This window comes from Doryrhamphus excisus, linkage group LG20 (genome assembly GCF_037039965.1).
Source record: "Doryrhamphus excisus strain RoL-2023G ecotype Guam linkage group LG20, RoL_Dexc_Guam_v1.1, whole genome shotgun sequence".
Classification (NCBI taxonomy): domain Eukaryota; kingdom Metazoa; phylum Chordata; class Actinopteri; order Syngnathiformes; family Syngnathidae; genus Doryrhamphus; species Doryrhamphus excisus.
The window spans coordinates 1,263,580-1,335,668 of record NC_136376.1 but is presented as its reverse complement, the minus strand read 5'-3'; the positions used below and the strand labels follow the sequence as shown (position 1 = coordinate 1,335,668).

Here is a 72,089-nt window from a genome sequence, read left to right as displayed (position 1 = left end):
TTAAGACACGTCAAAATGGAAACAAAACGCTAAATAATCCAAAAGTCAATCAAAGTCGATCGCTCCTCTTGTTCATAATCAATGACAGAGGCCAACTTGCATGTAATAAAGTATCATTTCATCCATGCAATCGCTCCTCTCGCAATTAATCATTCACAGCGGGCAACTTGAACATAAGAAACAAGGCGAAACAAGACCGGAAATAATCCACAAAGACAGAGAAATTGCAGTACTACATGCATGCATGCAGTAAAAGTCAAGTCTAAAAATGGCGGTAATGTGATTGCTCCTCGCAAGGTCTTTATAATAACAGGCACATGTCAAATTCAAAAGAAAATTAAAAAAAAAACAAAATAATCCAAAAGTCAAGGCCACGACACGCTAGCTCATTGGTGCTGGTAATAAAGGGTATCATGTAATTAATGCGATCGCTCCTCTTGTTCATAATCAATGACAGAAGTCAAATTGGACAAAAGAAATCAAATTGGAAGTAATCCACAAAATGCACGCACGAAATAAAACCAAATTTAAGAATTGCTACAATGCGATCGCTCCTCGCAAGTTCTTAAAGAGAAATATTTAAGCACAGAAAGAAAATATAAAAAACACAAAATAATCCAAAAGTCCAACCCACAGCAGATACTCCCTTCGGGACTACGTCGGTCGGCATGATCAAGATCACTCCTCTCAGTCATTAATGCCGCGCGGTAACAACGTGTTAGTACGCCTTTAAGAAGGCCAAACAGGAAGTGACATTGAATAATACAGCCGGGGAACATGAATTGCTAAATTCTTCTCCTTCCGTATCTCATGATTTGTCCTGAAATACGATATGAAACGGAAAAAGCACGAGCACGAGGCGGTTATATCTTCATCTCATCCCGGGGTCGGCGCAAAGGTCGCTCGGCGATGAGATGAGGTCACGAGAGGTCGTGTAGAACAGCTCGGCGGCGAGGACACCAGGAGGTGAAAGACAAAATCAGGCTTTGTTTTTGTGATCCTTTAGGACGCCGCTAAAGGAAGTCTATATGTATATAATAGATTTTTAATGTTCCTCTTCTCCGTGCCCCCCAGGCTGGGATCTTTGACATTTGGAATAATTGTTGTTGTTCACCGAGGGGGGGGGGCTTGTGAATAGCGCAGGGACAATTTGAGTAAATGACTGTGTCAGCCTGTTTATTTGTGACACGACGGCCCGCGGCGCCGCCGGAGGACGGCTATTAAAACGCTGCGGCCGTAGAGAGATGGCGAAAAAAGCCCCGGCAATCACGCAAAAGTTTGCACTTAATTCGACAACTTATAAGAGGCGACCCCCCCCCCCACTGGGAAAACCAGAAGGAGAAGGGAGAACGTCATCATCGCAATTAGTGTAAGAGGTCACATGTGTTCAACAACACACACGCATACATATGTTGGGGCATATTGCACAAAGCTGCCTAATCCATGCCTGACGGCAGGCGGGGGGTCGAGGGGGGGGGGGCGTCCAGCTCCTCCATATCTAATGAGATGACGCTAATATCCTGGCCTGCGGCGTGGCCACAAGTGCAAGTCAAGTGTTTTTTCCCTGCCGTCTGGGAGAATGCTAAATAACCACAACGGGTCCCCGTGGACGGCGGATCACAGGAGGGGGGCGTGTCAATCCCCACACGCAAAAAACACGGAGAAAAAAAATGCAGCACTTATGGGACAATATGATGATTAAAATCTCATCTTGGCTCGTTTTTGGAGACCTAATCTCGTCTCGTGTCTCGTGACATCCTGATCATTTGACTTATTTACTTTCATTGTTTTTCATTGTTGTTGAGCTCATGACCCCCCCCCCCCAAGGGCCCGGCAGCCATTGGCCAATGAACTGGGCTGGGAATGACGCATTATGAGAAGATGTTAAAAAAGTCTTGTCTTGTATATTTCTTATCTATCTTTTGAGTGTTAAGTTGCTGTGTGACGATTTAAGCCTTCTATCGAAGATGACACTGTGTTGCGTAATGACCTCATGCGGCTTCTGATGGGTTGACAAGCCTCTTGTGGAGTTTTTTTCATAACTCATGATTGGCTCCTATCATATAAAGTCGTCTTGTACACCAGAAATGACGGTATAAAGGCTGAAAATTAAAATTGTTGCTGTTATATTTTGATTGATGCCATCAGGTGCATCACAAAAAGTAACAATCAAGAACTGTTTGAATGACACCAGAGTTTAGCTGAAGAAATGTTCAGTCCCGTCACCCAAGTTGTTGGTGATGTCATTATTGGAAAAAAAAAAAAAAAACACCCCAAAAGTCTTCCCACGGCATCATAGGTCGCCATGGCAACTCGGGCGGCTCAAGAATGCTTGTAATCTCTTCTGGCGGGGAGCGGCTCCAACGGTGCGGGCCGGCTGTGGAGCAGACAGCGCTATTGTTGCAGGAAACCTCAAAGACGGAGAGGAGGAGGAGGAGGAGGAGGACGGGAGGGCGAGCAGGAAGCGGAAAAAGACAACCCCCCCACCCCCCCCCACCACAACCGACTCACTCCGATAGCATTTTGCAAAAACAACTCGAGTTTGTCGGTTAGCTTCAAGGAGACTTTCATCTTTCTCTTTTCTGTGTTCTAAAGATATTCAAAGAGCTAAAAAGAAGCAGCCAATGAACGCTCGGAAGGGGACACACCTATTTCACCCAGAACAGGGGTGGGAAAACTTTTGGACTCGTGGGCCGTGTTGAGTTCACAAAATTGTGCAGGGGGGTAATAGAACATATATTTAAGCCTTCGATCTAAGATGACACTGGGAGTCAGACTGTATTGCGTAATGTAGCCAGACCAGAAATGACAGTATAAAGGTTGAGCTCACACTATTTTACGCTTATAATTCTAAAAGTCCGCCTTGAATTATTAGTCTAATTTTATGTGTAAAAATGTCATACTATCATCTATACGTTCTCATTGCCCTCAAACTACCACATTTTATTTTAGAGTATTTTTTTTTTACTGAATAAGACATCATGTTAAGAGTTGAAATACTCCCAAAGTAATTTGGCGGGCCGGATTCAAACGCTTGGTGGGCTGCATGTGGCCCCTGGGCTGTAGTTTGCCCACCCCTGACCTAGAAGGACCTGATCCAGTTCTAAAGTGGTGTCAGACAACTTCTGTGGTGAATTGGCGCTGTGTGTGGTGTGTGCAGGGGGGGGAACACTGGGGGGGGGTGAAGGTTTTTAAAGATTATGCTAAACCGGAGCCAGTTCCAAGAAGGGGGTGGAGTCGAGGGCCAGACAAAGAGGAAGAGGATGCTGCTACTGGAATTGGACTGAACGAGCGAGAGAGGGAGAGAGAGAGAGAGAGAGAGAGAGAAAGTGAAAGTGAGGGACGCAGGAGATGAGCATCAAGAAAAAAAGGAGTTTTTGCCGCCACGGCTTCTTCTGGCTCCTCCAACAGATGCTGGGCCAGATGGTGGAGAATTAACAGAAGATGGGCCGGGAAGAAATGAGAAAGCCTAAAACGGGCCCATGGAGAACAGACATTAAAATATTTGCTGTTTGTGTGCGTGGGGTGGGGTGAGAGAGGGGGGGGGGGGGGGGGGGGGTCCAGGGGAGAGGAGGCTGTTAAACGGTATCTCAGCTGGGAGGACTAAAGAGGATGGGTGGAGGATTCTCAGTCAGAGATGGAGCTCGCGATAATAATCACAGGCGTGAAATTACAATGCTGATATTTGTCGCACCCCAGGGTGTCGTGTGCGGCGCTGCGCCGGGGCAGGCGGGATCAAACATTACATCACGGTTTTGCTGGCCCATGGACATCAGAAATCTGAAGAGTGGCTCCTCCCCCGTAAAACCTCGACTGGTCTTGAGGGGTTTTTACCCCCATATGGGCGTCATATAGAGTATATTATCATATATTATATATGATTGTATACAGTATATTATCATATATGACATGGATGCATCAGCTCGACAGTTGGGAGGGACGTTAGTGTAGCTCAACAAATGATAGCATTTTGGACAATATTAAGTAGCATAAGTTTATGGATGTGTAGGTTCATGTTTTGTTCATCACTAGAGCTTGGTCTTTCAAAATAAATGCATCAAAATTAAATATATTCTAAAAAATCTATACCATTTTATGAAATGATTTTCTATTTGGTAAAATTTAGGTAAAATATTTTTATTTTTTTTATATAATTTGCAAGATTTTTGTAAAAAAAAATAAAGATGTTGGAAGATTTTGTAAAATAAAACTGATTAAAAAATATTTTTTTAAAGTAAGATTTGGGGGAAAAAAATTAAATTTTATGTAAAAACCAATATTTAAAAAAATATGGATTTGTTAAAAAAATGTGTAAACATAATATTTTATTTTGAAAAATGTGACATATGGTCAAACAGAAAAGTACAATATTCTGTAATTTTTGAAAGATTTTAAAATTAAATCAGATTCATTCATTCAATTATTTTCTACCGTTTATCCTCACAAGGTTCGTGGAGGGTGCTGGAGCCTATCCCAGCTGTCTTTGGGCGAGAGGTGGGGTCCACCCTGGACTGGTGGCCAGCCAATCACAGGGCACATATAGACAAACAACCATTCACACTCACATTCATACCTATGGACAATTTGGAGTCGCTAATTAACCTAGCATGGTTTTGGAATCGGGGGGCGGAATACCCGGCAACAAAATTTTTTTTAACATTTTGGAAAAATTCAAGATTTAGTAAAAATGTTGAAAGATTTTGAGAAAAATATTTGGTATAAAATTCATATCTATATACTATTTGTCTATATTTATGCATTAATATTATAGAAAGACAGGAAGTTGATTCATCGTCTGGCCAGGGCTTTCAGACTTAGAAATGGCGGCCCATCGTGGGTTATTTTTTTCTGCAGGCCACTCAAGAATGTGACCTAAAAGATTATTGTCCAGTTATTTATTATTATTTACACTTTGGTTAAGTTTTGGTTTTAAATTCTGATTCCAAACCCAAACAAGTGGAAGTTTACTGAAGGTTTTCCAGTGAAAATGCCATATGTGAACGGAAGAGTGGATGTGATGTGGAGCGCCACGTCCTCCTCGATGCCTCCGAGCACACAAAGGAGCGGGACGGCGACCCGAGCTCCTCTGTATCTCCTCTGTATCTCCTCTGTATCTCCTCTGTATCTCCTCTGTATCTCCTCGGCAGCACGCCAAGCCCTGACAAGATGTGACACCACATTTTCTTCGGTGAAAAGGCGCACCGAGAAGCTCATTTTCATGTCCGTCATCTCCTGCTCCTGCTGCCGCCTCGCTGAAGAGCCCCTCAACCCCCCCCCCCTCTATTACCGCAGCAAAAGTGAAAAGTAGATGTGTTGTCAGGCCAAAAAGTGATAATGGCGGTGGAGGGGGACAGACTGATCCCAATTGCCCTGCTTTCAGCTGCTGCCACCCCCCCCAGTCCCCCCTCAACCCTCCTGCGTTAAAGGGTCTGACTGACAGATGGGACGGGGGCACTGTGGGACACAAGGATGAGTTGTCCCTACGGTGCGTTTTAGTGTAAGTCCAAACTCATACTGTTGATCGACCGACCCCCCTGACCCCCCCCCCCTGTGTCATCCCTACAACATCCAGGTACTCCTGGATTTCAACCCCCGACTACTGCGTTTAAGAAGCTGATACGTTCTGTCAAAAATTTCAAATTGACTCAACTTTAAAAAATGTGTAACCTCGCTGCCTTCAAATTTGGATTATTCGTTTATTCATTTTCTACCGCTTATCTTCACGAGGGTCGCAGGGGGTGCTGGAGCCTATCCCAGCTGTCTTCGGGCAAGGGGCGTGGTACACCCTGGACTGGTGGCCAGCCAATCACAGGGCAAAATTTGGATTAAATCTAGCAAATTATTTCAGGTCATTTCAACACAAAACTAAGTTTCCCCAACTTAAAAGTTGACCAAGTTCACGTGACTTATTGATTTGTTGTGGGAATGTCATTTTTTAGGTCAAATAACCAAATATTTTGGATGTATCAACAATGTAAATCAAGTCATATCAATTCTTTTTCAATTTAATTTTGAGTTGAATTTACTTGAGCTAATTAGTTAGACTAATTGGTAATGGTAATGGTAATGGTAATGGTAATGGTAATGGTAATGGTAATGGTAATGGTAATGGTTTTATTTCATTTGAACATGCATCAGATTACAATTGAATGCATCACATAATCAGTTCCCAGTTCCACATGTCCAAAAGGAGTAGGAAGAAGCACAGTTTATTAAATCCTACCCCTCCATCTGGTACTTTTACAATCAGTAACTGTTACATTTGTTCACTTCCTGCTTTCCATAATACAGTTTAAGGTTTTTTTTGTTTTTTTAATAATGCCATCCAATGCCATAATGGGTACCATAGTAAGTGTCAATATAGTGATATATATAGCACATCATGACTGGTTCAAGACTCTTCAAAAAGAGAAAATCAAAAGTGAGTTGAGATGACTTGAGTTCTATTATTGATACAACAAAAATATTTGTTTTTTTTTATAAAGAAAATTCCCCCCAAAAAAGCAATAACTTTTAAGTTGGAGAAACTTTGTTGTGAGTTGAAATTACCTTAAATAATTTGCTAGATTTAATCCAAATATTAAGGCAGCGTGGTTACAAATTTTTTTAAGTTTAGTCAACTTAGATATTTTTTTACAGTGTAGTTCCACTATCATAGTGGAAGGTGTAGGATTAAATACTTGAGCTCTGCTTCTGTCTGCTCCTTTTCAAACACATCGGACCCTGAACGCATCAACATGAGTACTTCACTGTACTTGGTTGACATCACTAGCAGGCCATGAACGCATGGGACAATATTCCTGCTCCCGTTCAGGCAAAGTTGACCCAGTGGCGCCAGTTCCCGCCGTACACGGTCACCATTTCATTCATGTCATCCTCTGAGGCGCTCTCGGGATCTATCAGCGCAAGTGAAGGTCATTACAATGTCATCCTGACTGCTGCCCTCCAGAGGGTGAAGAGGAGAAGCGAGAAAGAGGCGTGGATGAGCGACAGCCGGGATGAAAACTGGGAATGTGCAAAGAGGGAAAATAAATGCAGAAGTGGATGTAATGTACAAGCTGCCTGTTAGATTGATACCGTCGAGGATTGGCCGGTAAAGATGCACTTTGTCTTCGGAATACCAAAACAACAGCCGCGCTCGGGAACTTTCCCAGCAGGGAAATTGCTGTTTTTACATTTCCGAATCATTTTCCCATGAGGGATATGGATAACAGATGAAATACTCAACCCCGTTGTCTGATTTATTCCTTTTATTATCCACAAATATCAACCTGGCAGTCACCTCATCTTCAGATGGGGGGGGGGGGGGGGCTTTCCACAGCCTTGCATAAAGAGGCCAAAGTCATGGCGGGCTCTATGTTGAACTGGAAGGCTTACACCAGGAGTGGAATAATAAGGAAAAAGACCGGTAAAGATGAAACATTAAGACATTAAAGTCATAACACGAATGGAAAAACAAAAACAAAACAATGAATACAGTTTTTGGAAAATTATGTTGTGGAAAAGTTGAAATATTATAATAATAAAGTCAAAATATCACATTAATAAAGTCAGAATATTACAAGAAAAAAAAGGAAACACGGAAACCAAATTATTTTTTTAAATTCCTATTAATAATTTATAATTAATAATAATTTTATAAAAATTTAATTTCATTTTTTTAATTTTTATAAAATTAATAATAATAATAATTTTTTATTTAAACAGACCAAAAAAACGTCTGGACTGTGGCAAGTGGCGAAAAACAGCACTGGTTTCCACCTTGCGGAACCGCTTGAACTAAAACGCCCAGCAGCGTTCCTCTCCACATCATCCGCATTAAATCCACAGGACGCGCATTTGAATAACCGCACGCCTGTTCCTCACATGTTCCTGCGAACACGCGACCCCGACTGCTGCCGCCGCCACGAGAGAAGCAGATGCCCGCTTCGCCGTGACACAATGAGCCTCATTAGATATTAGTAATTGACCATTAATGAACTCCTCTCCATCGCTCACTGAGGAATAGGCGCCGGGGCCCTGGGGAGAAGTGAAAGAAGGGTGCGGGCCTCACGCCATTAGCATAGTCCCAAGGCTGCACCAGGCCTTTCAATGGCCAATCAATGAAGAGCACGGGTTCATTCCGTGTCTGCTGTGAGCGGAAAGGGACGAGTGAGCAGTCAGGAGCTCCTTTCTTTGGGAATGATGGATGTCAGAATGTAAACACAAGCGTCCAGAGCATTATTTATGGAAGAAACGATGAAAATGTGGCCAGAAGGAGCGAATATCAGCACGTTGGAGAAAGAAAAATAAACATCTACACTTTGTACCGTGAACCTTTAACTGGCTTTTTTAGTGGGCCTGAAAAAAACAGCAAATAGAGGATCTTTGATGACTGTTTGGTAGTCGGTACTTAAAAACAGCAGAGCGCTCTTGTCAGACGGAGGATCTTTGATTTGCATTTTTGAAGTAGATTTTTAAAAAGAACAGAGCACTTTCTTGTACTGTATAGTGTGTACTACTATAGTTATACTTATATAGTACATAGTTTTTACCTTCCTCGCTTGCATAGATTGTTATTTGTTGATATCAAAACCAGAATAATTCCGTATCGTGACCGCCACCCCGATGTTTGTTTCCCAAACACATGTTGCTGTGCGAAGGCAGGACAACATCAAGCAACGCCAACAGCACCATAAAAGCGGGACAAGGGCATCACAAATATCATGTGACACTTACAGTACCCCCCCCCCCCCCCCCCCCCCCCCGAGTGAAGAAAGCCCAGACCTTGTCTGCACCGAGCACTTTTATTCTTAATTTCCTCATTTGCGTTATATGACACAATGAAACGGATATCAGGGCGCGGAAGACATCGTACAAATACGACGGCGCGTGTCCTTGAAGGCGGCGTCATAATAAATGTCCTCCTCGCTCGCAAGCAAACGGCGGAGGCAAATTTATGGCTGCTGATCTCACTTCCACATCGGAGCAAAGTACTCGGTAAAATTTCATTGTAACTTTCAGGGAGATAAATACATTTGGCCCCTGACCTTCAGGAAGTGTACTACACCCCCCCCCCCCCATACCTCTTTGGCTCTGGAATACCCGGAGAAAACCCACACAGAGATGCAAATGTAAGATTTGGCCGAAAAAATTAACTAACAAGATTTAGTAAAAATGCTAAAATATTTTGAGAAAAATATTTGGTATAAAAGTCATATCTATATACTTGTTTGTATTTATGCACTAATATCATAAAAAGACAGGTTCTCAAGTTCATTCATCCCCTGCCCAGGGCTTTCAGATTTAGAAGTTGTTTGTCAATATTTCTGGGTGAAAAATGTCTTCAGTTTTTGTCCCAGGACCCCCCCCCCCCTTTTTTTTTTTCTTGTGCCCTATAGGGTGAAAAAAATATGTCTGAACGCGGCAGACTTGAATTGAAATTTACAGCGTGCTAAACGAGAAGCATTCAAACACTTTAATAACCCTAGCCAGTGATGACTTCAATTACGTTTTATGAATATTTTCCTTGAGGAGCACCGTCATCAGCGGAGAAGGGGATTTAAAAAAGATCATTTACCATCTCCATCCCATTATTCTTGGAAATGAGGAGTTATTTTTACTGTGATTAGCTCCCTAGGTAAATGACCATCTACCGGAATGTCTGCCATTCCACGGAGGATACAATTTGTCTTCCAGGAGGAGCTCCTTCATTGACGTCTACTGCGTGGCTGTGTGTCAATAAAGTGACATGTGAGACGGAGTCGCAGCTTTTACACCCCAGAAACGGCTTTTTACGCCGCAAAGCTATTAAACAAGTCATCCCGACTCCACTTTGCGGAGGGTGAATGTGGGAGTGCAGCAGAGTGTAATGGCTTTAATCTGCCTGTTGTTTGTCTCATGGGCATTAAACACCATCTTGATATGAGCCAGACTACAGTGAACACAGGAGGGGGTCCTCATAATATTTAATAGGTCATCAAAAGGAATGAGGGCTAGACTGCTGACATTTGCCAGGATAGTTAGGAGAAACCCCGGGAGTTGTCATATGAGTCATTAGCGGAGCGCGCTTGCATCATCGTTCAAAGAGGCGGCGAAGTCATCACCCGAGCGATGTGACAATCGAAAAAAACGGTCCCATTAGCTGGCGTGGGACTTGATTTGTGATTCCGGCCTGGAGATAGACAATCATCCCTTAATAAAACTCCAGTGCCATATGACCATCCAATGCCATAATGGGTACCATAGTAACCGTCAATAACTGTCAATATAGTGATATATAAAGCAACAGACTGGTAACAGACTAGTTTGTTGAGTAGGTATTGTACAACAGCCCAGGCGGACATTTTTGGAGATTTTGACTGCAGACCTAATTCGTATTCATACTAGTAAAACAAATGGAGCTCGGAGGATTTGGTTCCCAACTAAAAGAAGACACAAACAACACATTGGCATTTCAGAGGAGAATTCAACTGTCACATCCAAGACCTCTCAAAGTTTAAGACAGCCAACAAAAACACCAGAGTGCCGACGTGCCCCCCCGCTCCCTCCCCGGCGCCCCCCCGACCAATTTCTCTTGTTTTCAGGCTCTCTGTCTGCGTGAACCTGCACTGGCCGTCACAGACCGTCATCCATCCCGGCCGTATGACGATGACTGATCTGGCCACCAAACGATCAATTTGTATCCCTTGCGTTCGCCTGCCCCCCCCCCCTTTCGCCCCCACACACATCCCTTTGCTGTCTCTCTCTCACGTCACTTCATTCTCTGGCTGTGTTCTTGATGCCGAGAATATGATGAAAAAGCGAGAGTGCAGGCGACGTTGACGCGGTCGGCGCACGAGAGTAACAATCCTATCAGCGCTTGACCTTGGAGAACTGCTAATTCCGATGTCCATCTATCCGTACGTTCTGACACATGAAACTTTTCACTTCAGTGAAGCCGGTGGAGATCGTTGGCGCTAAAAACATACAATGATTTTTTTTCCCCTCTGTGATCTTTAAAAAGGACAACCTTTTTTCCACCTTTGCTTGTGTTGCTGTTCCGTGGAATCGGACTCGGGCGACGTGGAATGGAATAACAATAAAGATGACTTAGCGACTTTCACACTTTTGTGGTATGGTATCAGAGGTTTATGGCGCCTGTGTAGCCCCTTTCATGAATGCCACGTCACACAGACATGGAAAAAGTCGACCCGGCATTTTTCCACCCTTTTTCCAAGTTGTGTATAAATAGGACCGACGACACAGGATGGTGCAACAGAGGAGGGATGGCACCTGTTTAACAGCTTTTACAGCGACTGTGATGTCCGGGCTACTGTTCTGTATGAATGGCACCAATATGCAATGACGATTCAACAACAACCCGGCCTTTTCCCGCCTACTTTCTGTCCTACTTTCTTACATAAACAATATGGAGACAGAATGGAGGGAGGAAACCTGGCAATGAGAGGTGGTATCGGAGCCGTAACAGAGGATTGATGGCATTTGTGTGCTATCTTTCACAATGCCTGTAAAAGTTGTGTTCTGTGTAAACTGCACCGATACATAAGGGGAAGGCAAAGGGATTCCTCTGCCTTTTTTGTCTTATCATAAACATGGAATGACTACAAGATGATCTTCAGAGACCGGTTCTTTCACTGCGCCGACTTTTTCCCATGTAGATGTTCTGTATAAAAGGGTAATCTGACGATTTTCTGAGCTGAAGCTGTAGCGCCTTTCACGCCGCCAGTGTCACTGCTCTGCTTAAACGCCATTGCCTCTGAATGTTCATACAGAGTCAACCTGGCAATTTTCCACCTTCCAAGCAGTATGAAAGCCGTAACTGTGTTGGGAAAATGCCTGTCTTTTTCAGGATGTCTGCGTAAAAGGGGCTACTTTCAATGAATCCGTACGGTACGGGAGCCTTCAGTTCGTGGAGTGTGCGAGGCGCGCGCCTTTCCGTCATTCATTAAGCCGTAATTGGACGTGACGCTCATTCTGGAGTGCAGCATGCGGCGATTCCTCCAAGGCACGCAAGGCGATGATGGCGGCGTTGCTGCTAATCTGCGCTGTAATTGCGGCGAGTAGACGGCGGCGGGCCCGCGTCTGGGAGAAGGCCGTGCACAAACATCAGTCACCAGACGGGAACAATAGCGGCACGACGAGGCGATGTCGGTTGTGTGTGCGCTTTTCCCTTTCAGACAATTTGCAAGGCCGGCTGTTGAAGACAGACCGAAGACCGCGGAACAGCTGGAGCCGCTCCATGATTGATAAACGCAGCCGCGAGAACTTCATCCCCCCCCCCCCCGAATGAAGACAAAGACCCCACAATGCTCAGCCAGCGTGCGACGCCCGCGTGTAGTTAAGCGCGGGCGGCGGACCTGCCCCGGTCCTCAGCTGGGGGAGTCGAGGTGCCAAGAGGGAGGTCAGGACCCAAACTAATTACCATTTTATGACAAAACACTTCTTTTGTGGTTGTTATATAATTGATTTACCTTTCAGGGGGAGATCATTATGAAGTGGCTTGGGGAGACTGGGACTGCTGGGGGGGCCGAAAGGGGATCAGCGCCATTTGTACATGTTCTCAATGACACGGAGGTGAGAACTAGCACACATGTCCGCAAATATAAATAGAATCCCCGGGAAAATCAATAACCATTAAGTGGAAATATTTCTTGACAGGTTGAGAAGATACTCAAAGACAGAAGCAATCGCTGACCCGACGCTGCCCCGCAGTTGTGTGCATCCGAGATGCAAAAGGCTAAGCAAATCGGTGGGCGGCGCACTTGATTAAATACACATTAGGATATCGTATTGATCTGCGCGGATATGACGGATTTTGAACACACGTGTTCATAAGGCTCATTGCCTCGGTGTCGTAAACTTTTGCTTAGCTTGTGACCCGTGCCGGACCGGGTCATTGAGTCCGATCAGTACCGGCTCTGTCGCAGTCGCCACGGGGTGATCCCGGCTACGACCAATCCTAACCCACGTTTCGTTTCTTGCTACTGGAAGTCAGATTACGTTACGTTGGACGGTTTTTTAGCTGCTTGACCAACTTTAACCAAACTTGGTGGAAAAGTGATGTATGTGGGAATGAAGAGAATTATTCCATTTACGTGGGAATCCCGAAAAAGGAGCCCATTACACGGACGTATTCCTTACTTCCTTTTTGAAATGTTGGTGCTGATGCAAATTGTTCCGTGTTGGCCCGCAACAAAGTGCCACTCGAGCTCTATTGGATTATATTTTGTAGTTCACTGTGTTATTTTCCACACACAACCTTTTAATTCAAGCATTCCCTCTTTTGTGAAGCAAATAATGATTTTCAATCGTTCCCGACTTCCTTTCTTTGAGCGAACCCGGCTTGGGCATATCCATCCTTGACGTATTTAATGGCTGGGTTCCGCTGACACAAATTGAAAAGTTTTCAGTCGCTAAGTAAAATATACGGCTCTGCTTTCCAATCCGGGAGACCAAATAAAAAAAAAATGGAGTATTGTTCCATTTTAATTCCAGACTGAAGCCCCAGACATCCTCTTTCATGCGACAAAGTGGATTTGAGGCTCATCCATTGCGTTCGGCTTGTCCACATTTCATCTGCCAGGACGGACGATGAATGAGTGAATATTGATGCTCACGCACACACACACACACACACACACACACACACACTCACCAAAAGATGCACACTAGCTATTCTATTGAGTGGAGGTGGAAAAGAGGAGGCTCCCCTGGGAGTCAGGAAGCCTCCTTCATATTCACAATGGCCCCAATGAAGTTGCGAAGGAGATATCAATCTCACTTTGAGGCCGCGGGCCTTCATTTGTTTGTGAGCACGAGCGACGCTCACATGGCTTTGCCTATTCTTCAAATACCGCTTACGCTACGAGTATACACACAACACGCGCTGCAGTGCATCAGCAAGAGTCGCAGGTGAGACGACAACCACGCCACGCAGGAACAATTTACTCTTGGTGGGCAAACATGTCTCCGATCATATACGATCTGCTCCTTTTCGGGTATGTTGAATTGTGCGTCCGAAGTAATCTTTTAGTAATCGAGTCTAGTGATCATCTGGTAAACTAGTCTAGTAATCATCGAGTAATCTAGTCCAGTAATCATTGAGTAATCTAGTCTAAAACTCATCTGGTAATCTAGTCTAGTAATCATCGAGTAATCTAGTCCAGTAATCATTGAGTAATCTAGTCTAATACTCATCTGGTAATCTAGTCGAGTAATCATCTAGAAATCATCTGGTAATCTAGTCTGGTAATCATCCAGTAATCTAGTCTAGTAATAATTGAGTAATCTAGTCAAATACTCATCTGGTAATCTAGTCTAGCAAGCATCAAGTAATCTAGTGTAGTAATCATCTGGTAATTTAACCTAGTAATCATCTAGTAATCTAGTGTAGTAATCATCTGGTAATCTAGTCTAGTAATCATCTAGTAATCTAGTGTAGTAATCATCTGGTAATCTAGTCTAGTAATCATCTAGTAATCATAAAGTAATCTAGTCTAGTAATCATCTGATAATGTAGTCTAGTAATCATCTGGTAATCTAGTATAGTAATCATCTGTAATCATCTGGTAATCTAGTCTAGTAATCATCTAGTAATCTAGCCTAGTAATCATTGGGAATCTAATCTAGTAATCTAGTCTAGTCATCATCTGGTAATCTAGTTTCGTAATCATCTAGTAATCATCTGGTAATCTAGTCTAGTAATCTAGTTTAGTCATCATCTAGTAATTATCTGGTAATCTAGTCTAGTAATCATCTAGTAATCTAGTCTAGTCATCATCTGGTAATCTTGTCTAGTAATCTAGTTTAGTCATCAACTAGTAATCATCTGGTAATCTAGTCTAGTAATCATCTGGTAATCTAGTCCAGTAATCATCTGGTAATCTAATGTAGTAATCATCTGGTAATCTAGTGTAGTAATCATCTGGTAATCTAGTCTATTTATCATCTAGTAATCTAGTCTAGTAATCATCTGGTAATCTAGTCCAGTAATCATCTGGTAATCTAATGTAGTAATCATCTGGTAATCTAGAGTAGTAATCATCTGGTAATCTATTCTATATATCATCTAGTTATCTAGTCTAGTAATCATCTGGTAATCTAGAGTAGTAATCATTTGGTAATCTAGTCTATATATGATCTAGTTATCTAGTCTAGTAATCATCTAGTAATCTAGTCTAGTAATCATCTAGTAATCTAGTCTAGTAATCATCTAGTAATCTAGTCTAGTAATCATCTAGTAATCTAGTCTAGTAATCATCTAGTAATCTAGTCTAGTAATCATCTGGTAATCTAGTCTAGTCATCATCTGGTAATCTAGTCTAGTAATGATCTGGTAATCTAGTCTAGTAATGATCTAGTAATCTAGTCTAGTAATCATCTGGTAATCTAGTTTAGTAATCATCTAGTAATCTAGTCTAGTAATCATCTGGTAATCTAGTCTAGTAATGATCTAGTAATCTAGTCTAGTAATCATCTGGTAATCTAGTTTAGTAATCATCTAGTAATCTAGTCTAGTAATGATCTCTAGCAGCAGACGAGCCACGAGGTCAAACACCAAAAGGCAGCAGTTGATTCATTTTCAGGTTATGCTTTTCCTCTCTTCCTCCATTTGCAGTAGGTTGCCCCCCCCCCCCATGGCACCAGTGTGTCAGGGTGTGCAACCTGGCTTTGGTTTGGTTTTAGCAAGCCAATGGGCCATGTAGCCCCCCCCCCCTCCCCTCAGCGGCGTGTCTGCCCTTACACGTGTTCAGTTGGGCCTACTTTACCCACACTATTGATTGCAGGTGATGTTGTGGAGTGGCTCCAGCTGACCTTGAAGAGGACTTAGATACATCATTGTCTGTGCAGAGGAACCTCCCGAGACGGCGGGGAAGAGGAGCACGTGTTTGGCCTGCTTGGCGTCCAATCTGTCCACAAACACTTTGGACGGATCGGCCTCACACATCGGGCCTCCGCGGCGGCGCCTGCCCCGCATTCCGCAACTTCCTCGCCGTTTCCTCCCGCTTGGCGCTAATGAGGAATCTTAATGCGCAATCATGTTAACATTGGCTCTAATTTCAGCGCGCCGCATCTTTGTTTCCGCACACACCTCGCAGCAATTGATGGATATCCAATGAGACGCCGCGTCGCTGCCAAAGGGAGTTAGGCTGCGCCGCTTGTGACACATCGCCGAAGCTGGCGGGAAGTACGCCTTAAATTAATTAACATCGGACCCTCTTGTAGCTGCTCACTCCTGTAAACAAACATTTTAATATGCAGTAATTAATTAAATCTGCCAAGCTTCTCTGCCCCTCCCATAGATCTTCCTTCGCTGTTACTTTCCTCATCTTGTTAAAGAGTTTATTGTGTGCAAAGCGGGACGGGGGGGGGGACCCATGGCTCCAAACGGCTGCATCCGAGGACAAACAGTAACATGGCATGCTGGGGGGGGGATGGACCAATAAATTGGACTTGGACTTCGGACTTGGTAATGGTGTTCAAGTCACTTACAGTAAGGAAGAGTGTTCACATGTTTACTTTACCAAACATGGCCGAAAAGGAGAAGGAAGAAGCTGAGCTCATTTCATTTACTTCCTGCGTTTAACGTTTTTCAGTAGCGAAACCAAAGACCAAAAAGCCTTTTTCAATATGTAAAAATTGATAAATACAGTATAAATGTTTTAAAAAGCCAGCAGGTCAGCTCTGTGTTATAATCTAATATATATATAAAAATAATATAAAAAAATATAATCATATTTCTACTTTTTACATCTTTTTTTGCCATTTTTTCATTTTTGTGTGTGCATATTTTTAGATATTAAGTTCATATGTTGAGTTTCTAGTATTTTGAAAAATTAAATATATTAATTTAAAAATGCATATCAAATCTAAAACACCTAGAAATTATAGAAATTATACATAAAAATCCAATAAAATGCGATTGGCTGGTGACCAGTCCAGGCTGGATATCGGATAAGGATATCAACGAAGTACTGTACCTTTCTTATCAAATACGGACAAATGAATAAAAAAAATAAAAAATAAAAAATGTGTGTTTCAACAATGTTGACATTTATATAATTTCCCTTTTTTAATCACGTTCATACATACTGGACATGGTGTCTGCTTTGTACCCAAAAAAACCATGAATAAGATCTAACAGCTTCAAGGAATCCTCCACAGCCACAACAGCCTGGCTCGGCCCCCTTAGGCTAGTCACACACCGCTGTGGGATTCCGACGTGGAGATGCTGTGATGCTGGTCACTCAGGAATAAACCATAAGCTGATCCAAAGGTTGGCTTGGGGTCGGGACTGATACCAGGTCGCTCGGTTCTTTGTACTATTAAGTTCTCTGACTTGCACCACCCTGTGGAGGTGACCGTTCAAGGATGGAACAAACTCTGGAGAAATGCTGATGGAGATGGAGCTCCACAACATGAAAGAACAACAATGAACAACCAAGTTGTGGAGTGGAATACCGTCCCACAGCAGTGTGTGACCAAGCCGGTGACTAGCTTAATTTTTTTGTTTTTTTTAATAAAATTTCACGTCTAGAGTAGTTTCTAGCTTGTTCCTGATAAAACTTCAATCATCCAGCAGAGAGCACCATGCTAAGGTCCTTCTGACATCCAATTTACAGCACCTATCCGTTATAAGCTTATCATCTTTAAACCGACGCATTGTGACTTCCTTGTTTAAACTTGGTTAAAGACGATCCAAAAAGGCCTTTTCCCATTATCAAAAAAAAGGAATAATGGAAAAATAATGTGGAAAGCGTTAAATTGAGTTTACTGTAAGTACAGCATCAGTTCAACTAGATTAAAAAAATGTAGAAATCCGCATATGCTAATACAATAAAAAGGCATTTATTGAGTCAAATCTGCAGGCGCTGGGACTAAAACATTGCCAAATGGATTAAGATTTATTTGCAGAGATTTCTTATTCAAGATAAATACATTGGAAGGCGCCAAATAAATCCCCCCAAATTATCTCCAGTGGGTAGTTTTGCATTTATCTGAGATGCAGCAGGAGGTGGGGGGGGGGGGGGGTAAAAATGGTGCATGAGTTTATGGAAATCCACACATCAGCGGGAGGAATAAATGCGGACTCAAGGGGCATCGCTGCACAGGTAAGCTGCTTTTGGAGGGTTCATGTAAATCCTAAAAGTCCAAAAGTCAATTACTGGGCGTTCTCAAGCGTGTGTTACTCAAAGACTCTGATGTTTTATTGAAGAGAGGCTTTAATTCGACGGGGGCTTCTCAGCCTTCCCTTTCATGCAGCTTGGAGAGCCGGCGAGCAAGGCACCTCCCCTTCGGATGGCCAGTGTCATGTGTCACGCCGAGAGAGGGGGACAACACGCTAATGCCCAAAAACAACTCTCAGGTGGTCCGCTTCACTCCACTGGCCGCCCTGCTGCGCACGTGCACACGCGTACGTGCACGCGCACCGCCTTCTTAATGCGGACCACACAGACCAAACACGAAATTTGAGGCGACGTCTCCTCCTCTGCCCGACCTCTCAGACTGTTTGAAGACAGACTTTCAGGGGAGGCGCAGCAGCTTGAGAAAAATAAGGAACATCGTTTCCAAGCTGACAGGCTAAGTTACTTTATTTACTCAGACAGTACTTTATTATTTTCTGTCATGCCCCCCCCCACCCTGGTTTGAAATGCTAGCGAAAGTGATAATATGTATTAATGGTGGACCCCCTAAAATGGTCCCCCCTAAAAAAATTTTTTTTTTTTTGGGGGGGGGGATTTTTTTTTTTACATAAAAAAATTCTGACAAATTTCATATAATAGGGCAAAAGGCTAATAAGCAAGCTAATTACTACTAACTATTACTACTAAGAAGAATAATGATGATAGTAATAATAATAGGCTAATTAATTATATGATAATGATTATTAAATCATTGATCACTGTCCACTGGACAGAATGGTTGCAGAGCTTGAGCAGCCTTTTTTACAGTATAGATTGTGTGTACTTGTGTACATTTAATGGTGGCCTAAAACTATTGAGTATCTCTACTAAATCTGTCCAAAAGTGGGAAAGTTATATCCTGGTTCTTCTTCCTTATTTGTTTTGCGGATTTTTGGATTCATGTATTAAAATGGAGAGCAGACGCGCATATTCAAGAGTTGCATGTTGAGTACTATAAATGTGTACATGTTGGTAGGTCTGCATGAAAGCCTCTTGCTGCCCCCCTACGGTATCCCGCCCCACTATTTGAGAAGCACTACACAAAGAGGTCAACTTGTGTCCAAGTAAAACACGTCTAACGTCTCTACATGGCGGCGTTGCCCACAGGTCGGAAAGACGTCCCATTCTTGTGTCTCCTCCGCCATGATTAGCCAAAGTGTGCTGCTGGTACGCAAATGGAAACGGGACGTGCCTGCATGAGCGTCCCCGTCCCCTCTCCTCTTACCCTCTCGCTCCCATCTGTCAAGACAATAGATTTGAATCTTTAATCCATGAGCAGCCATCGAGGAGTTGCAAATTACGATTTACAGATGTTTTACTGTGGCCTCACCCCCACCCCCCCCCACCCCCGCCTGAAGCGAGCTTGTCACGTTTTGACTTGTGTGGCATTTTGCAAAGAAAGGTGTGTGTCGTCGTGGTACCATATGACACTGTCATCATTTGGTAATTAAAGCCGTGCTGGCTTTAAACATGAAAATGATGATGATGATGATGATGATGCGTTTCCGACACCAAGGCGCCGGAGAAACAAAATGGAGGATAAGGCAGGCCAGGATAAGAGGAGACATTGTGGCGTATCGTACAGAAAAACATAGCGGCTAGCATTAGCACGCGTGTCATGTGACCAGCTGAGTGGGGAGCATGGAAGGAGAACTTTCAAATATTGGGGCACGCACCCCTGGGGGGGCAGGAGCAGGCTGGACTTTCAACATCACTTTCCACCTGGTCACTAAAGGAAATGATTTTAATGATCAGGGAAGGAGATCAATGAAATCACCTGCTGGAGAAACTGGTTGGGGAGAAAACCTGCAGTGTTTCGGACCCCCAAGGGGGGTGTCCTAATCCCCTAAAACACTTACAGCTAACCCCCAACCCTAACCACCTAAAGCCCTGACCCTAACACCCTAACCTTCTAAAACATGAACAGCTAACCCCCAACCAATATTCTAACCACCTAAAACCCGAAAACACCCTAACCCCCTGAAACACTGACTGCTAACCCCCAACCCTAACCACTTAAAACCCAGACCCAACCTTCTAAAACAATAACAGCTAACCCCCAACCCTAATTCTAACCATAACCACCTAAAACCCTGACCCTAACACCCTAAAACATGAACAGCTAACCCCCAACCCTAACCACCTAAAACCCAGACCCAACCTTCTAAAACAATAACAGCTAACCCCCAACCCTAATTCTAACTATAACCACCTAAAACCCTGACCCTAACACCCTAAAATATGAACAGCTAACCCCCAACCGTAATTCTGACCCTAACCACCTAAAACCCTGACCCTAACACCCTAACACCCTAAAACATCAACTGTAACCCCCAACCCTAACCACCTAAAACCCTGACCCTGACACCCTAAAACATGAACAGCTAAACCCCAACCGTTATTCTAACCCTAACCACCTAAAGCCCTGACCCTAACACCCTAACCTTCTAAAACATGAACACCTAACCCCCAACCAATATTCTAACCCTAACCACCTAAAACCCGAAAACACCCTAACCCCTTAAAATACTAACTGCTAACCCCCAACCCGAATCACCTAAAACTCAGACCCAACCTTCTTAAACAATAACAGCTAACCCCCAACCCTAATTCTAACCATAACCACCTAAAACCCTGACCCTAACACCCTAAACATGAACAGCTAACCCCCAACCCTAACCACCTAAAACCCAGACCCAACCTTCTAAAACATGAACAGCTTACCCCAAGCCTAATTCTGACCCTAACCACCTAAAACCCTGACCCCAACACCCTAAAACATGAACAGCTAACCCCCAACCCTAACCACCTAAAACCCACACCCAACCTTCTAAAACATGAACAGCTTACCCCCAACCCTAATTCTGACCCTAACCACCTAAAACCCTGACCCCAACACCCTAACCCCCTAAAACACTAACTGCTAACCCCCAACCCTAACCACCTAAAACCCTGACCCTAACACACTAACCCCTAAAACATGAACCGCTAACCCTCAATCCCTAACCACCTAAAACCCTGACCCTAAGACCCTAAGGCTTACCACTAACCCTAACCCCACCCCCCTAAAACAAACTAAAACACAAGGAAAAGTTAGGTCAGACCAAACGTTAAAGGGTGCCCAGCAGGTTTGGGGGGCCCTTCACAAAGCGTATGGGGGACTGAAAATTTGGTTCTAGGCCTCTGGGTACCTTCCACTGGAAAAGGGACATACTGTATCTGGCCCCGCCCATTCCTTCTACGTATCGAACACCATGTTGTCCTGCAGCATTAAGACTCAAACATGATTTGTAACGGTGATAGATGAGGGAGGGGGGGGGGGGCAAGGCGAGACACCACAGGTACGGGGGCTTAGGCAAAGTTCAGGCAAGGACAGGTGAGAGATGACAGGAAGAAACGGTTTGCAGGTTGGCCGACATTAGCCTGGCCGCCCGACACACAAACATCCCCCCCCCGCTCAGCCCCCCCAGGCCGGGACATGGCAAACAGCAACACAGCAGCCTAATGGACTTCAGCATCACTAACCTCCCCTCGGTTGCCTTTCCTGCCACGCTAAAATCACTCCTCTGCCTCCCTTTGCACTGCAGCCGCTGGTCCAAAGCCGTAAAAAGCCCAGCCAGGCTCAGAAGAGCTTAGCTTCCATTACAGGCCGCCCACACAAGACCGTTTAAGCCCCTCCGTTTGGGGTCCTCCCAGTTTGGACGCTCCTGCAGACCCCCAGAGTGTTGGGGTGTTGGGATTTACCAAACTATTAGCGGCCTCGGCGAGTCTTCTGGAATCTTTTGGGCATTTTTTTTTTTAGAAAGCATTACAATAGGCAATATTAAAAATAGCCCGAGTAGACCATTATGCTAAATATAGCAACAGAAATAGCGACTAGCATATTGGGGTCATTTAAAGCCTATTTCTAAAAAACAATATTCTTCCTTTAAGAAGTTTTTTCTAAAAAACAAAGCTGTGTAATTACTTTTTTTGAGCTTTTTCAACTGCAAATATACAAAGTCCACATCCTCACAAGCTCCACTTGAATTGCTCCAATGAATAATAATGAATAATAATATTCACGTGCCATAAAGATCCGAGCATCACACCATCCGCTTTTTATTTTCTATTTTGAAGAAAAGGAAGAATATTTGGCTTTCCGTTTGCCGCCATTATCCATCACAGATCTCCTGGTCCAGTGGCGGCCTTATTGCCACTCCTGAACTTCAAGCATTATAAAGAATCTTTGAAGACGAAATGTTTGTTAAATCGCCGATAGAGAAGCTATAATCTTTTAATGTTGGATTATATGGCTTTTGCACGCTCCGCCGTTCCTGTGGACACTGTAATATTGCATTTTTTACTGGTTACTCATCTGTTAATGTTCCAGTTACTGGGGTTTATCTTCTTCCTTGGCACTATTTTGTGTTTCTCCCCACCCCCCTTCACACACACACACACACACACACACACAGAAAGTTTTCTCTCAGCATCTTTGAGGCACCTGAGCAGTTTGAGCATCTTATACAGTTATTTTATGTATGTATTTATATATTTTGGATCAAGTTACACACATTTTTACACCATTCATTTGGTTGCTGTTATTCCCTGTGTATATATATTTAATGTACTAATGATATTTTGCCAATGTACTATTGTTATGGTATATATAATGGTATTATTTAGACTACGTATGCACTATTTTAAACTTGATTTAAGTTTTGTAAAGCACTTTGTTTTTAAATATGTTATAGAAATAAAATTGAATGGAAGTGAATTATTATGCATGTATTCTTTTTTTGTTGTGTGTTAATGTTAATGAATTATAGAATAAACGTGCACTTTTGTTATTTATATAATAATAATAATAACAATAATAATAATAATAATAATAATAATAATAATAATTCCAACTATACAATCAAATAGTAAGAATCTCGTTTGACATTAAATGCAGTTTCTTCATGTTTTTTTTTTAACCCAAACTTTTAAAATTCCTAGGTCACTGGAGCAGACTTGAACAACCCCCCCGTCTTTTTTTGTGGGGGACTAAACCGTTCAGTTGTGGATGATCGCTCCAAAAAAAGACGCTCCGTGCAAGACGACCGGCGAGGGGAAGCATGACGCCAGTGCACGCCGGGGAGGGAGCGCGGTAGGCCGGGCAGATGTAGTGGGCTGCATCGGGGGAGGGGGGACGCACCATTAGACAGGGGAGAGCCGCATGCCTCACTACAGTGCCGCTCGATCAGGTAAGAAAACGGTGCCTCTTCGTCATGCTGGTGTACGCTTGACCATGCTGCATTTATTATTCTATCACTCATGTGTGTGGTAGGTTTCGGACATCATTTTTGCATATCTTTGCATCCGATATTGTATCAATTGCGATATGGAAGCAAGACATAAATATTGTTACGTTTTTAAATGCAACATTCGATTGAAATAAATAAGAAATATAATTTTATTGAGACTTTATACGTGTATAAATGATGCTGATGTGCATTGCAAAGCATACATCACATCCTAATTTGGCCTCCTCCTTTTGGGTGGATGGAAAGATCGATGCTTGTAATGATGTCATTAATTACGGCAGAATTCAAAGCAAGTAGAAAATCAATCTGCACCGGTGTCGAGGATATGGACTAATTGATATCCATCTGCTGCCGGTATCAAACACGTCAATGAGCGGCTGAGAGATGCCACTTGGACCCACACTGGGGTCTTTTGGGGGGCTGGGTCTTAAGGGACTGCGGCCTGCTCTGAGATGAAATATGTTTGTTATATTTGGGACGTTGTATATTCATCACAATGATGCAAAGGTGCAATGCAGTTTGCGTCAACTGCAAGGCCAGGTTTCGTTTCTGGATCAGGCTTTTTTTTAACCTGCTAAAAATGACTAATAGGACCACCAAAACCCTTTCTGGAGGACCAGTTCCAAGGGGAACCTAAATATTAGATAGGCCACAATGAACTAGGAAGCACCCTGGTAGATCTGGTAGGGGTTCAGGTGTAGTAACGTTCTGGTCTGTTGTGGTCTGTTATGGTCTAGGCACCCCCCTATCAGCAAAATTCAAAGGAATGTCCAAAACAGCCCCAAAATATTAATATCTTGGTGGCATTTTATGCACAAAATAAAATATCGAAAACCGGAAGCCTGGAGAAAAAAAACTTTTATTTTGTAATTTATTAAAATGTCACCAACGATCTTTCTGTATCTGACGGCCTACTTTCTTCAAGACGCGGACGTGCTGTGTGTTGTGACTGTGACTCGGTGTGTGGGGATGGGGGGGGGGCATGTTTGGGGGGGGGGGGCACATTGGGGTGTCATGTGTGTGTGGGGGGGCAATAGCAGCAGCTTTAGGGCAAAAGTGCAGTGACGTGTGAAATTACAGCCCATGGTGCTACATATTGTACCAGAAGCTCTTTATACACCACCCAGCCAACAACCCCCCCCCAAAAAAAAACCACAAAGAGGAACCTTTAAATTATTATTATTATTATTATTATTAATAATAATTACAGCCCATGGTGCTACATATTGTACCAGAAGCTCTTTATACACCACCCAGCCAACACAACCCCTCCCCAAAAAAACACAAAGAGGAACCTTTCAATTATTATTATTATTATTAAATATTATAATTATTATTAGTGGCGTTTGTATTGTTTGTATTATTATTATTGTGTTGCTACATGAAAGTGTTTTATTTCCGGTACATGTCCTTAATAATACTAAATAATATACAAGGTTACATTTCATCAGTACTTTGTAGTATACATATAAAAATGCGTGGAGTGATGATTATTATTATTATTTCATCATCACTGTTATTGCTGTAATTACTGTTTGACTTATTTTTTTCTTGTTTTGTTCACATTTTAGCTGCAATATGCAATATTATTTATGATGTATATTTATGAGAATATGGTATTTCTGGTGCATATGTCATATTCAGGGATGATGGTTCTTAAAAATGTGTTATTGTTGCTTATTTGTGCTCGCCTCTTTGTATTATGATGGATTAAGTCCGATACCGGAAGAGATTATTCAGCTACAGTAGCTTTACTCGTGAACTTTGACCCGGCCGAAGTAAGGAGGGGGGGGGCTTTACACTCCCACTCCCGCCCCCACCCCAGCACGGGCCTGCCGGTGAGCACAGTAGCTGCTGTGTGAGCGCCATCTAACGAGCACAACCGGAAGTGCAGGTGCAGGTGATGATGGAGTCTTGGGTGAGTGTTGGCCTGACGCCGCATTTTGCTGATGATCTTCTTAAGGAATTCTACTTCCAAATTCTCTTCCTTTGCCATTTTTTTCCCTGCTTCTTCCCGGCTGTGATGCTCCTCTTATGGGCTTTATGTTCCTGTGTTGTTGTTGTTGTTGTTTTTGTGGGGGCGAACCACAAAGTGCTGGAATCCGTTGCCTTTGTCTGACAAGTCATCCATCTCCATGCGAGGGGATCTGGGATGGAGTGATAGGAGGAGGAGGAGGAGGATGAGGAGGTGGAGGAGGGAGCGTTGGGACTTTTAGAAAGAGACACAAGGAGAGGTGCTTCATTCTCAGTCCAAAGCTCGGCTCAGGCAGGCGCAGCCTATTCTGGATGAGAGAGAGGGAGGGAGAGAGAGAGAGAGAGAGAGAGAGAAAGAGAGAGAGAGAGAGAGGGGGACCCGCTTCTTGTCATCTCCACCCCCCCTTTTTTGGCCAACCTCGCCGGGGGCACACCGCTGCCCTCCACGCCGACCGCAGTGAGGATTTCTCGGCTGGCAAAGCGAGCGGACCCGCGGACAGCCCAGCATCCTTTTTCCTTTGCATGAAGTCCTCCAGAGCCTTCAAGCTGCAGCCCGCGAGATCTGCTGCGCACGCTCGGGTCATGCTGTGCACCTGACGGAAGCCCACTTCTTCTCTTTGACGAAACAAAACAAACAAAAAAAAAGCTTCGAGCCGCACAAGTTGCTCCCCGGGCGGACTCCAGGCTCCCGCACCCGCACACGGACACCATCCGAGAGCGTCCCGGGCTTTTTCCTTCCTTAGCGCGGCTGCACCATCGAGGCGAGACGGCGACCTCAGTCGATTACCTTTCTTTGCTCTGCTATCCCATGGATATTCACTGCAAGGCGGACCCCTTCTCGGCCATGCACCGTGAGTCTCCTACATTAGTTCCGATCCTGACGTCCTTCTTGGGGGGGAATTCGACCGGGAAAAAAAGCCTTTTAGGGGATTTAGTCCAGGAATGCCAAAACGCGTAGGTTATTTTCTAAGCGAAAACATACTTATTGAACATTGGAGGTGGGAAAACTCTTATTTTGTGTCGCTATTTATTATTTCTCAGCGAACTATGACGGCAAAAAGATTCTTATTTTGGTTTCTAGGAGGGAGAATTCGTTTTTTGGAGCATTTCATGCAAAAGATCACAATTATTTTTATTTGAATCTTTCTTATATTTCGAAACAAAATGTGACGTCAACAAATATTATTGAGGCTTACGGAAGGGGGGTTTTTGTACATTTTTTTTAAGTTTCATTTATATTATTTTTGTAATCAAATGCAACAGCAAAAAAAGAAATATATCAATTGAAATTCTTATCCCTGAGCGAAATAGCACAATAATAAACATTACTAAGAATTATCAGAGGAAAAACGTGTTTTTGTGAATTTGGTGTATGGAATTCAGGTTATTTAAATGCACACGTTTTCATCTGGAAGGGAATTAGGTCCATTATTAGGAATTCTGGCAGAGGAAAAACGTGTTTTTGTGAATTTAGTGTATATATTTCAGGTTATTTAAATGCACATGTTTTCATCTGGAAGGGAATTGGGTCCATTATTGGGAATTCTGGCAGGGAAAAACGTGTTTTTGTGAATTTAGTGTATGTATTTCAGGTTATTTAAATGCACATGTTTTCATCTGGAAGAGAATTAGGTCCATTATTGGGAATTCTGGCAGGGAAAAACGTGATTTTGTCTGCATTTACTGCAGGAATTCAAATATTTCTTATCCCTAAATTAAAAAAGATAATAATAATAATAATCCTGGTAGGAAAAAACATGTTTTTTAGTGAAATAATTTAAATGCACAGCTTTTAATTTGTAAATTGGCAAATAATTAATACGGAAAGAAATCATTTTTTCAGTATTCCTTTTAAAACGAACAACCCCACCGTCACGATACAGCCCCTACATCCCAATGTGGAAAACGTGTAAAAGGTGGAAAACACGCCAGGGTGATAGCAGGGTTCCATCCTGATTGGAATACAAAGCTTTTTATGAGCTGTGAAATGACAGGTAAATGTCAACAGGACCCCGCCTGTGTGCAAATGTGACGCCGAACGTGTCAATTTATTAGCGGAGAATAAATACATGGATTTCTATAGGCATGCATTATTTATGGCTCTTTGTAATATGAGTTATCAAAGCTCATTTGAATTATTTACAATAATTGTATCGTGCAGGGGGGGGGCAAATTAAGCAGCTTGAAATGTAATATGTGCGACATGTGTTGCATTGAGGAGGTGACGGTGGAAAATATGACCTATTAAAAAGGGCCCGGGTGGGCTTTATTCTTATTTCGAGGTGGGACAGAACATATTTTAGAAACGGACTTGATGTGATATCGGAATTTGCGTCGTGGAGTCGAATCGGCTTTCCACGCCGTCCTCTGCAGGTATGTAATGTTATGCTCCCCCGTTGTGCTGTTGTATCCCACGCAGGGCACGGCGGCGTGAACCAGCTCGGTGGGGTGTTTGTGAACGGCAGACCCCTCCCGGACGTGGTACGGCAGCGGATCGTGGAGCTGGCCCACCAAGGGGTCCGGCCCTGTGACATCTCCAGACAGCTACGGGTCAGTCACGGCTGTGTCAGCAAAATTCTCGGCAGGTAAAGAAAAAAATATAAACATCAATCTTGTACGTGAACGCACCCTGCAGCTTTTTCATTTTTATTATTACTTTTTTTTTTTTTTTGCTTGCACACTGCATTTTTTGCTACCCCCCCCCTTTACATTCATCACTCAAAGCTGCGCAGAAAAGAATTAATTAAGAGCACAAGATTAATTTTTTAACAGCATATTATTGTGATAGTTTGTCACAATGAATGATGAAAATGCCTGATAATAATAATAATAATAATAATATTAATGCTTCGAGTACAGTAAGACTTCCGGGCATATATATAGTGCTGTGAGATAATATTTTGAAATATATTTTTTCCCAGCTATCAGAAGGCATTTCAGAGGTACTTCAATGCACACACACTGAATGTTTGTCAGTTTTTAGGACTAAAAGGTGGCATGACGTGCATGCTGCTTTATACATCAATAAGCTGATTTATTATTATTATTATTATTATTATTTTTATTTTTAATAATGCTTTGGTAAATTCCACTCACTTATTTCAAGCAAATGTGCAAATGTCCACGCACTGAGTGCCCGATGAAGGCGCGCCCCCCCTAACTTGGCCAACCGGTCTGACTGGGATGGTCCGGTTGTGTGCAGGTACTACGAAACGGGCAGTATTAAACCGGGGGTCATCGGGGGCTCCAAACCCAAGGTCGCGACCCCCAAAGTGGTGGATAAGATTGCGGAGTACAAGCGCCAGAACCCGACCATGTTCGCCTGGGAGATCCGGGACCGGCTCCTGGCGGAGGGGGTGTGCGACAACGACACGGTGCCCAGCGTCTCGTCCATCAACAGGTTGGTGCACGATTCCCTTTTGCCCGGCCCGCAAACGTCAGATAGATAAATACGTGAATGCGTAAGGGAGAGAGTTTACGGAGTGCATCCGGGTGGTCTCTGCAGGGGCAATTCAACCCCCCCCCCCACCCACCCCCCCAGACAGACTGAAAAAAGCACATCTGTCTCGATAAAAACGATCAATAATCTGTAAGCAGGTTTGCATTGGAAATACCAAAGCAAATCTTCCATAAGCTGACTGTTTTCTCATTTATAAAACATTATTATTATTATTATTATTATTTTGACATTGTATAATTGAATCAATTGTTATTTCCGATTTTTTCTGCATTCTAAATATATTAATTATTATTATATTAATATATGTAATATATATAATTATAATTATATATTATTATTATTTAAATTACTTAAACAAATTAATTATAGTTCTATTTTCTGTGTTTTAAAGTACATCCAAGCCTTATATAATCAACGTGAAAGTCAAAGGGAGCCTATTTTTGTATTACCTTTCGCCCACCCCGCCCCCCCCCCGCCCTGCACGAAATGGGGCAAAGTGTCTGTGGTTGGTGGAAACAAGTGTGGGCCTGGAGTGGTGAACTTTGGTTAGGAGCCAGTGTTCCATAGAGCTGCTCATCAGCATTACGCTTTAATGACCTTAGCAGTCCCACAACAGCCAAAGATAGAAGAAGCTGGAGGTCACCAAGAAGACAAAGACATTTTGGGGGGATTGGAAAGTGGAAATGTTGAGCCTTGTGTGGTGCGGTGGTGGTGGTGGTGGTGGTGGTGGTGGTGGGGGGGGGGGTCTAAAATAGGCTGGGGTGTTAATAATTGACATTTTCCGACTTGGTCTGAAAATGGGCCCGGAATGGTGTATTCCTTTTCCAGCATGCACCTAAAGAGGCTGGTGATGGGGGGGGGGTGACCTCTGCTCTCTAGCCTAAAGAGGATGTCCAGCCTTTAAACACATTTTCCCCTGTCTGAATTATTAAAAATGAAGTGGGGGGGCGGGGGTGCATGGAGTTGTTGTGTATCGATCCACATGTTAATATTTCTTCTGGGAGTTTAATTCCCAACGCAACAGTCGTTTGTTCGCCGAGTCGGAATTGCTTATCCGATAGCGACAACAACATGGACTGGAAACAAAAAGTCCTTGGATTTATGAGCCCCCCCCCCCCCCATTCCTAACCCCCTGGAGCCATGAGGGTCAGATAACTGTTGTGGTGAGATGTTAGAAATTCAAATCAAATATTGATGTGTGTGTTTTCTGGAGGGCCGTTGTGGGCCTGCCCGAAGCCAGGAGGGGAAGGGAAAGACTCATGTATGAGTCCCCCCCCCCCCCCCCCACCTTCACCGCACCAGCCCCCCCGGGGAAGTTAACCCCTCAATGCCAGCCCCTCGCCTCATCGTGCACCCCTGTAATTCTCTTTTGTCACACCTGCTCGGGACCTACCTCGGCGCGGGGCTCCCGTCTGACGCTGACTCTTATTCAATGATCTCATGTTCGGCTGTCAATCAAAAGATTACCGCGGTCACGGTGCGCCGTAATGCCATCAGAGCTGGTGCAAATCCCGGCATAATGTGTGTTTTGCTTAAAGAATTACAGCAATCCTCGTATTTACCAAAGGGGAAGTGATGTCTAATTATGCTTTGTAGCTGAGGGCAAATGGGGGCAGGGTGGGGGGGTGTCTTCGACAGGTAGCTAGCCACCTGTATTGTTTGAGTCCGAATATTTGCTTCAACTTGTAATATTTTTAGAACTGCTTCTGTTTTACAACAAATAAGTATCTTTGTAGCAACACCTCCCAAGATTAAGATTGGTTCACAAGGACTCACAAGGTCTGGTGGGCACAAGGACTTCGTCTGGTGGGCACAAGGATGATAATAAATGAATGAAATGAAAGTCAACTCAGCACATTACCGTGTGCATATGTTTGTTTCCCCGTCTCCCGCCTCCAAAACAGTCGGGATGAGAGTTCACTCTGTGCTTTGGCGCTTTGTTCCATAGAACAACAGCATGAACAGAGTGAGCCCTTTTGTCAGTCATACAGTCTCGGTCTTGGTGGCGGGGGGGGGACGGGGCCGCTAACATGCACGCCCAGTGTAACATAGTAAAAAAGAAACAAGTAGATTTCCATATTGTTATAGTTTTTCATTGTACTTTTCTACAAACGTTTAAAGCTTAAACGTTCAACTCTGGTCTTGTCCTCGTAGACCCAATATGGTGTGTCATGTTTGGTCTTGTGACACCCCCACAAATGACCACAAAACTGTAGTTCTGCTTAGTCAATAAAGTACAAATGAAATGTTGCCAGTCATACAAATAAAACACAAATAGCTAGATAGATATATACTAGATATACAGATATATAGATATATAGATAATTGAATATATGGCCAATATATGACTTAAGGATAACATTGGTGAGTTAACATTTTTTATTTTATTGCGGCTTGTCACTCGGGATGGCGCTGAATTATTATTCTAAAAATATATTATATTACATGATTCCCTGTATGCGGTTTGTGTTGTAAAGGCTACCATTTATTATGGGCCAATAGGCAACAGGAAGACAATGTGTGTGTGTCTAAAACAGGAAGTGAGGAGAAACCTAGCACACCCTAGAACGCCCTAGTCGTGAATGTCGAGTTATTTTAACGATATTGTATATATCTTGTTATTCCCAACAAGCTTTTCCGGTCAACAATGAAGGTGTACACGCAAAATTTGAGTCCCGGGTTAGAGTAAAGTTGGCTATGCTGCAGCAATTAGTCGATGATTAACCCATCATCTGATTAATCGACAGCTACCATGGTACCAAAGCACTACCTGTTTGTGTTTGGGCGTATTGATTTGCTCTGTCTGATTACGCAACTAAGAAAATGAGCGTTAGTTGGGATCTGTTGTTTACTGTAGTATTCATTGTATGTACGGTATAAGTACCGTAGTAATACATGATGCTTTTTTAAGTAAGTTGAAGTTTTTTCAAAACAGACACCAGAGAGGCGACGGAGAAACACAACAGTTTGTGCAACAACAACAAAAAAACAGTCTGGCAAGTAGATATGAGAGAAATGGATGAGGGCAGGAGTGGGGGGACGAGAGGAAAAGAGGGAGCTTGGAGGCGCGGGGGCGCCGGGAGATTATTAGAGCTGGCCAGGTAGAGTCAGTGAAGCCGATCATTGAGGTGAATTGATGTGATTTCATGCTTTGTTTGCAAGATCATTCAGACCAAAGTGCAATGAAGACTTTCCCGCCACATCACATCTTACGCCGGTATTGCCGGTGGGCGCCGGCGTCGGGGGGTGGGGGCGTGGGGGACTTTTCATATTTCTAACCCCAGAAATCCAGCTAGATTGAAACACAATCTCAGGGGGGGGGTAGATCCCATTCAAGGTTCAGTATATCCAAACCCAGAGATTGCCTATTGGGGATACGAGCCACGTGGCGGCGGCGTGCTTGCACATGCACGGGGCCTAAGTGGACATGATGAGCTGTGTTTAAAGCGTCCCCGGGCCGGGCCGACGGGCCCGCAGTGAAATCTCCACACTTTCATTGATCTTTACATGCGTGTGTTGTTCACCCTACCAGGATTATCCGCACCAAAGTCCAGCAGCAGTTCCACCCATCCCCCGACGGATCCGTCACGCCGCTGTCCACGCCAGGACACACCATCGGTGAGTTTTCCGGGAGGAAACTGCGAGACGGAACACAAAAAAAGTGCAAGTCAATAACCCAAGTTTCCTATCAGTTCCCAGCACGGCATCCCCGCCCGTGACCAGCGCCTCCAACGACCCGGTCGGATCCTATTCCATCAACGGCATCCTGGGAATCCCCCGCTCCAACGGCGAGAAGAGGAAACGAGACGATGGTGAGAAAGGATCGATTCTTGTCGTTTTTTTGCTGCAAATTACAATTATTTTCTTAGTCGTTTCATGTGAAGATTGTTGTTTTGATGCCTCAAGTCATCGGTTTGGTCGGGGGTGTCCATCTTTTTTCCAGCGAGGTCACATCGTGAAAAACGAAAGGTGCAACTTTGCCACTTGGATATTTGTCAAATATTTTTAATTTTTTTTTCTCATATTATTTTGACTTAATTTAATAATATTTTTTTATCAATATTTCAGCTTTATGCTACCAAAATTAAAATTTCCTCATAATATTACAACATTGTTCTCATAGAAATAGAATTATTAATTCTTAATACAATTTTCAAAATTTTCCATTTTTGCGGTTGTTTCGTTTTTGTTTCCTCGTTAGACGATATCGTCACAATGTGCCCCGAGCTGCACTTTGGGCACCCCCAATTAATCAGAAACCAAAATAGTTGTTAATCCGATCATCTATGAATGTCGCAGTATCGCAACTATTTGTCGCGTATCAGGCGGGACCCGCCAGGGAGGTTTTTTTTAGTGCGTCACACATCTCTATATTAAGGAAATACAGCCTATCCATCGTAGTATTTTTTATACACAATCCACGGAGACTCTACTTCCTGGTTGGCAAACAAACAGGCCGCAGAGATACATTCAAAGATTAAGCGGAATCCAGTCCAAGCCAGATTTTTCTCATTCCAAAGCCAGGGAAAGCGAACGGGGAGAAAGACAGAGGGAGAGAGAGAAAGAGAGAGAGAGAGAGTGGCCACACTCTGCCGGAGGGCTAATAGATTATTGGATGTGCAAACAATTGGCTTTTTTAATGCCTATGAATTAACATGTCCCCAATGGAGACCTGAACAGGTGTAGAAACAGACCGGTTGAGTCAGTGTGTGTGTGTGTGTGTGTGTGTGTGTGTGTGTGTGTGTGTGTGTGTGTGATGATATGGTTGTCCATTTTCATCTTAAAGAGCGTTTTCATCCTTCCTTTATGTTTCTGTCTCTTTAGTTCTCTGGAGTGGCAACCACTTGGACGGGCGCAAAATAGGACATTGTAAGTTGAAGCCCGCCTATCGTTTGCTGAAGCATTTGTGTGGTTGTTTGCTGGTTTGATTCCGCTGCAAGTCGCATCTCGTACACAAGTCGGCTGCAGTGAATGGAAGGAGCTTGTTTCACGCATAACGCCATGCGGTTTGACATCATTTAGCGCAGCTAATCAAGCGAATGGCGGTAAATGACGTACGATACGGCGCTCCTGATTGGAATTGCCAAAAGTCTCAGCTGCAAGTAGAAATGTACACATTTGCAGTCGTTTACCATCTAATTTGTGCGCTCCAATGCTAGGAAATAGCATGATTTGACAAATTGCACAGGCTGGTGTCGAGTTTATGTTCATGTCATGTGATGCCAGTACAGTGGAACTTCGGTTTTTGTTATGAATTTCTTAAAAAAGGTCGGAAAAAAAACAAAACCAGTGAAAAACAAGGCGATTTTCCCTATAAAAAATAATGACAACCCAACTTGTCCATTTCAGACACCTATAATAATGAACAAAAACACATTATGGGAATAATTCTGGCAGAAAGAAAATAATGCTAATACTAATTATGAATACATTGATGCAGACTTGCTGTAATTTTAAATACTTTTATAGCGGTCACTACGGTACTATCTACTGATGACGCAGCATCAGGAGCTAATGGGGGTTCAATATTGTGCCTAAAGATACTTCGTCATGGTCACGGAGGATGGAGGATCGAACCAGCAACATTTAGGTTGGGAGACAAGCACTTTTTATGCTAAAAAGCGGGTGATTTGTTTGGGCGCTCCAACCCGAGGTGTACAAAAAGTGAGGTTTGATTTTGTGAATCATGCCAAAGGAGGGCCGAGACCCTTCCCTCCAAGCAGTTCCTCCAACGGGTGTTTTCATTGGTGAGAACCTTCCTCATATTCAAGGAGGTGCTGATAATTAAAGTCACCGACTTTAGTGACCGGCTGGAAAGAACCCCTGCAGTGTCTCGGAGTTTGAGGAGAGTAGCATCCTGTACACGGAAGGAGTCATGACGACATCCTTGTCAAGTGCTATTGCTAATTAAAAATAACATTTTTTGGATTTGCACCCGCATAAAAAACACACTTTCACGCATTGAAAAGTGTGTGTTTGTGCAAGGGTGACAATTTGTGCAAGCCCCCCCCCCCCCCCCCCGAATGCTCTTCACACACCAAACACGATGACATTTAAAGGAATTTGCAATTCTGCAGAGAGAAAGCTATTAATTCACAAATTAACACCCCCCGCCCCCCCCCCCCTCGTTCGTGCGCTCTACTTTGGATGTGCGAGCTATCGAAAAGACAAAAGAAATAGCCTTAAGGGGAGTAAAAAAAAAAAAAAAACCCTATCTGTGTAGAGATTGGTTTGCATGTCTGCAAGCGGCGATGCCAATTACGACAGCGCTGGGAAGAAGGTGTCCTTTAGCCCCCGCCGCCGCTAGCAACGCCACCCCGCTCCAAATCTATCCATAGCCAGATTTATTTGTGTATCTCATTACAGGAAATGGAATGTTGCTCCTGCCAAATGCATTAAAAGTGAAGTAGGGAAATTAGCCCCCGTTGTACGCCGCGCTCTCGCTCAGTCATTGAAAGCCACGCCGGTGTGGATGCCAAGAGGATTAGGTGACAACTGCTGTGCGATTGTCACATGTGTTCCTGCCGTGGTGCGTTCCAGGTGCTCGGTTAAAGAACAAAGTTTGGGGATAATTAAAATGTGATCGTTCCCAGAGACACCTTTGGAGAGCGGAGCCTCCAACTTCAGAATCGCTTCCGGAATGCCGCTCAAGCTCCAAGTTATAGATTTCACAAGTACAAAGATAGCCATGACTAAAATACAACAAAAATACACTCAAACCTTGGTTTTCATATGATTTGGTTTCAGTACAATATTTTACGTAACTAATCCGCTTGGACTCTGATGTATCATTCCACGAAATCGAGTGCAGAGATCGGGGAAGCAAGGCTGTGGTGGTAGAATGGTCATCTCCACAACACAAAGGTTGCTGGTTCGATCCGCAGGCCTCTGTGATTGCCCGAGTATCTTTGGTCTTTCGTAAACGTTGCGAGTAACAAACGCGTCTATTTTCTCTGTTCCATATCATGCTGCAAAATCAACAACATGGCCCAGATGGTAGAGCTTCCCAACCCGCATGTTGCTGGTTCAATCCCGATCCTCAAAGATCTCGTAACTGTCTATGTATCTTTGGTTTTCGTACAAGACTGCAAGTATCAAACTAATCAGTTTGCCCTGTTCTGTATTGTGATGGGAAATGAAGTGCAGAGATTGGAGCGTCATGGCTGACGTGGTAGAGTAGCCATCTTCCCAACCCACCAGTTGCTGGTTTGTTTCTCGATCCTCGGCCCTTCAAAGTATCCTTGGTTTGTGTACAATATTGCGCGTCACAAACTAGTTCATTTGCCAAGTTCTCTATTGAGCGTGCTCAGGCGGAAGAGCGGTTGTCTTCCCAACCCAAATGTTGCTGGTTCAATCCTCTGCGGTATAAGTATTGTTATTTTTGTGCTATATTGCACGTAACAAAACGAGTTCATTTGCCAGGTTCTCTATTGAGCGTGCTCAGGCGGAAGAGCGGTTGTCTTCCCAAGCCAAATGTTGCTGGTTCAATCCTCAGCATATTGTCAGTATTGTTGTTTTTGTACAATATTGCACGTAACAAACTAGCCTAGCCTGTTGGCTCTGTTCTGTATTGTTCCGGAAAATCGAGTGTGGGGCATCGTGGCTCAGGCAGTAGAGCAGTCGGTCGTCTAGCCAACCCATTGGAGTGTGTGGTGAGGCTAGTAGCGAGCCAGCTAGCTAGTTGGCTAGTCAGTGTGGCGATGCCAGTGACATAGGGCGTAACAATGTTAATAACAATAATAATGACAATGTTGCTGGACTTGGGTAATACGCATCTCACATGATGCAGAGCAGTTCCTACGCCGCCATGTGTAACAATTCCGGCGCTACGGTCTTCCATGACTAGCGCACTTCCATGAGGCCTCCCACTCCCAAGTCAGGCCGGTTCTGAATGACGTTATGAACGATTCCCAATTTTCCCTTGCTTGTGGAGCCAAAGGGTTTGCCGTGACCTCATGTTTGGCTCACCGCATCCTCAATGGAGACCAGTGGAGCTCTCGGGAGGACAAGTAGCGATAAATCAGAGGGAGAACAAAGGTCACAACTTGTGATTGTAACGCGGGCGTGGAAGAAGCTGATGAGTGGAGAAAATAACGGCCTCGCGGGTCAAGTCGTGACACGAAAGAACAAACACGGCGAGCCGAGCCGAACCGAATATGTTCTGTTTTGATTTGCTCACATTTGATATTCGGCCCCGTTGTGGAGATTGTGCGGCGAGTGTAGCTTTTAACACACATGACCCGTTGGCGGAGTTTAAATCAGTTAGCGTGCGGCTTTTAACCCGAGCCTATCGCTGCTTGGCTAGCCAAGCCCGTCCGTGACAATGAGTCAATAGCGGATCGCTTTGGAAAATAAATGCACCCACGGCCAAAGAGAAATAAATAGCATCATGATGGCGCCGATGGAGGACGGGGAGGGGGGGGCGGGAGAGAAAAGCCCAGGTATATGAGAGGGTCTGCAGAGCGTAACATGGAGACAGGAAGCGGGGAGCGTCACGGCGATATCAGAGGAGCGTACAAAAGGATCCCACTTCACAAATCCTTATCAACGCGGTTTTCTGTGGCTTCGCCATCTGCATTCAGCACGCCGTCTGTGGTGACCTGGCGTGTGGCTGTAAACAACGCCATCCTTAGCAACAACAACAAATATGCGGAGAGGCAGGATGGAGAGGAATCATGTCAAGGAAAAGTCAATTATGGGCAGCAATGCTGGGAATTAATGGAGCGACGCTTGAGGAGGAAGAAAAGGCAAAGAGGAAGGATAATTATGTTTCCACAAAAAGACTCGCTAAGCGTCGGGAAAGCGCAGGAAATGAAAAGCGATATCGAAACTGGCCGAGGTGCAACAAATAAATGTCCTTTTGGAGTTAACTCATTTCCTAAAAGATACACAATATTTCAACTTTCAAACAATACCCGAAATTAAATCGTAGTTTATAATGATTTCTTGTCAAATTTCAGGTGTTAATGCGGATTAATCCATCATCGCTTTTAATCTGATTAAAAATGCAACACAATTAACACACCTTTTAGTAGTGCTGTCACACAGTTTTACAACTATTTTAATCAGATTAATCTCAGGTGATGCTGTGGATTAATTTTAATTAATCGCGATTACATGTCATGCATTGTATCGCCCATTCCAAGTTGTTTGGTTCCGAATCAACTGCTCATCTCCCCCCTTGGACAAACTGTCCCAAAGGCTTTGCCAGGGACGTCACACTGGGGTTCTGTGGATCAATTTAGATTAATCCCATTAAATTAAATAGTATTAATTTTTAATCTATATTAACTAGAGATGCTCCGATCAGGGTTTGATGCTGAGGATGAGTGATATTTGCCAGCGGTCCTTGGAATTGGTTAATAATAGCAAATTATTAAAAAATAAACTTTTAGGCAAATAGTTAGCTAAGTGCCGCCAGTGCCAGCTAGCAAAGGGTGTAAACAAAGATGCAAGACAAGTCCAAGAGCAATAGTTTGGGTAGAGTGATCTAACACATGGACATGGATTGGCGTAGCCTGTGTCAGGTAGTCAAACTGAAACCATCAAGTTTTTGACCGGTGAGCGTTGATGGCAAAGTGCGTCCGTTGTCGACTCAATACGGGCGATGGCAACCTAGCGTGACAAAACATCGTGTCGCAAGCTGAACGAGCATTTTTTGTGATCGGCTTTGAAAGGCGTTTATCGGCATATTGCTAATTACGTGTTTTTTTGTGCTTTTTTTTTTAACTCAAGAAAGGAAAACGCATTGCCAAAGACGCTTCCATTCGTTTGAGTCATTCTTAGCTTTGGATGAGTTAAAATTTTAGATGAATAACGATGGATAAATCCGCATTAATGTGTCAGTTATTGTGATTAAAAGTGTTTAACAGCACTGCAGTATTGGTGCACACAAGCTTATTAATAAACTTGCGTAATTATGAAAAGGAGTAGGAAGAAGCAGAGCTTCTTTGTTAGCGCCTAAACATAGAATGTGGAACAGCAGACGGCTTATGCGGTGATGTCGCCAATGCCGCCATCACTGATGTAATACATTTTCTCCTATTGACATAAACTTAGTGCGCGAGCACCATTCCCTGAGTAGAAATTAAATGGGGGGGAAAAAAAATGGAGCGACGGGGGCTTGAAAAGGCAGCCCCCCCCGTGCCGGATGAGAGTGCAGGCAGCATGTGAATGTCTGCTGACTGTCAGTAAACTGGATGATGGCGCTAAATTGAATTAATAAAGCTCTTAAACACCATGTAACGTAACAGCATCCCAACAGTTGCTGCCTCTCTCTCACCACAGCCTCGCCCCCCCCCCCCAACCCCCCACCCCCGCTCGTACCCGCCGCTCTCATTTCCGCATCAGAGGTTTCATAAATATAGCTAGCTTACAGAGAAACAGTGTTCACCCTCTGGGTATACCCGTTTGTTTGTGCTCCCCCCCCCCCCCAGCATAAATGCATACAAGAAAAGAAAAGCCAACAAATGATGGCCAATATGCGGCTCCCATTCCCATTCCCAGGACGGACGAGTCGAAGGCCCGCCTCCTGTGATTTACAGTGCAAGCGTGCAGGGATTCATTAGCCTTTCAAACAAACTTATCTTATCACCGGAACGCGGAGATGAAAGAAGGACATAAGAGCGCCGCCGTGCCACCGCAGGACATTTACACCCCCCCCCCACGGGGAAACAAAGCAAAACACAGCAGCGGCCTGATAGCGCCGTCACCGCCTCGGTTAGCCCCGGATCGATGCGTGTGCACATTCAAAACACGCCAGCTAATTGTTTTTTTCAGCAGGATGTGCTGCTTTACGGCGTCTGCCGTTTGTTGCCGGGCGGGATTCGTAACCTTTGGTTATCAGCGTCCATCTTCTGCTGTGTTAACCGGGGGGGCCGTCGGTGTGAAAGTCGCTGCGGATGCGTCTCCTTGTTATCTCCTTGACTTATCTCCTCACACCTTGGTGGTAAAACTATGAAACAGTCAGCTGGTGCTGGGGGGGCGGGGGGGGGGTGGTAGCAGAGATACCTGCTGAGACACCCAAAGGGATTGTGTATGTGTGTGTGTGTGTGTGGGGGGGGGGGGGGGGGGACTGAAAATGAAACAAGGCAGTCAATGAGACACACACACACACACACACACACACACACACTGACAGTTGGGCTTCACACTCGGCTTGACACGCCGACTGTCAAAGGATGAATCTGATTTATTGCGGCCATCTTGTGATGTATGTCAAACATCAGGCTCTAATGGGGAATTCTGAAAATTCATGATTTACTATTATTTCCATTCAAAGGCCAAGCCCGTTTTTTTTTTTTTTTTTTTTGCGTTATAAATTTGCGACGTATTCGCGGGCGTAATTGGTGAAACGGGTGAAAAAAACAACCCCCAACCCCCCCCTTTCCCTGCGGATACGAATACCACAACAAAGTACATTATGGATCAGTGCAAGAATGCAAGCGATGTTGTGTTTTCTTTGGTAATCGGAGGGTCTGGTTATGTAAGGGGGGGGTGCCGGCGTGGGCGACCACAAGCTATTGATTTGACTCTTACATCAGCTGATGGGGGGGGGATTAATTACAGTGGCACCCCAGTGAAGGTCCGACAAACTCAAACGTATGAAAAGCGAAGCCGTTTTTCCTACAGGAAATCTGTAAATCCGTTTGGGACCGCCAAAAATAAAAACAAAATTTTTTGATGGAGAATAATGATGGTTTTATTTTAAAAATAATATAATTTTTAAAAATGCACAGAGTGAGCCAGCATCGTCAGTCAGTTAGCTGAATGATACAAAACCAGGAAAACGTTTCATTTTGAAAAGTGAGGCAAATCCTTTAGTTACGTCATCAGACACGAGGGAGGAAACCGGAGTACCCGGGGGAAACCCACACAGAGCCGCCCGAGTGGAGATTCGACATGTTAGCTAACATGCTACCCAACCGTGGGGCCTAGACACGCAATGAAATGTAAAATACAATCAAACCTTGGTTTTCATATGATTCGGTTTTCATTGAAAATTTGAACGCTTTTTGCACACTGTCTCGGTTTACATACAATTTGCACAAAACGAAGATGTCCCTTTGCCGTGTACTTTACCGTACCGCAAAATGGAGTGGCCAAGCAAAGCGCGCTACTGTTACTGACTGACTGACCGTGCATTTTTAATCATTAGGTCTCGTCATTTTCTGCATCATTATTCTGTACAATACGTATATTATGTATGTCTGGAACGGATTCATTGGGTTTATATGATTTCCGATGGGAAAAAACGTTTTGGTTTTCATCAGACCTTTTGGAATGAATGAATAAAAAAATGTTCGCTGTACTTGACAATCATTTGAACACAACAGGATGAGTATTTTTCTGGTTTCAAAGAAATGTCATGTTGAGCCAGTCGCTAAAAAAGCCCGGCCCTTCTGTTACAGATCACCGAAAGTGGTTCGTTGTAGTTTTGCATCATTTTCCAAACAGGAATGTTGAGACAAACGGGTTAAAAAAAACATTCCCCCAAGCACAGGTCAATCTACTGTATTTTGCGGCTAAAACACAGCCATCACACACTCTATTCCGTCTACACACACACACACACTCGCACCCCAATTGCCGTTCTCTATTCCATTCCCACCGTGGATCTATTTCTCGGTGCGAGTCAGGTTCATCCTCTGGCCTCAGCCATTGAAAAAAGGTCAAGCTGCCGAGCGGAATGGCAATAACGCCCCTGAAATGGTACCATCAGTGGAACATGATTGATCAATTGAATTCCATAGCACAGAAAAATGTGGGATTAAGTAGAGTATTATACGCACAATGAGTTGAGGCATGGTGTTCATTCCAAGTTCATTTCGCCTCCCTCCTCCGCTGGCAGATCAGGCAATCAATAGCGGCCTTGCATATCATATATCACCGCCGGCTCGCCCGGGAGAGAACATAATCTGCTGCAAATTTAGAATGACAGATTTGTACGGGAGCTAAAGCCCTCATCCGCTGTTGGCGGCGCTAAAGCGGAGAGGGGGGGGTCCCAGGAATGCTGGCGAGAGGTTTTACCTGGAGACCCCCCACCCCGCACCCCTCCAGACTTGATGATTGTGCCACGGTGGCTCCCTGGCCGGGCTGATGGGGTCAGAGATCGGGGGGAGCCGGAGAAGCATGGCCTCATTTGTTTATATAGGGTGGGACTGGGCCAGGAAATGCATACGGTTGCCCTCGCCGCCCCGTCCCCTCTCGGCCCGCCGAGTGCCGTCCTCGCTCCATTCTGCTTTCTGGAGGACAGGCAATATGTGTGGGGGGGTTGGGGATGGGCGGTAGTCGCCCGAGAAACAGGAAAAGGGAAGGGTAATACGTTCAGGAGGAAATAGTAGCGTTAAATAATGGCTCTCCATTTCCCCGCTGGCGGAATGAGAAGCTCTGTACGTAATCGCCGGGCCCCACTTCCACCCCCCCCCCCCACGCGCTCTCCTTTACAAGTATATATTTGCACTGAAGGTAATCCATCAATTACCATACACCGAGCACATGATGACCGCGCTGATGGTGGAGGACGCCGAGCCGGCTGAGAATGAGGAGAAGGAGATGAAATGATAAAAAAAAAAAAGGCGGACATGCTGCTTGTAGTTTACTGCTGCTTCTGCTCCATCACTCCATCTGCAACACGCACTTCCTCTCACAAAGACTCCTGGGAAAAACGGAAAGCTCAAAGCCGGGAGTTTCAGTGAGGGAAAGAAGTGTCGCTTGTGGATTTGATGGCTTGTCAGTGATGCCTTCAAGGACCAGCTTTGGAATATATACAATACAAGTATTGGTTTTAGTGCTTTTGGCTCATTTGCTTCCGTTTGGGATGAACTAGATCAGGAGTTTGTCACTTTTCTGATGGTCATTAAGCCACGACACGCTTTTATTTACTTTGATTTTTATGTATTTTTATGTACTTTTTAAAATGTTTTATACACTTTTATTGAAATCACTTTTATTTTTATGTACTTCATTTTTCTTATTACTATTAATTCATTTTCTACTGCTTTTCCTCACGAGGGTTGCGGGGGTGCTGGAGCCTATCCCAGCTGTCTTTGGACTGATCGCCAGCCAATCACAGGGCACATATAGACAAACTTCTTTTTACTAATTATTTTTCAAATTTATATTTATTTATTTTGTATTTACATTTATTCATATCAGCTGTATTCATTAATTATTTTTAAATACATTTATTTACATAAAATTTTATTTTCATTATTTTTTTAATGTACTTTTATTGAAATCAATTTTATACATACTTTCATTGATTCATTTTAATTTTATATATTTTATACTTTTCTTTACTTTTATTTATTTTGACATACTTTTCCAAGCCCTTTTTATTTTGTATATAAAAGTTATTTTCATGTTTTTATTTTTATATACATTTAAATAATTTTTTTTAATTTATATTTTTATGGAAGTCAAGTTAAATCGCCTAAGTCGTCTTTTGAGGCCTTCATTAGGCCGTTTTATCGAGGAAATGAGGAAGAACACGATAACTGCATGTATATAAATTGTAAAATGATGCATAAATTCAAATGAAATATTACAAGTTCAATTACTAAGATCCGAAAATAAATATCAGGTTGTATAATTACATTTATGACAGTCGAGATGAGCTGAACAAGGAGATGTACAGCAAGTCGGGCATTCAACAGTTGGGATATCTTTGTTGGAGGAATGGACCAAAATTCCTAAAGACGGATTCCCACCATAAACCTTGCAGAAAAAGGGGAGGAGCGAAAGGGGGCGGGGGAGTTCTGTCAGTACCTGGAGTAATAATGAAAGGGTGCCGAACCTGGATGACGGAATGATGGAACAGTGAACGTTTTTTTGCCGCTACCAAGCGTACTCGAAGTTTGTCGGTTGAATTTTGCTTTCTTCTCAGTCTCTTGCATTGAAAGTTTTTTTTTTCTCTTTGTCCTCTCCCTCGTCTTTAGGTGGCTCGGACGGTTCAGGCCCGGGCAGCGATTCTCAGGGCAGCGTGGAGAGTTTAAGGAAGCACCTGCGAGCGGACGCCTTCACCCAGCAGCAGCTGGAGGCCCTGGACCGCGTGTTTGAGCGCCCGTCCTACCCGGATGTCTTCCCCACTTCCGAACACATCAAACCCGAGCAGGTCGGTGTCGGGATAAAACGTCCTAAGCGTCGCCTTTCGGCACCAAAACAAATAAGATAAAACCTCCAGCCTGTTGGAGCGGGTAACCTTTATTTACATGAAACCCCGAGTTAAACAACAAGAGACGATTAATTTTGCCGTGCGAACTCCACGCGGGCGCCCTAATTGAGTTCATTTTCATCTCTGCGCGATCGCTGGGAATTACAGCGGCGATAAATCAGAGGGACAGCCCTGCAGGCCCCGCTATAGGCTCCCTAATGCAGCTAATTACCAAAAGTGATTTCTACGGCAAGATCAATACCAAAGCCAATTGGAAATGACTTGCAATCACAAAGAGCAGAGGAGAAGGTATTAAAAAGGCAACGTTGGAGGAGGGGGGCCCCCGAAAAGTGGCGTCAGAAGGGTCCAGAGAAATCTGTTTTAATTTAAGGCAATATTAATCAGGTTGCTTTGTGCTTTCCTTCCCGGCTCGTCTTGCGCCGGGGACAGGGTGAGGGGGGGTACGCTTGCTATTAGGGGCTTGTCTGGGGTCCGCGTCAGAGCATTAAAAAGCCATTTTGAAGAGGCCGGGCCCCGATAGGCCTCATCCCTCCCACACTTCTGGCAGCCATGTGGTCGGGGTCATTCTGTGCTCGCCGCTCGCCCCCCCGTCTGCCCCGCCCCGCCCCGCCCACGGCTCATCTGCATGACAAAATGGCTCTTATGCTGCGGAGGCCCGGCGGAATAGAGAGGAACATCCAGCCTAGTGCCAGGGAACAGTTGTAAGCACACAATTAGAGTTTATCTGGGATAGAGGCGGACAAGACCGGGGTCACCGGCTCGCCCCTGAGGGACCCCCGTCCCATTGAGACAAACAGATGCCCTCTGATACAAGCACTCGCAAGGCGCACACTTATCCCCTTGAAGGAGGTGTCATCACATGAAACCAAATCATGTAAAAGCGGATCAATGCAATTATCCCACGCGGCGCCACATTCAATAAAAAGGATGCAAAACCCCACGTATCGATTTATCGTCCTGTAGGTTAAAGCGCTACGGTGGAGTTTTGCTTTTCAGGGGGTTTGTACGCTCCTTTAAAAACCACAACCACATGTCTCTCCTGTAACAAAGCCCTGAATGTCTCCTCCCTTGACTGGTCACAGGGATGACTGCAGTGGAGCACAAAGCGCCAGCTGACACCCCGTCCTTTCACTCCGCTCCCAATCCCTCTCTCATCCTGCCTTCTCCGCAGACACGGCCCTAATGCATGCATACATCATCCGGTCTCGCGACGGCGCAGTCGGCGTCGCCGCACGGGAAATATGGCGAAGGAATCACAATGGGAGATATCATTGGATGATATCATCTTCTGTTAAAATCATGTAGTCCAGTGGTGCCCTCGCAGTTTGGCCAAAACCAAAACATAAACAGGAAATAATGTTCAATCTGTCCGAGACAAAAAAAATATTATTAGGGCGCTTCGGACGCCTTAGTTACTCGCCATACTAGGGTTCTACCGACAATCATAATACGGAAGTGGCAGTGGGTGAGCCAGGAATGGAACCACACATTGAGTGCTTTACGTAAACCTTGCAATCCTGCCGCCACTCGGCGTTCCCAGCGTCACTCGCTCGACATTTGACTGCTTTTTTTTCTTGGCGTTAATCGGTGCCGTACTTCGGTACGGGACAAAAAATTACAAAATTAAAAAAAAAACAACAAAAAAAACTTAAACTGTATTACGGAAAGCAGGAAGTGAACAAATGTAACGATTACTGATTGTAAAAGTACCAGATGGAGGGGTAGGATTTAATAAGCTTTGCTTCTTCCTACTCCTTTTGCACATGTGGAACTGTGAACTGATTATGGGATGTAATCTGATGCATGTTCAAATGAAATTAAACCATTACCAATGTCCACGCAGAGGTTATAGCAATTCTACATTCGATCAAACTTACTTAATATTTGTCCGATCAGCATCTGCATATGAAAACATGTGATATTCGAGTGATAATTACAGCATCATGGGCTCTTTTAGCGGTCATACAAGAACTAATGTTTGACTGTACAATACAGAAAAGTTTGGCTAATTGTATTTATTTTGCCTTGACGCAGGCCAACGAGTACTCCCTCCCATCCCTGAACGCCGGCCTGGAAGACGTGAAGCCGAGCCTCTCCAGCAGCGGCAGTTCCGAGCTGGCCTCAAGCGTTTCCCAGAGCTATTCGGTTGTGACAGGTACGGTCTGAATTGGTACTGGCTAGACTACCTCAAACTCATGAGCAAACACATTACCTGGGTTTGGTGTCCCGGACACCCCTCCCCCCCTGAAGTCAGCCCTCCGTCATCAACCCGCACCTTTTCCCCTTTGTTTTCCCACTCACGTTCCGACTCATTCCATTTTCCATTAGCGTGCGCTATCGAGGTAGTAACAGCTGATGACTAAAAATACCCCCCCCCCCGCAGTTTCCAGCTTCCAATAACGCAGCATGACAATTAGCCAGATTCCGGCACATTCCAGATTCAAGTTTTGAAAGCGGATTGATGGGAAAAGCCGACTATTATCATGCGTCCTATTGACTACTTGCTTATGGCTTTCCCACGGATGGAAAATCATTTTTGCACTCATTTTGGACAGAGGGCGGGGTCATAGACATTATCATCTGAGGGGTGTCCTAACTTTTTCCACCGAGGGCCACATATGGAAAAATGACAGGATGCAAGAAGTTTGTAAAGCAACGCGTGCAGTAATGCTAATAAAGGAGATAAATACGTAAATTCCACTGCATCACAGCTTGGTGATCAAAAGGTCAGAGGTCAAAAGGCCTATTATTAATTTTTTAAAAGCCCATTATTAGTTTCAACTTTGCTCCTTTTACCCAATGTTGGCCGTTTTTTTTTTCAAATTTAAAATATTTAAGCAACTTACAACTTTATTCTCATCATATTTGACATTATTCACATGATGTTACATAACCTAATTTTCTTTTTGTTTCTCAGTCGGCTTTTAAAAAATATATATATATTTTTTTTAGTCGCGTTTGAACTTTATCCGACTATAATGATGGGATTTTTCCTCATAATATAACTTTATTCTTGTAAAATTGCGACTTTTGTGATGTTAGTAAATGACTTTTTCCTTTTAATAGTTTGACTCTACTCTCATAAAATGATGAGTACTTTTAGTAGTAGTAGTAGTTTTTTTCTTTATTTTTTAGTTTTCCAATCATTGACGTTGTTGTAAATTTTCTTCTGGTAATTATGACTTTATTCGCTTTATTTGCATATTTGCATATTTATATATTCGCATTTTTAAACTTTTTCCAAAAGGTACTTTTCAAAAAAGTACGTTAGCATGCTATAATATGGTGACTTTGAAAAAAATATTTCAACTTTATAATGCTAAAATTATTTTTCCTCATTAAATTATGATTTTATTCTCCTAAAATTACGACTTTTTTTGTTCGACTACAACTTTTTTCTCCTAATATTTTGACTTTATTCTTGTACAATTACTGCAGATCAAATCAGTTTTCTTCCTTTAATCATATTTTCAGAATGTGCAGCAAGCCAATAAAAAGGAGCTGCGAGCCGCAAATGGCCCCCGAGCAGCATTTTGGACACCCCCGATGTAAAGCGATAAAATCCCAGCCATCCCGTTAGCATGCTCCCGGCGTTAGAGCCAGATCGGCCCGCTAACAGATTGAGAGGGAACACTTCTCGTAAGAGACAGCTGCTGCTCTGGCTGTTGTCATCAAGGCCATGATGGCCCGCTGATTGACAGCCTGGCCGCCCGCCTCGTTGCAAGAAGACCTTAAAGATGAAACGCAGGCACGTAGCCGCTAAAATCAGACGTGTGCGAACCAGTAAGGGTGCAGGTGCGCTGTAATAAATAGCTCTAAGAACCCGGCTCCGGACCGCACGGAGGCCGCTGGTTAATTGAAATATTGCATCATTGTGGCGGGTGAGGCTCCGTCCCAGGAGAGGTTCGGTTTACTGAGAATAACATGCCAGCCTTTTTAATAAAGGTCCCATAATTGTGCAGCGGACATGTGCGTGTAAGAGAAGTAAAGACGAGGACAGCATGATTGAAAACTGCATCAGGCCTTCTCAAATGATCCCCGCGGCCCCCCCTCCCCCCGTCATAAAAGAAAGACCCCCTTTTTCCTCCCCGAGTATGTGGGAGGTGGATTTGCCCACAAAGTTAGGCCTCAAGAGAAGAAAGGTGTGCTTTTTTTTTCTTCTCTCTTTTCTGCCGGACTCCTCCTATATGAAAGCCGTCACGCTCTGGGGAGCACACGCATAGCAGGTGGCCTCGGAGCCACCTGGGGGGCCGGGGGCCGGGGGCCAGGGGCGGCCGAACACGACATGCATGCAGGATAACAAAAATAAACTTTCATTTCAGATTGCTTTTATGACTTGATTTTTTTCATCTGATTGGATGTAGGTTGTTAGTCGGTGATATTAGCAAATAAGACTTGAGTGCCAAGGATGGGGGGGGGAAATACTAAATTACCTCCCTCACTTAGGCTGGCATCCAATTATCAATAAATTATTCTCTCTTACTGGAGCGGCAGCCAGGAGATGATATTCATTCTTGAAATCTTTTCTGCTCCTAATTAAAATTCACACAGTTATTGATCTTGTTGATTTTTATGTCCTGAAATTTGCATAAACTATTAAAAATGAATGATTAATGAAGAGCTTAGGTTGGTGTTCCAAGGTTGCAGTCGCAATAGTGTCCTCTGTTTACCTCAAAGAGACGGACGGGGTGGCGAGGAAAGAGCGGCGGATGATTTAATGAGGCGGTGCTTCTCCCGATGGTTTGGTCGTAGGATGGCTAGCATTTTTCGACAAAAATCGTATATTTAATGAGAGGACAGAATGGTATGAGGTACAGTAATCCCTATGATAAATGAATATCAGCAAAGTAGGACATGGTTTTCATGGTTGGAGCACCAAAAACCTGTTTGTCTTTTTTACATAGAGTCCCCTAGAAATGTAATAACACCCCTATAGTTACCTTTACAGTCCTGTTACCCAATATAGTATCCATAAAAGACGTTTAAGAAATACAGGAAATAAGAAATTTGTATATATAACATCTGTAAAAACTGTCTATTTTCTTCCCGCTAACATTTAGTCTCTACATGCTAGCTCAGCAGACCGGTTCTCAAGAAAGACTCCAGCTGACCTCCTGTTTAGTTCACTTACACAAGGTACAAAATCGTTTTTCCGCGACATCCAACATAAACAGAATGCGTTAGCTTGATGCTAATTTACGTTGACGATCCCATATACAGGCTAGCGATTAGCATTACCGATTTTACATGGAGATTTCTACGATGTAATAAGCATGAAAGGGATACCGTCTAACACCTTTTAAGGCTCAACAAGAGGCAGGACCGGCACAGTCGACATGTACAGTACTACAGTACTGACGCAGTACTAACAGTACTAACAAATGCTGCTCTTCTATGACAGCCAGGCTAAGTGTGTAGCGAAAGATGGAAGAAACGCAGGCATGGATTGGCGTATTGGCGTAGCCCGTTTTAAGCTGTCAAACTGAAGCCATCAAGGTTTTAGGGACTCATACAAGTGCTGGTGTACGACCAAGTTGGTTCCTGGGGCCCCGATACGGGGGTTGGCAACCCGACGTGACATTAATGTCATGGTTGTGTTGTCATGACACGAATTGAATGTCGCCATCGGTTTTTGTGATCAGCTTCGTATTGCCTTCGTATCGACGTATTATTGATGGAAATGGGCCGATGCTAAACCCGAGTATGAACAGACGCAGTTGAGAATCACTGGTTTACCGGTCTGCATGTTGATTGGCTAGTGTGGTCGACTTGCTACTGCGTCCCCACCAAGCGGCCTGCTCAAGGCACCGATTCCCAGCATGACTCCCAGACGTAAATAAAGTGTTTTTGTGGCTAAATGCTACCAGCCTGCTATAACCGTGAGGTGTGTTGGTTTGTGTACCGTACCTGCAGTGGTGCAGGACCGTCATGCTGCTCGGGATGTGCCAAACGGTTTATTTCCACGATCTGAGATTAATGTTTCGATTACCCCCCCATCCTTGCTACGTCAGCACATTAACCTTTGAATACACTTTTCATGACGAATACGAGTAATTTCAGCGATTTGAGCGCTTCGAAAGCAGGAGCCGGCAAAGTGGTTTGTTTCTCCAAAGTTCCTTGGAGTGTGTTTAAGGATAAAATGCCCACTTGAGAGCAGACTGCAATAGTTTGAACACATCACTCAGAAGGGCTGCGGTCGGTTCTTAACAGTCCATTTCTATGGTTGACGGGGTCCGTGGACGCGGCGTGGGCTTGCAGAGCTGCAGACAGACGTTAAGAGAACTCTATAGCGTCTCCGGTCTCTCTTGGAGATGCCTTTGCTGAGGGGAGAAGGGTCCCAACGGACCGCACAAGTTTATCTTCCATCTCCATCATCAGGGCCTGTGATTTGACAGGCTCCCTTTTTACCCGGGGCTCGGTCTCGTCTCGTCTCCGGGACAATAAGCAACACAGTGTCTGATTAGTTTCAGAGTTCACTGGTCTTGAACCGGTAAGTTGTTGTTCGGGCCAACCGCTGTCTGTCTGACAACGCTTGCTCGGGTGTTGAGGAAGCAGAAGGCTTGTTGAGGTAGCTAACAGCTTGGGGTGCGCAATTCCTATGCCGTGTTTTGCGATGACCTCAACGATTCAGGGTCCCAATGGGACGTTAGACCGAGATGTGACCCAAACCTGAGTGAGTACTCCTCATATTTCAGCAACAAAACTGACTGTCTCGGATTTTTATTACAGTATCGCATGTAGCAAACCAATGCGTTGTTAGCTCACTGATCAAGCATTTTATTGGTCCTATCTTGTGTGCGACTGCTAATTTTAGAAATTAAATGTATTATTTACTGTACATGACATAAATTAAGCCAAATTGCGACATTACTAAGTGTTGTACAGGTATAACGATAAAGATAAAAGCATTACTGAATAGAACAAAAATACAATCAAACCTTGGTTTTGGCCGTTTATAAGTCATTCATACATGCGTATAAAATTGAGCAATAACTTTTTGGTGGTCATTAATAAAGGAATGTGTTTGTTAATATTGTTGATTTTGGCATAGTCCATGTTATTGGAAAGTTGTTAGCATCAAGTCTCGGTGAGTTGAATTAATATAGCAGAGAATATTATTGCAAGCGTCTTTTTTACTTTTTTACAAACTTCAGCCAATTAAATTTAGCGTTCTCGTACTATGATCCTTCACCCATGCTCAAATTATTTTTTCAGGAACAAATCAACAAATGTGCTACAAAAGTACGACAAATCGAAAAGTCCGCCTTTACTGGGAAACTGGGACGCCGAGTGAGGTTTGAAAGCCTACTCTATGGGAAAGCAGTGGCTTCCATTGGCAGATTCCCTGGCATCGGGTTCATAGTGCTGACAGGGCTGGATCCACCCCCCCCCCCCCAGCCCCCCCTCCCTCCGCGTAGGGCAGCCCTTATCTTAATGAGGAATCGCAACACACAGTCTTGTTGTAAAACAACAATGATGTGGGGAAGCAGCTAATGAGCCTATCATGGTGTCGGGAAAGAGCCATCCCTCCCCGCACGGGCCCCAGCCGGGACAGCGGGCTCTGCGGCAGACGTGGAAAAAGTCGGACACAGAGCTTACATTGATGGCATAGGTTTGGGGGTGGGGGTGAAAAGACGCCAACGCTCATCAGTCAAATGAGATCAAAGGGCAGGGTTCGGCGCTGTCGTTAAGTCCGTTCCTTTCCTTATTTGTTGACATGGTGGTGTTTGTTTGGCCCCCCCTCCCCCAAAAAAAAACAATCTTCGGGGGTGTCTTTTACGTGGTGTAGGTTGGCTGATCAGGCGTGATGTGTTTACTGGCCCACGCTGGAGGAATCACATATTACACTATCATCGGCAGCCATGTAAATTCCACATCACGTCGCAAGGTCGGCTTGTTTGGACTCCACAGTGATGAGCGCATGAGTGGTCCTCAACGCATGACGACTGTTTGAATCCCCCCGATGGTTTTTGTTGTTTAGTAATTCATACAGAACCACCACGGTGCCGCGCATCCGCTTTGCTTGAACTCTCACATGAGCTTGATCGGAAAATAGAAAAACATCCGATAAAAGTTCATCAGCTTCTTGGATGATTGATCGAGTCGAGGGTTTCCCATAACGCGGCTGGACCAATCCAAACTCTGTTTGCTGTCTCACAAAATACTGGATTGAAAAATACATTTTTCATGATTTTTCTCAAGCTGCTGCAGGAGACGGTTGCTGGTCTTGGTATTTGTCGTGGTTTACATTTTCACTTTATACTGATTATTGTGGTACGGTGTTACAGTGGTACCTCTTATGGCGGCAATTTTTTTTTTTACGCGGCACGGCGGAATAGTGGTTAGCGCGCTGACCTCACAGCTAGGAGACCAGGGTTCAATTCCACTCTTGGCCATCTCTGTGTGGAGTTTGCATGTTCTCGGTGGTTTTCCTCCGTGGGTTTTCTCCGGGTACTTCGGTTTCCTCCCACATTCCAAAAACATGCTAGGTTAATTAGCATGACTCCAAATTGTCCATAGGTATGAATGTGAGTGTGAATGGTTGTTTGTCTATATGTGCCCTGTGATTGGCTGGCCACCAGTCCAGGATGTACCCCGCCTCTCGCCCAAAGGCAGCTGGGATAGGCTCCAGAAAATCCAGAAAATCCAGAAAATGAATGAATGAATGAATGAAATAGTTGGCGATTAATTGGACCATTAATTATCAAATGATCGATTAATTGTTGTAGCTCTTGTACCCTAGTTTTCCTTATTAATTCCTTCCGAAAGGTTAGACGGAAACTGAAACGTACAAAAACAGAAGAAATCCCCCCCCCCAAAAATCTAATTAATTCACTCCAGGCACCAAAAAATATGACAAAATAATACATTTAATAATAATACAGAATAATTATCCTTTTATATGCTAAAAACAATGCAAAATAATGATGACGGGGTGCCATCTTTGGGCTTTATGATGACTTCAAGAGTTCTCGCCAATTTTTTACCTCTTTGTTTGGGAACTTGATTCATCAGAATGATACAGTACAGGGCAAAAGGACTAGTTTGATACTGAGGCAAAATTTTGACCAAAAACTGAATCATATGAAAACCTTTGAGGTTATACTAAGGACTGTTTGTGATACTTGGGGACAAAATACGAGAAATGCTTCCAGGTAGACGACAGAGCAGCGCTCCCCGACCCCAAACGCTACAATTATTGATTTTGGATCCCCTGAGGTTGTGCAGGTGTTCCTTCTGACCCGTGCCCGTGCATGTCCACATCTCCCTTGTCTCTCCACCCAGCAGACTCTCACCCATCCCATCCACCCTCCATGTGTGTAAAGCGGGAGCCCCATGAGGCATCCTTTGCCCCCTTCACCCCCTCCTCTGTCGGGGACTCGGCTCTGGCACCTGACATCTTGTCCCACCAGTCGAGCCTCTCTGTAGATGCCTCCACTGCCCATGGCGCTTGCTACAGCCACTATGCCGGCCAGCAATTTATAGCAGGTACGGCTTTACCGCCCGGCCCCGTGTAACCCCATCCAATTTGCACTCAATCATAAGAACTAACCGGTTTGAGATTTCAATGCGTCTTCCGAGGAAGAAGCTTTGAAAAGACTCAATCCTTTCCTGCTTTTTGTTGATCCACAAGCAAAACTGCTTCCCGCTCATTAACACTAACAACTCTCTCCCCCGTCTCACCCCGCTTTTCTCCCGCTATGACCTCTGCTGCTTGTCTCTGGGGTTAACAATGGGCCTCCTGGACCTTCTTGCCTCGTGACAGGCCCCAAGTCTGAGGGGGCGACAGGAGGCCACGCCGGGGAGGAGGCTGCGGTGGCGGGGGCGGGGGGGTCTATAAGAGGCATAGGGTAGCTTTGGACCTGTAGCCCTCTGTCCTGTGTGCCCCCCAATCAAGCCAGACCTGCTGCTGTCACGTTTAATTACGGGGCTGAATGTGGAGTGCAGATCAGAGAGCGCTCTCGGTGGCCTGCTGTCAACTTTTAAAGCCGCTTTAGAACGTCGGCTTATTAACGTGGTTGATGAGAACGTGTCATCGTTTTTTAAAACGCTCTCCAAAGTCACGTGGACTGTTGCCGTGGGATACGCTGATGATCTGGACGATCTCACCACGACAGCAACTTCACACGGGGGCCAAATCCAGACCACGGAACCATTTGGAGTCGGTCCGCCTTACAGATCCCCGTGCGACTGAGTTTACTGTATACAATAGACGCCTACTTTTAGTTTTCAACAAAAACTTTTGATGATGTTATCATCGTGCATTTTATCAAGAAACAACAGCAAGATACCGTCACTCACTGACAGTACCCAAGTACCTCACAGTACTTCATGTACACATCTTTGACTGAGAGATACTCCGTGTTGGCTTTCCTACCAGTATCGTCCAGCACTTCATTACCAATTGCGGTATCAACCGATACTGATTTCAGCAGCAACTCTTCCTTAAACTAACATTGTGAGAGATGCTCCATGTTGGCTTTCCTACCAATATCCAATACCGTAAGGCACTTCATTACCGATACCGATCCCATCAGTGGCTCTTCTAACAAACTAAGATGGTGATAGATGCTCGATTGGCTTTCTTACTGATATCCAATATCATTAAGCAGTCTATTACAGATGCAAATATCAATCAATACCAATATCGGTGGCAGCTCTGCTCTCCAACTCATGTTGGGAGATCTGCTCGATTGGCTTTTTTTAGTGATATCGTCCAGAATGTCCTTAACATACAGATATCAAACAATATCGTCCAGCACGTCATTACTGATATCAATCTGACTAGTAGCTCATGCTCGATATTGGCTTTCTTACTGATATCCAATATCATAAGGCACTTCATTACCGATACCAATCCCATCAGTGGCTCTTCTCCCAAATTAAGATGGTGATAGATGCTCGATTGGCTTTCTTACTGATATCCAATATCATTAAGCAATTTATTACAGATGCAAATATCAATCAATACCAATATCGGTGGCAGCTCTGCTCTCCAACTCATGTTGTGAGATCTGCTCGATTGGCTTTTTTTTAGCGATATCGTCCAGAATGTCCTTAACATACAGATATCAAACAATATCGTCCAGCACGTCATTACTGATACCAATCTGACCAGCAGCTCATGCTCGATATTGGCTTTCTTACCGATATCCAACATTGTCCATCACTTCATTACCGATACCGCCGTCGTGAGAGATGCTCGACAATGGCTATCTTACCGATATGAGTCATACCGATATCAACCAATACAATGTGTGTGACATTGTATGACCTTTTCCCTTCTGTGTGTGTGTGCAGGTCGAGATATGGCGAGCACCACCTTACCGGGCTACCCGCCTCATGTACCCCCGACGGGGCAAGGCAGCTACCCCACCTCAACACTTGCTGGAATGGTTCCAGGTGGGTGACACGTCGTTAATTTGACTTTTAACGAGGAGCATCCTTCAAAAAGGAGCCTCGTTATGCATCCTTGTTGCTGTGACAGGAAGAAAAAAAACCCTCCTAACATGTTCACTAATGCAGGAGCAGACATGGAATCAAGGCAAGCTTGTTCTCGCCGTGTTAGATTGTGGTTTGCGTCTGCCGACGAGCACATTAGATGAACTCAATAGGCGATCACCACAATCAGTGGCCATGAGATAGGACAGTTCCTCTCAGTTACACTCCAGCTCCCAGCGCTCATTACCCTCACCGTGTCCGCGCCGCGCACTCTCACCAGCCCCTGTCGATAAACACCGCGTTTGCTCCTCTCTTCGCCTCCCCGGACACCCGGGGCTGCCGAGCGTATCTCTTTCCCCTCTATTTAACCTGCAGTTCAGGTTCATAGCAAACAGTTAAGGGTCAAAACACAGAGGCGTGGAGGGGCCTGTAAATATTTAAATCACTATCTCTCTCAGGGATGAGCTCCGGTTACACGACAAGCGGGGCGGATGTTGCACACGACATCGGGGGGGTACAGTAGACCGCTGCCTCGAACAGCTAAAAAAACGGAGCTACTTTGTTAGCTTGTGTCCAAGAGAAGCCGACAATCAAACCTCGTTTTTTCCATACGCGGCTGGTTTTCAAAGATGGCGTCCGCGTGGGCATTCTTGCCTGGTTGTATGGAAGGAAGCTGAGATCACGGGTTATCAAACTTTTTGGAAGAACCACAAGGACCACTTACTATTGTTCCAAGAAGAGCCATTTGAACTTGATGGCATAGCAACTACAGTCAAACCTCGGTTTTTCCATACGCGGTTGGTTTTCAAAGATGGCATCCGTGTGGGTATTCTTGCCTGGTTGTATGGAAGGAAGCTGAGATCAGGGGTTCTCAAACTTTTTGGAAGGACCACAAGGACCACTTACTATTGTTCCAAGAAGAGCCAATTGAACTTGATGGCATAGCAACTACAGTCAAACCTCGGTTTCCATATGCGGTTGGTTTTCAAAGATGGCGTCCGCGTGGGCATTCTTGCCTGGTTGTATGGAAGGAAGCTGAGATCAGGGGTTCTCAAACCTTTTGGAAACAAGGACCAATTACTATTGTTCCAAGAAGAGCCAATTGAACTTTGATGGCATAGCAACTACAGTCAAACCTCGGTTTTCGAAGACCGCGGTTTAGCTAAAATTTTGCGTACATTTTTGGTTCAGTTCAATGCATTTTATTTCGTTCCCCGAGATGTAGCATCTTGGCGTAATACCGGTCGTAGTCGCTTCTGTAGGGTTCATCGACTTCAATCATCGATTGTCAGTTGACACCACAAATGGGCGAAACCTCTACCTTAGGATAGATACTTTGGATCCCGCACCGACTCCTCAGACTCGGGCCGTCCTATATTCGAGGTGTCCCACCTAGTCAGCACAAACTTAAAAATGAGACTGAAGCTGTGGACCCATTTCCCCAGAAATAGTCCCATACGCATAGCTTTATGTCCAACGTGTACCATGGACCTTATTCATGAGATGTTACCATCTCACTGTTTTATGGAAAAACTCATTACAAACAGGCTCAATCAAGATGGCGATTAATCACCAATCAACCCAACTCCGTAACCCATTTTGCAGAACCCATCTTTGTCATAATTTTAATACCTTTTGCACGATTTGTTGTTCTACAGGCGGGGACTTCTCCGGAAACCCTTACTCTCATCCACAATACACGACTTACAACGAAGCATGGCGATTCAGCAATCCAGCATTACTAAGTAAGTAGCCCTCCATGTGTAGTATTTGGAGTAGTACATTCCCCATCCAGAGTACACGCGTCTTCCAAGATGTTTGATGTGAACGTGGTTTCCAACGGCTCGTTCTTCTGTTAACTTCCAGGTTCCCCTTATTATTATAGTGCCGCATCCCGTGGCTCCGCACCTTCCGCTGCTGCCGCTGCCTACGACCGCCACTAGTTACCACGGAGACCAGCTCAAACTGCAAGGCCAGGGCTACAGCCTCCACATTGTCCCCGTCTGAGAAAACACAAAGGGAATTTCGAGGAGGGATTCCGCGAGGAAAGCCGGCGGGTCACCAGCTTCGCTTTTCGAGGAAGGACGGCAACGCACCGAGCGCCGCTTCACACTTTGGGCCATAAGAGTCACGGGCGCCCCCCTGCCCTGCCCCTCCCCCCTGTTCACCCATTACAACCATCACGCCTGAACATTTCCAAAATGACTTTGCAGAGATTATATAAATATATATATTATGAAATATAAATTGAAAAGTGTGAAGACTTCATGCGGGGAAACGTGGGCTTTTATTTTTGCCTCTTTGTTGCTGTTGTTGGCTGCCGTCGTTCTTTTACTCATGCATCCTCACATTCCGTTACATTTAAAGCGCAGTATTCTTCTTCTGGTCCAGTGATAAACAGGAAAGGCGGGAATGGCTGGATGGAACAGCGGATGAAATAACATGCTGGCTCTTAAGTCCTTAAATCCTGAATTGTGTTCCAGCGTCACGGTGCTGCCATAAGAGACGTGCATCTCCAAAAATGTTCAACTTGTAATTTCTCCAAGCAGCATGGACCGACCGGTGCTGTGATTTGTGCATCAATTCCGGTTCTTCCGGACGTTGGCAACCATGACCTCCGATATAACACCGCTCCTTGAAAATTTGCCACTGTTTAGTACGACACCCGAACCGAAATAGCTAGTCCAAGGGAACAGAGAGTTGTGGTTTACTCACGCTCAGGAAAAACACTGCCCCTAGCGTTTTGGTGGAGGATTGCACGTCAGGACGTCGTAGCGCTGTAGCGTAATTCAGTCTTGACTTTGGTGCTTCTGCTTTGCCATCAGTAGAACGCCACACTCCTGAAACCCGCCGACAAATAAGTGGCAACACGTGGCAAACAATCAGATGTAAAAAAATATATATATGTTAATTGTTTTTAAAAAATAAACTTGGCGACCTTATACTTAAAATTGCCTCGCTGGAATTTTAAATGTTAAGTTATTTTTCCCCCCTGTCATAAATTTTAATGTATAAAAATGCATCCAATTTTAAAAGTAGTTGTCACACTTTGTTTTGCACTATACCTAATTATCGGACTTATTTTCCAAATTCTTGCGTACAAAAAACACAACAGAGGCAGACGGGCCGAGGTGGTAGAAGCGACGGACTTTGTAAGCCATAGCTCCTTGGCTACACGAAGAAGACTCCTATTCAGCTACTTAGTCATACCACTAGATGCCTACAGTTGCGCATACCAACTGTAAACTAGCTTCAACGTATGCCTTATAAACAACATGACATTGATTTGCCTTTACCGAGTCGTCAACGCCACCGTTCCGCGACTGGCATCGAACTCTCCCCTGCGGACTGAAAGAAAATCCTGTCTTTTCTTTTTTTGCGAATATTTTGTGAATGTACTTTGAACTACATTTGCCAAAGACTTAGTTTGATATTTAATATTTTATTTACAGTGTACGTGTGCGTCAATGAAGCAGTATTATCTTCCAAAACAAGTAGTCGACACTGACGCGATGCATACAAAACGGCGGACAACGCCGCCGCTTTGTAGAGCGATTTTGTGAATATTGTGAAGACAATTCTTCTTTGTAAATATTGTCATACACTACTGAAGCGGCTTCCCTTTGTAGATAAACGGAGCGATGCATTTACGTGTGTGTCTTTATTGTCGAGTTGTGCTGTTAGAGGAAGGCGCGACCGCTGTGTAACCCGAGGCGACGTACACGCCCGTTTGTAGCAGGCTAACATAAGTTGTCCGTGTCATTTTCTCCTCATGATAATGCCATGATGTTTTTTATGTCACTATGCAACAAAGTTAAATGGCTTTCTGTATCATCTTTTGTCGCTGGGCTCGGACTAACGCTTCTGCAGGAAAGTGGAGGACGTTGGTTTTCGTAAAGGGTTAGTCCTCGGCTACAATCAACACCACTGTCCCATCAGCCGTTTATAGATGTTGCCATCATCCACTCGGCGGTCCCAATGTACAGACGCATCCATCGCCTCCCCTCCCTACTGGTGTACGCGTCGAGTCGACGTCATCTGGCACGACGGTGATGTCAGACAAACAGACCGTCCTCTTGGAAGTTGCACTTCTCTCCGCACGCCGCTCAACTTGTGCAAAAACGGAGGACGGACAAAGTGAGATGGATGGAATCTTAGCTGTGCTAAGTGGAACGCCTCGGAGGGAAATGTTGTAAAGATGATACAGGAGATGTGTCATGGACATTAAAAAAAAAGGATTTCTGAGGAAAAAATCTATATGGAAAAAGCCCTGTGGCCTCAATCATTGCTCTGTTTCGGTTCTGTTCCAACTCCTTTTGTGCACATGAGAAATAAATTCTTTTATATGTCACCTCTTGACTCCAAGTCTCCTTGCCAGGAAGCGAAGGAAGGAAAACCGGATTGGGATTCAAAGAATTACAGGAGCAGGAATTAGAAAAGACCATCTGAAAAACTGCAAGAATGAACATGTTGCACTGTTGGATCTGAAGGAGGTTCTAAGTCAGGGGTCTCAAACATGCGGCCCGCGGGCCAAATGTGGCCTGCAGGACACTAGTTTGAGGCCCCCGCCTTGATATGAAAGTTTAATGTTAGTGCGGCCCGCGCAAGTTTGATATGGATGCTGTATGGTATCATTATTACGTTATTACATTTGATTAATGTTCATGTTAAAGGTTAAATAACTCTTAATAGTTATCCTCCCTACCCGTGTGGAAGTGGTAAGTTTTTGGCTATTTAAGTTTAAAGGAAATAACTTGAAGGCTACCGTTTAGGTCGCTAGCTCTCTAGTTTGCGAGTTAGCATGTGTCTCAAGACCCTGCAGTTGCGCAATATGTTGTAAATAAAAAGAGTATAAATGTGACTATAGTCGTGTTTTGTCATGTCTACAGGGCTCTAATAATGCTAAAAATCATTTGTCTACCCACCAACTATATGTGGTTTCTTAAGTTTTTATTATTTGCCGTTTTATTATTATTATTATTATATTTATTTATTTATTACTGATTGATTGATTTTCACTGATTGATTGCAAGGGAAGTTTAAAAATCAGTTCTAGACAGTGGATGCCCTCCGTGAAGCCATCTTCACCATCTGGACCAACGTAACGCTAGCCTCCTGGAAACACTGGCATCGAGCATTTTTACCTCATTGACACGATAGGAGGGTGCACGGTGATCGAGTGGTTAGCGCGCAGACCTCACAGCTAGGGGACCGGAGTTCAATACCACCCTTGGCTACCCTGTGCATGCGTGGGTTTACTCCGGGTACTCCGGTTTCCTCCCACATTCCAAAAACATGCTAGGTTAATTAGCGACTCCAAATTGTCCATAGGTATGAATGTGAGTGTGAATGGTTGTTTGTCTATATGTGCCCTGTGATTGGCTGGTCAACTTTGCAATTCGGACCAATTTTGGTTCCAGTATTTTTTTATTCTCAATGTCGGGACATGTCTTTATTTAATATTTGCACTCATTGGAAATGATTTAGTATTGTATTTTATTAGTTTTATAACAATTTAGATTTGATTTTGATCCTTGTTCAGACCATTTTTATTTCTGTGTAAAGCGCGCCAACGTTTGATGGCACTGCAAGTTCTTTGGTTCCGTGTAAAAGGCCAACATGGCGGCTCGACTGTTACGGTGTCAAACAGGCCAAGGCTTAGACAGGAGGAGGAATTGGCTTTTATTCCAATTGCTCTCCTTCCTCTGCCTATTGTTTATTTCATGGATCCCCTGTGAAGCATCAAAAGCTGCTGTTTCTGTCAGCCCCTAACCGTCCAACGTGTTTGTCATTCAGGCCTTGTTAAAGGATGGAAAAAAGAAGGAGAGAGGGAGGGAGAGGGAGAGGGAAAGAGAGAAACACCCCCAAAGAGAAACACACAAATGCACACAGAATTCCCAGTGGTAAAATTATTCCATTTAGATGGGAACTTTTTGTCACTAGCCCGTCTAAATTGGCATATCTGGCTCTCTGCTAGAAACCAATAAACTGTGAACCCCGGATGCATCTGTCAGTCAAGCTCATCTTTACTTTGGCGGGCCAGATGACAACAGCGGCAGCAGAGAGGCGCACGCCGGCTGAATCGGGGCGCACTGATTGGCTCTCATCAGTTAGGCATTACGGAAAGCACCTGTCATCCTCGGGGCTTCTCAAAGCCCGATCGCAGGAAGCCCCGCCAGAGGCGCCGACGGGGCTTGCATAAGATTTACTCAAACACTTCACCCTCGTTGCCGGCCTCTTTGCCGTGATTCACGCCCGGAGTGGGACCGTCCTCGAGGGATGCCAGACGTACGGCATGGCCTGCCTTGTAAAGTCAGTTGGGCAGATACGGCAGATATCCTCCACAAACACCAGATGATTCATACCTGCACATTCTCGGCGGAGACGATCATTTCGGAGAAGAATACGAGAAAAACTGCATTTAAAAATGCAACACGGTCCTCGAACAACATTGCACGCATCAAACTGCAGAGAACCCAAGCCGTGCATGTTTTACTCAGTATGACCGCAAAATAACCATCAATACGATCAATTAATCAATACAACCTGGAAAGCAGAGAAAATGTCTGACTATTCAAACAATCAAACAGGAATTTGCAGACGCAAGGGGAGGGGCGGAGATGATGACTGTCAGACTCACATGCCTAGACACCCAAGGCTAATTGAATCATGGTGTAAGCACTTACAGACAAGAGGCTACTAGCAAATCATCATAGCAAGTCAGTGTGATATGAATATGTATCTCAGCAGAAATACATACTGTATATATGTCACAACTAGTATTAGTCAAATTAGTCGAATAATGGACACCGACCATTTTATGAGTACAATAACAAGCTATATTTTCCTTAACAAAACTCCTCAATGGAGGCAATAATACTGCATTCCAAGTTCTAAATTATCGTCCGAGATGAAGAAAGCCAATGTCACACAACAACTTCCAAGGACTATATACCGTATTTTCCAAACTATAAGTCGCACTTTTTTCATAGGTTGGCTGTTCCTGCGACTTATACTCCAGAGCGACTTATAAATAAATGAAAAAAGTGTTTATGTTCCATAAAGACTGGACACCTTTTGTGTTCATGTTTATTTTTTGTGTAGCTGAATAAGCATTGTGTTAGCATATCTTACACCTATTCAGCCTGTTCTCTATTCTTTTATTGTTAGAACTTGCCTTCCAAGAGGACGTAATGTCTGTTTTGGTCAAGTGGTTTGGAAAAAAAATTAACCGCAAAAAATGTGACTTATACTGAAGTGCGACTTATGTATGTTTTTTATACCTAATTATGCATTTTTGGCCTCATGCGACTTATAGTCCAGAAAATATGGTACATCTTTTTTACCAATTGTACTAGATTGTATATTTGATCAAAGCTTTTTCTGCAAAAGACTGTACAGATCTGTCACCACAAAATGTCACCTTGGTTTTTCTACAGTATTTCACAGAAACTACAGTGTTGTTATTGATATTTTTTACATTATTTTCTGCATGCAAAACTGGAATTAGTCTCCAAAAAATATATTTGTTTATATTTGGGTGTCTGGAACGGATTACCTGGATTGATATTATTTCCTAAGGGAAAAATGACCTCCATTTTTGAAGGTTTTTGTTTTTTGTCGGACCTTCTGGAAGGAGTAAATAATGATAACTAAGGTACTACTCTGTTTTTTACTTTTGGCCAGTCTGGAATGCAACAATTACTAAAAATGAAACTTATTTATTTAAGTGTCCATAAAATGACCAGACAGTAAGACGCAAGGTGTCACATATTGTTTTGGGATGCGTGGTGGCGATGGTGGCGGTGGCGGTGGCGGTGGCGGTGGCGGCCGTGCGGTGACGTCCTGTCATCTCTCTGCATGGGAGCCTGTCATCAGCCTCATCATGTGGCTGTCATAGTTGATGTTGGCGAGGGGAAGAGGCCAACTCCGCTGTGTCAATCAATGAGCCCTCATTAGAAGAGGCTTTAATTAGTGGCGGCGGTATTGTTGCAAAAGATGCCTTCGTTAGCTCTGTTAATCCCAAATGGATTGGTCGGGGGAGAGGCGACAGAGGAGTGTTGCGGTACAATGAAGTGACTCAGACTGTGTGTGTGTGTGTGTGTGTGTGTGTGTTTTGTTTGTTGAAATGAAAGCTTTTTTGTTGGCGTTGTTGTTTATATCAAATAAATATAAACCTACTTGCTGAAAGAGCTGCATCAAAAATCAAGCATTGATATAAATGATAGGTTTCTGTCTGTAGTGACACTGACATTTGTTCACTTCCTGCTTTCCATAATACAGTTTAAGGGGTTTTTTTTGTTTGTTTGTTTTTTTTAAATAATGTACCTCGTATTTATAAATCAAATATTTTCATAGTTTGAGCATAGAAAACCTGTTAAGGACTTTTGAATACCTTTTTTCACATTGCTAGAGCCCTCTAAACATGAAATCACACCCCTATTGTAATCTTTGCGGTCCTATTAGCCAATATTGTAGACATAAGGAGTTTGTAGCCCGTGTCATTATAGATATTATTACAATTACAGTAATTATGATTATTTTGTTATTATTATTATGCCTGTATGTGAACAAATTTAAAACCTGCAATAAGTCTGGTGCTTGTGTGTCTCACCCAACATTACCGACACCAAGAGGCTAGTGTAGAATACATACTGTATCGTCACAATGTCTTTCAATTTTGTATTTTACTTCATTTGGTCCATTTTTATGCCTGGAAATGCGTCATTTGGGCAAAACATACCTTTTTAAAATGTATTTTTCAATAATAATAATAATGCTAACAGCATGATTTATTCATTCATGTATTTCTGAAAAACCCTGATAGTGTGAAGCTGCAAATCTGAACGGCAATATGGGGGGGTCGACTGGAGTGTACGAAAACTGAGGAAAGATTCTGGTGAAAAACGAGTGTGAGGTGATGACTTTGAATATCAGACGGGCGGTGGGTTCCTCATTCGAATCTTCAAAGTATTGCCAAGGTGGAAACGGTTCGTTGTGAACGCCCCAGAGCAGAAAGCGGAAGATCTATCAAAACTGAAGATTATTGCAAACGTCCGTGACAGCAGCGGCCCGAATTAGGATTATTTCCACGCAGAACAGAGAGTCATGGAGCCCCGGTTCAGGCTGATGATCCCGATGCTGACAGGATGATGATTATTGGGTCATTTTCACTGTCGGCGGCGAGACCATCCAGGCGACAAGAACATGACTTTGTGATGTTTGTAATGAGTGAGCATTGATTGATTCAACACAGCCTGAAGAGGTTTTTTCCCCTCCATGTTGGAGCTCTAAGGACGCTCCAGCTCAGTGTGTCCCCCGCAAACCCCCACCCCCGTACTGCAGCACACACGACAATTAGAATAACGAGCGGTCGGAGGGGCTGGTGTGCAGAAATGCGCGCTCGCTGTGCTTCTCCAGCGGCCCTGCTCTGCCAACGACGTGCTATTACACCACTCCCATCCCTGCTGGATCAGTCAGCGGCGTGGCGCGCTTTCCCTTCAGGAGCTAAATTATCCTTTTGAATGGCCATTGTGCAACACATTGTGTAATTACGTACTAAATATGCCTCGCTACCTGATTATATCGCGCCATGAAAGGAGCCGCGGGGGGAGAGATGTAGGCAGGGTGAGCAATAAGCGGCGGGGAGGGATTGGAGGTCGTACAGGAACTATGTAAGGGCATAACAAAAGGACAAAATGGAGAAAACGGGGGAGGGACCCTTTCAGTGCCCCCGTTCAAGCTGAGTGAGGCTCATCAGACAAAATTTCAGGAGGGGGGGGGGGTGTTGCTGTGGCCGTTTTCGGTAAAACTATGCTAAGTCGAAACCCTTTTCACACTACCGGTAAAAAGTGGCTGTTTCTCTCCTGTGTGAAAAGCGCAGACGAGGAATGAGGAATGATTGTTCTTTTATTTTTTTTACCCCAGTGTTGCTGTTCTGTATGAACGGCGCTGACGCGTTATGTGGCACCCGGCAATTTTCCAGCTTAAGAGGTACAGTAACCCAAGCCCCTTTCATGCACAGCCAGCCGGCAATGTCCCCATTTTTCACAAGTGACTGCTCTGTGTGAACGGCACCTACGCACTCATTTAACTCTGGTGGAGGTGGAACAGAGGCGGGACGGTGACTATGTAAGAAAGGAATGGTGGCAGACTGTAAAAGGGGGGGGTGAGACTCACAAAGTCACGCTTTGCTGGGCTCTGCGAGGGAGACAATTTAGTGAAATGTCTGTGTGAAAGGGGCTGTAGTTGCTATGACGTCTGTGTGAAAGGGGTGTGTAAGGTTTATAGATAGGTTTATGGATATTCAAAGCGTGTTTTAAAAATTCTGACTACATTCTGAATGCATTCCAAATATCGGAGCCCATTCTTGTGGCCCCCAAGAATGTTTTTTTAGCATGCTAAAAACTTTCTGAAGTTTTTGTGTAATCTCCATGTCTGTGTGTCTGATGTCTGTGTAAAAGGGGTGTAATGTCAACATGTCAACAAGTACGTACATCCTACATGTTACACTAGACACAGGCACGGGCCCGTCAACGTAGAGACCGCGGCAGTAGCCTGTTTTGTAAAAAAAAAAAAACACACAATTTTGTTAAATCTCTGTGTGACAGGCTAGAGCTGTAACAAAGGTGCGATGATGCTATAGTCGTCCACAAGTATTTTATACATCACACCAGAAGCAGGCATAGGCACACACTTGGGGGACAGGGATGGGGGGGACCTCGTGTCGCTTGGTTCTGTGAAAAAGGCACAAAGCAGGAGGTTCTGCTGTGGCTCTGATGCAGCATTTTTGCAGGATCTCTGTGTAAAAAAAAAAAGTCTAAAGAGGGCAGAAATACAAGTGTGAGGCCACACTCGCCAACCCCCACCACCTCTGACGAGCTCCCCACGTTGCCTCACCCCCCCCCCCCCCCCACACACACACACACACACACTTTCCCCAATGCTTCTACCCCCTCCCCTACCCAACACCCAGTCACTGTCAGGCCAAACACATGATGAATTGCCCTGTCAACAGAATTCATTCAGGGACCAATTAATTCAGCAGAAATGAACTAGAGCCATCAGTCGCTGAAAAACTCGGTGCAAAGAGAGCAAAGTAGCCCCACTTCACAAAACGAAGAAGCAAGGGATGGGGGGGTGGGGGTGGGGGGATGCGGGGCGAGAGGCTGGAGAGCGGCGTGGAGAAGGAGAGGGCAAAGCAGACGAGAGAGGGAGCGAGAGCGTGCTGGAAGTTAGTCTGACAGAAATTGGTCATTTAATGCTTTAGCGCACTGGAGACAGCCCCTGTCATAGACGAAGGCATGGCAGGGCCTCCCCTGGTATTTTATTTATTAATTATCTTATGCGGCGAGGGGCCTTTAACTGTCTCAGTCCGGCGCTGTCAGCCTGGCTCGCTGTCATTTTCTCTCCACAAACAGATCCTTTAACACCGTGCTCCAGGTTAATGGAGACAAAGCCCGCATACACCCGCGCCCCCCCAACCGCCCCGCCCCAAATACGGTATTCATCTGCGCCTTATCCAGGTAATTATTGCATGAATATGTCGTTGGGATGCTAATAAAGCGCTTTAGAGCTGGCATGCACAACACGTCTGACCTCTTCAACTCCCTGCTTGATGGAAGCGACATCGACTGAGGGGGGGGGCGGCAATTATTTACACCTTACTGGGAAGTGTATGTCACCAGGATGGCATCTCTTGTTGCAAGTAAAACACCATTGATGAGTTACTGTTTTTTTTTTTGGGTTTATACAGTATGACTGCCTTTTATTGTGGCCACCCAATGATAATAACGGAGAATAGTCAGCATCTCGATATGTCGATTATCTCGGGAAAAGAGTAGTGCTCACCAACATAGATTTAGACAAATGTGTCAACAATATTTGAGAGAGATACGCCCATAAAAATGGCTACAAAATCTTTTTTTTTCAATAACTTTCTGCTTCTCAGTCAGAAATAATACCAACCAATATACAGGAATCAAACAAAGGATGTGACCAACTGTACCTGTTGACACATCACTACCATCAGGAGAACCAGAGAGCAGGAGGAGGAGGAGCCACCTGCTGGGGTCCAGCAAGGTGCACTGTATTCGGGCACACGATCCGGTGTGATGCCAGTTGTCTGGCAAATTTTTTCAAACGCAAATTTCAATGATCAAATGTATGGCTCCAACGTCTGTAGCTAAATGATAGAGAACTCCCGTTTTTATTTCAAAACTGATATTGACAAAGCGGTGAAATGGGCATCTCATCAGTGGCCATTATGTTTGTGAGGTCTGGTTTGCTATTGTACTTGTTTTATTGTAAATGTTTTGTGCCCATCATTACATTAGATTTTGCATACGAGTCATAATGATGCTCTAACAAACATACAGTCTGTATTTCTGCTAAGATATCAATAATCATCATCATTAATATCACACTGACTTGCTATGATTATCTGCTTGAGGCCTCTTCAGAAGTCCTCCAAAGCTTCTCACCTGATTCAAATAGCCTTGGGCGTCTCGGCATGCGAGTCTGACCATCATCATCTCTGCCCCTCACATCAACCCTCCCCTAGCATATGTGGTTTCCTACATGAAGACTTTAGCATGAAGAGTCAGTCATTTTCTCTAGAAGTCGTGTGTTCAGGTTGTATTGATTTGTCTCCTTGCATGCAGTTTTAGGTTTTATTCAATTACAGCTCTCTTTATTCCCAAAAGAACTTGCCTCACCCCTTATCTATTTTCAAATCAACAGTGTTGATTTGAAAAATGAAAACCACAGTGTGAGCACCTCAGTATTCCAAAGTGAGGAGGAAGACGCCCGTTAGGTTCTCATTAACAGGCTGTAAAGATACATATTACTGTTATTACACCACTAAAAAAGGTAATTTTGCAAGGTAAGGGACATTTAAGCGTAATACCGCAGGCCTTCAGGCTATCTCCATGGCGAAGTTGGCTGCACGATGGTGATATCAACATCAGCTAATTAAGGTGTCATGTGATTTTGGGCGGCGGATCAAAAATCCGCTGAATCATCCCGCGGGTGATTATGACGCTCCATATGGCCGACGTACAGAGAGCTGGGAAACACTATCATCCCTCCGCACCGCCGCCTTTGCCAAAAGTTTGAGCTCGTCTTTTGTGGCGGCGCTGGGCGGTGTTCATCAAGGCGTGTTAATTATTTACGCCGTCTTTTCTTTGGGCCCGAGATCCTCCGGTGGAAAACACGGGAGGCTCTGAGGAGCAGCTGGGAGGCTGCCCGTTACTGGCTGTTCCTCGTCTCTGACATCAGGAAGTGAAATTCAACGCTGTTTCCACTGGCGTTCATTGATAGTTGCTGTACCTTGGATGGCCCCTTCTTCATGTCACTTGCTTGGACGGAGCCATTGCTCTGCTGTGTATTTGCAAGGCACTATAACTTATTGAGAGCTATTTTTAACCAGAACAATTGACTACAATGGGTGGCTATTATTACCTTTGAAAAGGCGCAACTCGTCTATTGGATCTCCTCGGACTGTGCGGGGTATAGCTAAAGTCAATCTTATCAATCTTGTTACATTTGTTGAGGATAAACTGCAAGTAATTACGCTCAGGCAAGCAAACCCTCAATTCTTTTCTTCTCATGGCTCCCCATTTACTGCGGAGTGGCGCACACAGGCGCGCGGCGCACCACGTAGACAACGCTTGGCATACAAGCCAAGTGAACTTGACAAATGGAATACAAAAGCTAACAGAGAAGAAAGAGGTGCTTAGGCCACCTGTCAGAGGTAAAGTGCTCGGCTGATTTCTGTTTACTCACCATGTTAGAAACTCGGCTTGTCTTTCCTGCGGCTTAGCCAAGTCAGGCTGTCTGCATATCGGCTGGTCACCACGCCACATTGAGGAGCGGCGCGGCAAGCTGAAATGTACAAAAGCACAAGCGATGTAAGGCCAATTCATCTGCTGAAGACACCCACAGTATGAACAAAGACCAGAATAATTCCAGTTTGACATGCAGAACACAATGCAGAATGGTCATCAAGAAGAAATAAAACGGATACGAGAAAGGACAGGATTCCACACCAACAACAACTTGTTGAAGCAAGGTTTTCTTTCCTAACATTAGCGTCCTCCATCGGTCCATCCATCCATCCAATCGTCCATCCGTCTGAGATGGGTGGATGGCCGGATGACCGGATGGCCAGATGGATGAACGGACGATGGATGGACAGATGGACGGATGGGTGGATGGATGGACGGATGGACAGATGGACGGACAGATGGACAGTTGGACGGATGGATATGGATGGATGGATGGACAGAGGGATGGATGGATGGACGGGTGGATGGATGGATGATGGATTGATGGGTGGATAGATGGATGATGGATGGGTAGATGGGTGGATGGATGGACGGAGGGACGGATGGATGGATGATGGATGGACAGAGGGATGGATGATGGATAGATGGATGATGGATGGATGGATGGACAGCGGGACGGATGATGGATAGATGGATGATGGATGGATGGATGGACAGCGGGACGGATGGATGATGGACCGACGGGTGGATAGATGGATGATGGATGGACAGAGGGACGGATGGATGGATGATGGACAGATGGGTGGATAGATGGATGATGGATGGGCGGATGGGCGGATGGACGGAGGGACGAATGGATGGATGGATGGACGGATGGATGGATGGATGGGTGGATAGCTGGATGATGGATAGATGGATGAACAGATGGATGATGGATGGGCGGATGGACAGAGGGACGAATGGATGAATGGATGGATGGATGGATAGCTGGATGATGGATAGATGGATGAACAGATGGATGGATGGACAGGTGGATATGTACACTTAAATTTAGGATTTGATCAAAACGGCCTTACTAAATGTTTCATGTTATAAATGCCAGGGCAATAAAATAACCACACTTACAGTATTATTGGTGATTATTGGCGGTTGTTGGTTTTATTTTGGCAAGTTTTGGACTTCCTGTGTTTTATACAATGTGTGCTACGTTTTAATATAATTTTGTCGTGTAATACAAAAAAAATAATTGATGTCGAACAGCAAAAACAGTTGAAAATAATGTTCTTTGGACTCTACTGCATTACTTGAAAGTGTACAAACATGTAATCAAACTATAGGAGGCTCGTGAGGAATCCTACAGAAGGAGAGCACACACGAGCAGCGAGGGGATGCGCTGTAGAATATAATGAATGAAATGAGACTAATTAGGAACATGAGAGCAGGTGCCATGCTACGAGCTGACAGAGACGACAGCAAGACAACATGCCAGTGCAAAAAAAAAACCCACTGTCACACACACAAACACACACAGTGAGGCACACATGCAGGACGCACACAAACACACAGCTGCGGTTATGAGGGTGTATCGTGACAGGCACGGGGACTAAAGAACTTTCTGCGTTTTGTCATATGAAACCCCGGAGGAATACTCATGACAGGAAGCAGAGACCCAGGCACCGTGGGGGTCTCTTTCCTTTGTCTCGCACATCCCCTTTATTATTTTTTGCTCTGCTGTGGTGGAAAGAAGTTCACCAAAGATTTTTTTTTCCCCGCTCCCAATTATTTCAGCAATTGCTGGAGACTTCAGGCGGTGGAAATTCACAAAACTCTTCTGGAAGGCGCTCCTAAAGCGCAACCTCACACAGGCTTTTAAAGAACACACAATTTGTTTGCAGAAACTCCGTGATCAATCTGCTATAGCTAAAGAATACAAAAACTATGGATGGTTGATTCTGGTCATGGTCCATTCTGGTGGTGGTCTATCGTGGTGGTGGTCTTTGCTGGTCAGGGTCTTTGCTGGTCATGGTCTATTCTGGTGGTGGTCTATTCTGGTGGTGGTCTATTCTGGTGGGGGTCTATTCTGGTGATGGTCTGTTCTGGTGGTGGTCTGTTCTGGTGGTGGTCTGTTCTGGTGGTGGTCTGTTCTGGTGGTGGTCTGTTCTGGTGCTGGTCTGTTCTGGTGCTGGTCTATTCTGGTCACGGTCTATTGTGGTCACGGTCTATTGTGGTCACGGTCTATTCTGGTCACGGTCTATTCTGGTCACGGTCTATCCTGGTGATGGTCTATTGTGGTGATGGTCTATTCTGGTCATGGTCTATTCTGGTCACGGTCTATTCTGGTGATGGTCTATTCTGGTGATGGTCTATTCTGGTCATGGTCTATTCTGGTCATGGTCTATTCTGGTCATGGTCTATTCTGGTCATGGTCTATTCTGGTCATGGTCTATTCATCCAACATGGCGTTATCCGACTCAGGAATCCCCACTTGCTCGACACACAGAAAGATGTCAGAATGTAATGATTGGAAATGATTGTCGCTGGGAATGAATTATTTCGGAGGAAAGCATCTTTCATTTGACGACAGGAACAAAGCTCGGAGGATTTCATCAATTTGCAGAAATGCAAAGCGTCTTAGGGGATCTTATGATACAAGTGTCAGCTAATTGGATGAAAACACTTTATTAATAGCAGTCTAAGCGCCAGCAGGAGAAGCCTCGGTGAAGAGAAGCACTTGATGTCGCATCAATGGAAGCCCAACACCACGAATGTGCAGCAGCAGCAGCAGCAGCAGCATTC

At 44.4% G+C, this 72,089-nt stretch overlaps 1 protein-coding gene across 4 annotated transcripts; it reads left to right on the top strand.

Moving 5' to 3' along the window:
* Positions 1 to 26,088: 26,088 nt before the first annotated feature.
* pax2a (paired box 2a) lies at positions 26,089 to 58,047 on the top strand. Of its 4 annotated transcripts, none has more exons than XM_078787174.1 (12): positions 26,089 to 26,280; positions 27,849 to 28,014; positions 28,632 to 28,829; positions 32,422 to 32,507; positions 32,582 to 32,701; positions 33,714 to 33,758; positions 43,829 to 44,004; positions 46,099 to 46,219; positions 53,353 to 53,553; positions 55,366 to 55,467; positions 57,165 to 57,251; positions 57,392 to 58,047. In XM_078787174.1, the coding sequence occupies exons 1-12, from the start codon at positions 26,238 to 26,240 to the stop codon at positions 57,511 to 57,513; spliced, it is 1,467 nt and encodes a 488-aa protein (XP_078643300.1). In that variant the 5' UTR covers positions 26,089 to 26,237; the 3' UTR covers positions 57,514 to 58,047. The 4 variants fall into 4 exon arrangements, with proteins under 4 accessions (XP_078643300.1, XP_078643301.1, XP_078643302.1 ...); XM_078787175.1 differs by having other exon boundaries at positions 57,373 to 58,047; XM_078787176.1 differs by lacking the exon at positions 53,353 to 53,553.
* The last annotated feature ends 14,042 nt before the right edge of the window (positions 58,048 to 72,089 follow it).

Coding starts and splice junctions, on each gene's coding strand:
- pax2a (XM_078787174.1), top strand. CDS start 26,238: ATGGATATTCACTGCAAGGCGGACCCCTTCTCGGCCATGCACC. Junction 26,281..27,848: donor CCCCTTCTCGGCCATGCACC/GTGAGTCTCCTA, acceptor TATCCCACGCAG/GGCACGGCGGCGTGAACCAG. Junction 28,015..28,631: donor GTCAGCAAAATTCTCGGCAG/GTAAAGAAAAAA, acceptor GGTTGTGTGCAG/GTACTACGAAACGGGCAGTA.